This window comes from Centropristis striata, chromosome 13 (genome assembly GCF_030273125.1).
Source record: "Centropristis striata isolate RG_2023a ecotype Rhode Island chromosome 13, C.striata_1.0, whole genome shotgun sequence".
Lineage (NCBI taxonomy): Eukaryota > Metazoa > Chordata > Actinopteri > Perciformes > Serranidae > Centropristis > Centropristis striata.
Window position 1 is genome coordinate 27,288,473 of NC_081529.1, and position 72,089 is coordinate 27,360,561.

Here is a 72,089-nt window from a genome sequence, read left to right on the forward strand (position 1 = left end):
TAATACATGCTGAGCAGAATTACAAAGATATGTATCCTAACATGCACCTACTATCTTTCCTGTGTATTTGTAGACATTATCTCCTGACACTACTGCATATGTGTGAAATGTGTTTTTATGTTTTATGGTTGTAAAATATTTACTTGCATGCCTGTGTTTAATTATTGTTTTATAATTTATATGAAGCAGATGGACTGGCCTCAGGTGAAGTCACCTCTAATCATTTGGTGAGGCAGCTGTGAATGAGTTAAAGCTGGTTCTGTTGACGTGATGATAGTATGTGTATGTGTCCACCTGAATGCAAATATATTAGTGTCCATCATCCATCCTGGTGTACGTTTAAAAAAAATAAAAGTGTTATAAATTGTAATGCACCAGAAATACAGTATGAGTCAGTTTCGATGCATGATAAGAATATCTCAAATACCAAACCTGTAAAGTCCACCTACCACAGTGAGACTGTAATTCAAACACTGTGGAGTTGTCCTTGGAGATTTTGCCCTTTGATTTTTCTGCAATTAGTTCTGCGTTTTAGTCACACACCACTTCAGGTCTGTAAAATAATCACCCTCCTGTTGCCATTCCCAAGGCCACTGCCCTTGGTGTTTTTTTGTTTTTTTGTTTGTTGTTTTTAATCAGAGAGCACTTCTTTAAAAAAAACTTTTCAAAATGTCTTCATTTCATCACAGAATAGACAGAGGACAGAGGGAAAGAAAAGAGCTCTCTCTTCTGAGAACCCCCCTCATCTCTTTTGATCTTGTGGGGAGAGAACATCATCTTGTCTCACTGACATACAGTAGAGAAGGCCTGTGATCTGACAGTCTTCTCACCTAACTCGGATTTCACTTTGTCTGTCACTCTATCTCTCTCCCCTTACTTCACTTGCCTGAACTTTCTAATTCAGACTGCCGCATTTGAAGTTTCTTATATTCTATTGCTGCTCACGTCCCGCCCTGCATTTCTAAGGTTCATATACCTACACCCTGCCAGAAAACTGAAAGTGTTTTTATCAACACCTCCATCATGTTCTACTAAGTTTAAATATTAGCCTGAAACCTGTGACAAACACTAACAAACTGAAGCCAATTTCAAAAGGGAGAAAATATCAAATGATTCATTTGTTCATATTAGATAGTCATTTATAAGAGGTTTAAGGTCCGTGCTGATGCCCTTATAAGATGTTTCTCTTATTACATCATATATACTGATGCTGTGCATAAACGGTTCAATATATTTAAAGAACTAAGGGTTTAATACGTCAGTTTCACTCCATGACATTGTGTTTGTTTGCTCATGTGTGTAGGTAGGGGAAGGTAACCTATCTGAAAAGAGCTGCTGTGGTTCTTGGAGTGGGAGCTTTGATATGAGACACAGATGCTCTCTTGAAAAGAATAAGTTATCTCTTGGGTTGACGTGGCAGTGAGCAATATGATATCTTGTAAAAATATGACGCTCTATTTAACATTTAAAAATGGTCACAGAACTTGTTGTGAAATTGAACTAGTTGGTTAGGTTTAGACACCACAACTACTTGGGTACATTTGGAAAAACGATCATGGTTTGTGTTAAAACAGCTGCCTCTATATGTAACTACATTGCATAGTTACATAAGGAAGTTAACTAAAATCAAAATATGAACACCTGTCTCAGGTGAAAGTCTTTTTAAACCACTGCATCTACTCCAACCACCTCACTACGCGGACTTTGTCGCTCTGTATACTACATCAACACTAGGGATGGGCTGTATACAAACCCAAGTATAAAATTAACAAAAGGTGTATTTGTAAATAAAACACAGTTCACTGGAAATGGGGTTGTAGTATTATGTATGAGGCTGTGTCACTGTAAAAAGATGGATGACGACCGGGGCTAGTTAACCTTGCTTTGTCACTGACTGCTGCTGGGGCTGATTGAGACCGGCTTGAGCTGCAGTCATAACTATAGCCATGGGATAACATAACTGTGGCCTTTGCTGTTACTGTAGTTTTGTCTGCGTCTTTGGTTGTTATGATTATGGCTTTGACACATTTGTTTATAATGGGTGTGACATGGAATTGTGTGCGTGCAGTGAATTGCCATGGCTGTGCTGGCTGAGCATTGAAATTGAAGCGGCTTTACTCCTGAACAGCAGCAACATCTGTCATATCTGATATAAGCACCACAAGATTTAGTTCCTATGTGGCTTAATGAGGATTTCTTTTTTGTTAATATAAGTGGTAAGAGTACAGTACACCTATAGTAGCTATATCCATTCGACCAGATTAAACCACAAATACAACTGACCAATAACCAAATACACCCCAGCCAAGCAGAGCAGCTTTGCTCACAGCCAGTGGCTATATGTTGTCAGATCTCAGCCTTTCAAAGGAAGCAATGAGAAATAAAAGCATTAAGTGTCACACCATCTCTCTTTTCTTTATCTGCAGTGGACCAACACATGAACTCCTCCTGTGGATCAGACAAGAAGGTAGCACTATTGTGAGCTAATGCAAAAAGAAGTTAAAAAAAATTCCACTCTGACCCTCTGGGCGGTTCTGTAAGTTTTACCACAAGCAAATTCATTGCTTGTGAAGATCCCATTCAAACAGTTTGAACTTGAGAAATATCCTTGTCATTAACATAACAACCTCAAATGCAGCGCTGATTCTCTAGAGTCTTCTGCCTCAAGATGTATGAGCTTGATTGTCCTCATCATCATAACATCAGTTGAAGGGGAATGATAATGCCTCGTGTCTCACACAATTTATTTCACATAGTACATTTTCCTTGAAATATATGCTTCAAGGGGAATGACAAGACTGATGTCACACATTCACATTCACGATAAATCTCATGCAGTGCAAATTGTCCATCACAGACGATCAACCTCATTTTTGCAAAGCCAAGCAGCCACTACTCATTACTTTCCTCAGGTCAGTTATCCTCTACTGTGAATTAGAGGTTTGGGTGGCCGCATGTTTCCAGCTCTTATTTGTGCAGGAAGCATCCAGAGAAGAGAAATTCCTGATAACATAACTGCTAACTGTATGCAAATGGTGCAATTAACTCTCAAGAAAATGGCCTAGGCTGAAATGCACTAAGAGAAAGGAAAAAGAACAAATCACTAAGTGGTAGGTTTGGAGGAAGTGTGATTGATGCCAATTTAAAGCTGGCTTGCCCTTTTTGCAAATGAATGCATTTACTTTGCAAAAAGGTGCGAGTCATTTGAGCAAGAAGGGCTGAAAGGAGTTTGCATGGAAAGGATTGTAACTGCTCCATCTTTAAAAGAAATAATTTTCTTCTTCTTTTATATTATATGTTGTCACATTTTTATCAGCACTGACTGACCATTTTTGAGTTTAATAACATACTGTCATTACTGCTGGGCCTTCAGCCTCCTCACTTAATTGTCTAATGTGAAAAAATACATACTGAAGTACCCCATTGGTCTGACAGTGAGCTTTAATAATTCTCTTAGCATTTAAGCTAATGCAACATATTTATCATACTTCTTCCCATTAGTCTAGGTTTTCTGCCTTGAAACATTTTTTTCAAACCTGTTACATTTTTGTGCAGTCTTCATGGGCTTGACATGCCTAAAATTATTTTTTGATTAGTTCTCAGAGTTGTGTGGGAAGGACCAATTTTTCTGGTCAAACTTAATGAAAAACTTTTCCAGTAAGTTCCCATCAGAAATGTATTTTCACTACATCTCACAGAAAACATCTATGTCTGACCTAAAACCTCAGCATTTCATTAATTTATGTGAAGAAAACAAAATGAAACGGAGAAGACCTGAACACAGGCTTTATTCACAGAGCCCCCCTCCAGCCTCATCCTCCATTAGACGACATAGAGCCAATAGATCATTGGCCAGGGAAGAAAACCCCCAGTAGACCTACATTATTTCAAAGAAGAAGCCTGAACAAACACACTGCAGTTATTGCATTCAATATTTCAGTTAATTGTACAGTTTATCGATTGCCTGCATATGGTTCTCAATGTAGCCATGGCTGAAGTGGCGGCTAGCAGGTGCTAACAGCTTGAACAGTGCTAAAAACATAGACTGTATATAAATAAGGCTAAAAATAGCAACAGTGCAGGCAAAGCTAACAGTGCTAATAGCTAACCTGAGGTGGAACCAGAGACAACACCATGGGTCAGGAGGTCCTGGACATTACTACAACAACAAATCACAGAGAATCTTGGATTGTGTGACTTCATCTTATGATCAGGATGCCATTACTCCAGTGTATTTTTACATAATAAATTGTTGTTTACTGCTGTATTAATGTTCTGAATTTAATGTACCGAACCTTTCAGGAAATGGTTGGGAACCCTGCATTACAGCTCTGCACCCCAATTTAGTGGGAATGAAAAATGATTCTGCTTTTGCTTTTGCTGCATTTAGCAGCACAGGTGCAACAATAAAAACGCTTATATTGTAAAATCTGCTGTGAGGGATGATAAAGCTTGATTGACAACCCGATTTTTCATTTAAAGTCTTTTATCTACTTCCAAGGCATAGATTTCTCAGCATTTCTCAGTAGGTGCTGAAACATGATTAATTTCTTTTTCTCAGTATTTTTTTTCTAAAAGTAATTACCAGTAATATTGACTCATTGCACTTATTTGACTCTCTGCCTGCAGCTGTATCGTTGTTTGTATTTAGGCATCCTGACCCGTCCTCACAAGCAGCGTACCAGAGCTAAACCATCATCTCTTCTCTCCAGAAGCATCTAACTGTAATTACAGAAAGAAATGAGGGATCCAGGAGAGCCTGCAGTTCAATGTTTCATGGTAAATCTTTACTGCCTCTGCGAGGTGTGCGATGTCAGGACATCAGGGTTATAAAACTGAATCACCCATGGTTGTGGCCCAGAATGATTTTACTTTACTGTCCTTCACAAAACAGCACCTAATGAGATTAGGGATGCGAATGCTGAATCAATGAAAGCTCAAAACACAATTAAAGAGCCAATTAATGAGTATGGTTCTCTGAGGAGTTAAGTGGAGTAAAATTGCCTTCTCTCTAGCTAACCCGTTATTCCATCTCCATACCGTGGAACCTTTGCATCCTTTTTGAGTTCAAACATGAATATAAAAACGTGTGGGAGAAATAAGGAGAGCGAGTGTGAGTTATGTTTAATCATGAGGAAAGTGCTTCTGTGTCACCTCCAGGGGCAAAAGAGAAGAGAAAGAGTTTGTTTATTGTGAATCCGAGGAGGTGTTGTTCCAAGCGTTGCTGAGGGTATGATTAATGAGGGAGCTGATTAAGAATGGTGCAGTAAAGAAAACAATACGCTAGCAGTAGGGCTGACCTGTTCGGGAAAAATCATAATCACACTCATTTTGGTTAATATGGAGATCGAAATTACGACTCATCAACTTTGGAAACATCATCCATTTATTGAACTGATAAAGAAGTATTTTGAACTGGTGATGTTCTTGAGCTTTAAATACAATTCAACTGGAAAAACAAATAAACATCGCCGAAAATACACATTTGAATAAAAATATATAAAAATAAATAATAAAAACTAGATTGTATCATTAGGGAACTTCCACAACCTGAAAACTACTTAATAAAAATAAACAGAAATAAATTCATCATTGTGAAATGGAGTGGCACAATTATGACTGTATCTCAATTATCTTTTTTTCATTAATGTTGGAAGTTAATCAAATCAAATTTAATCATTTATTTAATTTAATTTTCAATTACATTTCAAAAGCCCAGTACCTGATTGCAGTGTGGAACAAGAGCCGGACCAATTGTGAGCTTGGCTGTCTTAGTTGTAACTATGAATTGAAGGGACAGAAAGCAAATGTACTCTGCACATAACTGAATCAAGTATTCAGATTATCAGAGTATCTCAGGACTGGCTCCAAACACAGATGATTGTATATCCATCAGAACAAACCTCTCATCCGGGGGACGGCTGCATGACTAAAGTTGGAACTGCATTTGCTTCTTAATTCTTCAGTTGCTGTCTCCATCTCTGCTCCTGCCTATGAAGCTCACCCCTGTGCACTCTATCAAACCAGTTCTATCTCTGCCATACATGCCCCCAATCAGATCAAGTGCAAGTGAGAATGCATGGGTATTGCCACTTTTAGCAAAAATCATGCCGCCAGTGCTGCTCACTGGTCTATTGTTCCTTTTGGATTTTGGCTCTGCATTAATGCAGGCTGTTCATGCTGAGAGATATCTGTAGGTTAATACATCCTCCAAATAAAAATTCTGTATTGGTTGCTTATTATTCAGGCCAGCTTTATATTTTAAGTTGGTTCTTTTGTTTTCCCCAGGGACATGTACAACTCTGCATTAGGAAATGTTCCGGGAAAGTCACCGCTGACCCCTACACCAATGAAAAATTTAAGTGAAGAAATGGCTGAGGGTCTTTCAAGGTAAACTAGTTGCAGTTTCCTCCACGTTGACCAAGCATGACAAACAGCTTAGCTCTAAACTTCTACTTCACTGCTTTATACTATGTTATGCAGTAGAGTTATATTGTGTGTGCTACAGCATGCTGTTTGCCAAGAATAGATATTTATTGCCTGTCAACTACTCTCTGCAATTGTGGTGAACTAAGTGAAAAAGATTGCTTATGTCTTGGCAACAAGAACTTGGATACACATGGTCTGAATTACTAATTGCAGTCATTGTAATATGCTTTACAGTGTGTGTGTGTGTGTGTGTGTGTGTGTGTGTGTTTGACTACACCTGTCTCTAGATGCCAAATTAATTTCCTCTATTATTATATTCTCCTTTGTACCAAAGAAATTACACATCATGTTCCATCCTCTGACTAACTGAAATTGTTGATAATCTGTGATACTGCCAACTTTTAATCTTGATTTGAATTGCTCATTTAGTTCACTAGATTTGAGCCACTGCAATTTTTCCCCCTCAGTGATAGCATCATTATTTAAAACTTTAAGATGGACATTTAGACTTTTCTACTCCACTTTTTACCATTCAGTGTTGTTCCAGTGGGTTTGAACATTAGTCAGGTACTAGGTGGCATAAAACCAATAACTAATCATTGCTGTCTCATTAGCAACTGTTTTGTAGTTGCATCATATTGAGTTTTACTCCAAACTTTTCATTTGTCCTCTCAGTCAACAGTGCTGATATGACTGTCTCGTACTAAATAGTGCCTTTGCCCTAGTCCCTGATTGAGAAGGACCATGAGTCGGATTTGTCTGTTATGGTTTGTAAACACAAAATTCAAAGTTGACTCCTTCTTCACAGCTCAGTGACCCCAAAGTAACTCACCCCTGACCCTGTCACTGACAGATGAAAGCCAACCCCACATTCACTTCTGTTTTGAAACAAACTTTGTATGCTTTGTGTTTCACCCATAGACTGTATATAAATAATGGACGTAGTGACTGTGACGTCACCCATTGGTTTGTGGACTCGAGTTCAGCATTAAACTCGTCGCCATCTTGCGTCGCCATCTTGTTTCCGATATGGGGAGCAGACCATATTTGGACTGTGGAGGAGGAGAGGGATCTGATCACTGACTACAGCCTCTCTACACCTCAACCCGACTGAGAGAAGCCGCTGCTAATTCATGTTAGCATTAACTGGAGCATTAACTGGGATGTTAGTTTTGGCTGGCAAAAAACAAAAACAAAATGTATGTTACTTACCTCAGAAAACTGAGCAGTGACTCCTTGAAGATCAATTCACACCATAGTGTTATCCTGAAAATTTTTTCTGAGGTAATAAATCAAGTGAGAACTTTTTACAGCCAAACTTAGCACCCCCTACTGGAATTTTCGGTGGATTGCAGGCATAAGGCACTTCCTGGTTGGCCTCCATGCTCAGACACGGAGATTGCCGCCTAGTTTCACTTCCTTATATTTGTGTTTTTTGTTGCTATGTCCAAGCTTACGACCCAAATGCTGAGCAATATTTTTAAGAATCTAGAATTTGCATTTTTATGTCTTTTTTTTAGAGACTGTCTATGAAAACTACAAGCAAGGGCTCTGAGTTACAGACAAGCCTGCAGTCTGTTGCACTGGGCAGTTTTGCAGATACATTTCATTCATCCTTACCCGCTTATGTGACCTCGGGTAGCGGGGGGCTGGAGCCAACCCCAGCTCTCAGTCACACCTATGGGACATGTAGAGTTATTAGTTTAACATGAGCTGCATGTCTTTGGACTGTGGGAGGAAGCTGAAGGACCGGAGAGAAGACACATCTCCACTATGTGTAACTCTTTGCTTTAAGAGATTTACACACTCTGACCCAGCTCAGTGATTTAAGGCCCCCTGAATCACAACCTTTGCCATTTTCAATCCACTTTTCCTCTTACCCTAAGGATGACGTTGAGCAAAGAAGACATGTAAGTGCTGTTGCTCCAAAGCACGGGTTGTGCACTGACAAGTGGGCCTTAACTGGAGACGATCTATCCTGACACAGATACGATGATACAATACTCAAATGGGGCCACCCATAATGATTTGATGTCGTTCGTCATGCCCCCGATTTTTATCGTTATTATCACTTCACTTACTGGCCCTTGGCTCTGAGCATTAGTTGGCACAACAGCACACTCAGTGGAGCTAATGTTTGCCTCACAAGTGCTGGAGGCAATGGTTATACTGCTGGCAGCAAACACTCGCAGTAATTGATTTTTTTGATTAAAAAAAAACATGTCAACAGAACATGTTGTTTTTATTTTTGCACTACTTGGTAATAGCATGGTATTTTTTGTATTTTTCCCATTACTCTGAGCTACATATGAACTTGCAAGAAAAAACATTACTGAATAGAAAAATGGCAATAATTTATAGATTTATTTTTCTGTAATAACTAAATGTGTTTGGTTCCCCCTGCATTAAAATTGTGCATAGTTCTATTTGTGTCTATTATGGAGCCCGTTTAGTTGCAGGTCTCAAGTAAGTAGGATATGAACATGAATGGATAGTTATTCCTTTCATATTTCTCACATGAATACATCTTTGTAGTCTGCTGAATTTATTTTTCCATTTGTTTGATCATACAGATTGCATTATCTGTGTGCAGTCATTATTTCCTCCCCTGCTCTGCGTTAACAGGATAAGTTTGTTGCCTGGAAAGTGGAGGTCCATTTTAACCAGCCATGCTTAACATTAAATACCTCTTGTGTATTGTTGGAACTGTCAGCTTCATACTTTAATAAAAGATGATCTGTGCAATGGTTCTTTTTACAATAAGTAACCTTCTGCCCCGTTTTATAATTGCCTGCACAATCAGGAAAGGCTGTGCTATTTTCTTAGCAGCTGACTGGGCAGTCCAATCCACCTTTTATTTATTTTTTATACTGTGGGAGAGCAGAGAGAAGATGCTGTGTTAGACCATGAGACTTCCACTCACATCTCTATGTTTATGTGAAACTGCAATTTATCATCCATTTATCAGTTTCTTTGGCAACTGATTACATCATTGTTTCTCCAAAACTTTTCTTTTTTCTTTTCAGTGTACTTTACTCTTTCTGGCTGACACTGTTGTGTGTGCTGTATTGTTGTGTATCATATTGTGCTTTAAATGTCAGCCACTCCTGTGTCTGAACTCGTCAGGGTTCTCTTCAGCACAGCACTTTTATTGACAGAAAGGTCACCGAGGATGAATAGGATCACCATGGTTACGCAGGGAACGGAAAGTGGAACCTTCTATTTTCTTGTATGTCTTCTTTGTCCACAACAAAGTGTGCAAGAAAAAATGGATGCACCCTCAAAAGTCTTATAAATAAAACATATAAAATGTTGCCACAGTGGGATGTGGTCTTTTTGCCGAACCCCCCCCCCCCCCCCCCCATACAGCAGAGTCTGCCAGTGTGGCTTCAGAATTATTTGGGGTAGTAAATAAAAGATGCAATAAAGGTTAGAGACTTTCATGTGAGCATCGTCCCGCTGTTTGAACATTTCTCTGCAGAAAGCACCTAAGAGCAGCTGTGCGACTAACAAGATTAAAACAGATTGAAGCTTCACATGCAACAGTAACTGTGAAGCATCATTTCTCTGCTCAAATATAAATGCTCTTAGAGTTCCTTTTACATTTCGTCTCTCCTTCCCTGTTTGTGCTTCTCGACCCCTCTGCTGCAACAACTGCTCCTTTTACCAGATGCCTTGCTTTCATTTTCAATTCACCTTGAAACATGAAATGTAAGCCGTGGCTATGGCAGTTAAATTTAACACTGTCTGAGTATATGGAAGCATGCTGGTTTATTACACAGAACCCTATGCCCTGGCTCTTTGTAGATGGAAAAAAAATTAGATGAAATGTTTCAAAGGTATGGTTTAATGCAGCCCTGGAGATTGACTTGTCAGTATTCACATGCTGTCATCTCATTACTTTATGATTCAGCCGTGGTGGTAAAAGCCACTCAGTATCAGCAAGATAGATACAATTATTCCATTTAATTATTTTAAAATTATGCCATTTAGCACATTTTATAAATTGTATTTTAGATTCAGACAGCTCAAATGTATTCCAAACACATTCCCTATCTTAGCTTGACTTCAGTTTACAACAAAGACTAAATACTTCGTCCAAGGAAACGTCTAAAGGGGAGACAAGGAACTTTTGACTTTTGTTTTACTATGGAACAAGAACAGCAGGCTCCTTGGTAAAAGTCCTGTATTTATTTGACCTATCCACTATCCCTCCCAAACTTCCTAATTGGACTTTGTTGTTCTTTATACAACCGAAATTAAAGTTATGCTGATAGACAGAATGAATCATAGAATTCAGAGTGTATATTCACAAAACATAAATAGATCTTAATAAGCTGCTGTACAAATACTGGTTCATGGTTCTCCCAGTACTTCATTTTTAAAAATGCTGAAATTGCCTCTGTGCACATCCATCAGATCCAGAAAGAAGACGACTCATGATTTCAAAAGAAATACTAATATTCTACATCTATTTATACCTTTTGATAAGCACCCATCTTGCAAATACACACAAGCATTGAAGCATGTTTTTATGACAACAAAGAGAGTTTCTTGTTGTTTCTTCTCCTTTGTTGTTCAACCCTCCAATATACACTCAAGCTCTACTTGAAATGAAAGTGGCAATGAAATACAGAGTCATAAATGGTAAAGATTTATATTTATTTCTCATCACAAATAAAAAGAACCATGCTTACTCATCACAGGAAAAAAAAGAGAAGCGCTCAGTCTTTTTATCTTTACCGACCTTGCTGCCGGACTGTTTTTTGAGAATGTGAATAATAGCACTCTATGAAGATTGAAATTCTTAAAAAAAAATCCAAGCCTATGCCCATACACTTAAGCCCCCAACCCACACCACCCACAACCCTACCCACCTCCACCCAGCTCTTTTGCCCCTCCCCTAACAATGATCACAGCATTATTTGAGTGAGTCAGTCTGAGGGCTCTCAGTCCCCAGAAGTCTTAATAACCTGGAACAGTGTGACATTGTAGAGCACCTGGTGCCCGTTGTTCCAAGTGTACAGGACCCTCTCTCTGGGGTTGTAGTCCATCATGGAGATGTGGGAGTATTGATTGTGGAAGGGGATGTCTGTATACTCATAGCTTGATGTGTTGGTGTAGTAGGCAAAGTAGATCTTGGCACCAGCCAGGTGGGAGTTGGTGACATAAAGTGTACCGCAGATCATGAAAGACTCTCCAGCGCTGCGCTTGGGAAAGCCTGTGTCCCAAGTCTGCTGCACTTCCAGACTCTGGGGCTCCAGGCGGCTGATGACAATGTTCCCAGCATTGGGGATGGTGGTGTAAACGGCCCACAGGCCATTCTCATCCGCCATCAGGTCGATATCAGAGGAGCCACCCCAGGAGTAGGGAAAGGTGTTGTTATAACCGGCCCCACTCAGGCTGCGCTGCACCAGCACACTTCGAGAACGGAAGTGGTACTTGATGATGATGTTGCTCTGGTACTTGTTGTAGTACAGTGAGCCGTTGTAGACCACGTGACCAGTGCCTGCCCAGGGATGAGGCAGCAAGTGCTGCACAAAGTTCTGGCCCTTCATGAAATCATTCATTGTGCGGTATTCCAAGACACGACGTCCCTTGAAGTAACCATCCATGGACCAAACCTGTGGAGAGAAGAAAAATGAATCCCACTAGGAAGAGAAGATCAACTACATGAGATAATGAGGAGATCTAAAGGTTACAGGAGAATATTGTTATACCTGACACACTTTTAACAAGAACAGTGTGAACAATGTTTCATTACAGCCGGTGGCGACTTACTGAGCACAGTAAGTGTGTTGTGTGCATTTGGTGAATTCCTACTTGTTTGAGTCTATGGCTTCATGTGCATACTAGAATGTGTGTGTAAGAGTATCGATCTAGAGGAGTGAAGACGTTGCTTGTGCTTTGCAGTCAACCACTGCTTGTGCTCCTTGGCCTTTCCAGTCCACATTTACAGAAAATCAATGCATTTAGCAGCTCTATCTTTTTCCTCAAGCGCTCTCAGCGGATCTCTCCACTGACATGGCCCCTCTCTGGCTCTGTCTCATTCCCTCAATGTTTCCGCCGAGGTACAGTTCAGCTTTTAATTGATTCAATTAAACTGCAGTTGGCTTGGATATTTATTTTGTCCTTAACATATCAAGGACAGCTTTACCAAGATTTGGGTCTTATTGCTCTCTTGCTCCACCCATCGTTTTTCTCCTCTTTTATCAATTTCCCACTTTGCTTCCCAGGCGTGGAATAGCCAATTTCCTTCAATGGCAATTCCAGTGGTGGAGAGGGTAGTTCATAGGAGGAGTCAGAGGAGGTAAGGTGCAGCAGCTAAATTATAGAGAAGGGGAGATTATGGAGCATTAAGCATTGTTTCTCCTGTGCTTGCAAAATGAGTGCCTCGAGCTGAGCCAGGCTGAAGCTCTAACACATTTAAACAAAGTATTCTTTCTGATTGACTCCTCAATGACACTTCCCCAAATATTGTTATCATGATTGGTGCAGGTTTTAATGTAATATTGTTGATGTAGTTGGCTATTAATACAATCAATGATAAATCTAAAGAGTCTAATGTGATCTCAGCAAGTAAGGTGATTAAAAACAAAGATCAGGGCATTCAATCACAGAAACTGACCTTCTCTGTTGGCAGTATCTATCTAGCCTGCTATGATTCAGGGTGGGGATGAAAAAGGCCATCGTCATCTCTCCTCTTAAACTTCATCAGTTTCCATTCTCTGCTGCAAATAGCTAATAATCCAGTCTTCCACTTCTCCACCACCATTTCCCCCCATTCACCAGGCACCACAATTCCTCTTCATTTTCCTCCTCACTTGTCTTTTTCCACCTGCTTCTTACCATGTACCTGCCCAAATGAAACCACATGTCACCTCTAATCAGCTGAAGCCATTACTATATCATCTGGGTCCAGAGCATCTCCGCACACTCCTGGTAATTACCTAGGCGATTTAGAAAACTTTTGCCCAAACAACTCATTCATTTCTCTAGTGATGATGAAGTGATCAATCAGCTGGAGTTGCGGTGACAGAGGTAGACAGGGAGAAGGAAAAGGGATGCTATCCATCAGTGACTCAGCTTTGCATTCCCATTTCTCTCTCCATCTCTCCTCCTCCAGAGCTCACGAGAAGTCCTACTCAGGCAAAATAGTCAATCAGTCACGGAAGTCTCGTGGCAGTGTTGCTGTGAGAGAGATTTTTTTTCCATCGAGCAGCTGCACTAGTTTTCTGACAATGACTTTGGCTCTACTTTATCCTCTGTGTTTGTTGAACTACGAGGTATAACGTTGAGAGCAGGGATTAAAGGGTGGGCATACACAAAAAGGGACTTACTCTGTTGTCTGAGCTGGGGATCATGGTATCAGTCATCCAGGAGCCAAACCTTGACCCTGATGCACGCACTGTGATGGGATTACTGACACCAGTCAGCTTTCCACAGCCTGGAGGTCAAAGAAGAGAACGAGGTAAGACGCCATTCATATGTTTGTTATTAGTACGTTTTTAAGTAGGACAAATACACACTATACGAGCTATGTACAACTCCACGTGATGTTATGACCCAGACATTATGATGCTTGGTTTATTGATGTGTCTGGGACTTGCACAACAGGTACAAAGCAGCAATAGAGGTTATTTCGACCATGGTTGAAAGAAATAACGGCGTTTTTTACACCGCTCCATCTTTTGAAAAAAACCCCCACAAATTTCATCCTGTTGTCAAACTCACACAAGTAACACAAAGTAAAATGTTCACACCATTACATGGTTGATTAGATTAAGTTTGTGCACATCTGTCAAACCATATTACTTTTTTTAAACTTTTTGCGGATGACACTCTCCACAGCCATACATTTTGCATCTAACAGAACATAGAAGGTTTTTTTCTGATAGATATCTGAATTTGCAATTTGGGTTGCGGGTAACAAAGGTGTAATTGCATCAAAAACATGTCAGAGTGACATAACATGAGGTTAAAGTTATTAATTCATAACTTAGAGGGAAAATACAAACAAGATTTCTGTGTCCATTACTGTCTTGGTTTCCTTTTCTCTGCATTTGTTAACCCAGTTTTGTAAAGGATATCATAAGAGTTTTCTAGAAATAAATATATATATTTAAGTAAGTCATTAATATTTCTAGTTATTATCTCTCTGCTTGAAGTCTTTTGCTTTATGCAAATGCTTAAAGCCAATGTAAGCCAATAACAAAACACTAATGACCTAAAGGCTAAACTTCAACTGCAGTCTTTTCCTGTTAAGTCATCAGTTTATGTATGTGGGATTTTGTAAAATCATCAGTTTAAGCTAACACAATGCATGAAAACACGATCAATTATTCATTCGGGCTTTTTAGGCCATTTTCTTTTTAATTTATGCAGATAATCCCAACACTGAAGAAATTGGAATTGTTTCCATTGTACAACAGACCTCTGACCACTGATGATCTTAATTTAATCATTAATGCCTTTCTGCTTTGCTATTGTCCAACCTCTAACTACAATAATATTTAAGAATGAACTTCAAATTAAACATTTAATAACTACCCACACACGCAGGCCCACCCATTTCCATATATCTTATACCTAGTTTCTGCATGCAGGAGTGGAGCCTGGTCTCCAGAAGCAGGACTCTCTGGCGCAGCTCCTCATAATCATAGGCCCCCATTTCTTCTTGGATGGCCATCAGCACCAAGGACAGATTCCTCACCTCCTCCCGAAGGCGCAGGATCATCTTGGCATCTGTCTTGTACTGTTCCAGCACTGGCAGCAGGGGGAGCAGCTGGGTCACCTTGTCTTTCAACTCCTAAAAATAGTAATCACAGAGAAGACACGTGGAAAAGCAAAAAGGGGATGGAGAAGATTGAACCCTGCGAGAATAAAGGATAGGGGATGAGTTCGGCTATAGCAGTCAGTACAGCGGTGTGCAGAGGCCCTTCAATCTTCAGTTGTTGCATCTGAAGATTGAGCTCATATTAAAGCTGGATGCTGGTTCATCTGTTCAACATCTTGAAGCATGGATTCTTCATAAGATTCATAGGACAACTACACCAAGGCATCATTAATCATCTTGGTAAACACGCGGATATTACTCTTATGTCTTAGATTACTGTACACATCGCTTTCTCTTATAAAGGAATACTTCTGATTTTCGTAAGTGCATCGTATGAAAATGGTACTCCAAAGTCAGTGTATACCTACAGTAGATGACGGTCAGCACGCCCCCAGTTTGGAGAAGCTGATGGAGCTACCAGCACAGAAGCTAAGCTATGTACTGCTGTGGGTGGCAGCAGCAAAATGTATTTTAGCTCCCTATAAAAAGGCCCACCCAAAAACAGCATAATACAGCATAGCATACACATTAATGGATTTTTATTTTTATTTTTAGGTGGCAACACTATTTTACTTTGCTTCTGTGCTGTTCTTGTCTGCTTCTCCAAACTGTGGGTGTGCTGACCGCCAACTACTGTAGGTAATACACAGACTATAAGTAACTAATACAACCCCACTTAAAAAAATCTGACCTGTCCATTTAAAATGTATGCCCTTTATAATTAAACAATTTACTATTTTCTTCGTTGCCTGTTTTTTTCTGTATTGATCAAGTCTCCACCCACTTGTTTGACTTGTGTGGGCTTCTTAGTTTGCCCTATAAGTAGATTTATTTCCATTTCCAATCCTTCGTCTGGATTACTGAACTAACACATTATTTTCCATTCAGCCAACAGCACATCTGTTCACTGTCTCAGCAGGTTCGGGTGATTTTCACCTACAGGAAGGAGCATGATGCTGCTGGGTGTAAACTTGGTCTGTGACTCATGTGTTTAGAAGTGAAAAGAACAATGTGTCCTTAGATAGGAGTGCAAGAAGCAGCAGGAGAGCCAGGCTGCCTGCTTGGAAGGTAGAAGGCTCAAGAGAGAAATAGGTGTATCAATAAAGTGTGGCCGCCACAGGAGGGGCTGTTTCCTCCTTGTTAAGGTTTATCGTAAATCTGGTGATAGAGCAGCTCTCAGCCCTGTGGCGCCACATCATAAATCTCATTTTCCCCTTTTCAAGCCGCGAAAATTCGGTCTCGTTAATCTCCCACGCTCTGCCATTGGCAACTTTGAGCTGCACGCATTCATCAGCCAACCTGCTCTGGTCAAATCCTGCTTCTTTTTTTAAGACATTTTTTCTCTTTATTGGATTGCAGATTTGCATTCAGACAAGTCCTGGGATATAATGCACACAATTCTGCATATTCTAGTCATCTCAGGCTTCACTAAAGAATTGGCTAATTTCACAAACATGTTCATTACCTCCAACAGACCCGCTTTCATAAAACACACTGAAAGCAAAACACAGCCATTCATGCTCGCCGCTGTGCTGAAGTCGGGTCCCAGCAGTAAAGCACACTTAACATTTATCAAGGCATCTTTTAATCAAACTATTTTATGGTCCATCTAATATCTGTAAGGGTGTGAGAAATGTGGAGAAAGCCTGGGCAAGACAGCATGGTGACAGGAAGACAAAAGGGCCTGCTGATAATGGCAGCTGAGCCTTAGCTTGTCGAAAGATAAGGTAGAGATAAATGTGAATATATGTGCCTGTTATCTAAGAGCAGACACCAGAATGTTAAGTATATAGAGGGAGAAAGGCTGAGTGAGAAGAGAGAGAGAGAGAGAGAGAGAGAGAGGGAAAAGGATGTAAAGAGAGGAATATAGAAAAAAACACTCCTCTTCTAGGTCCAGGTGTTTAATAATTCAAGAGCATGTGAATTTGCTCAAATTTCCTCTGCGCATGACTCAGTGACTCAAAGATAGTTTTCGAATTGAATTTGTGTACCTATGCGGCAGTCTATCGAGAGTCATACAAAATTTTATTGTCTGTGAAGAGCGAAAGAGATTGCAATGAATCAGGCAAAGTTTGTGTGCACATGGAGAGCAATGCCACATCTAATAGTATCTGCATTCACTTGAGAATAATACACACATGCAACGCTGTACAGGAGGTGACAGACAGCCAATTACCTGAAAGCCCTTTGGATTGAGATTGCGGGGATTTTCAGAGGCCACCTTCAGCTTTCCATCCACCACTTTCATTAGGTTCTCGGTGTTCCTTACATACTGTAGATCTCTGTAGGTTCGCAGGTCCAAAACCTCCATTGACTGGCTAATGTTCTGAACCTGTTGCACATGCACACACACCAACACATCCCCACACACAAAGACAGGATATTCTTTAGTTAGTTAAATTTTGACTTTTGATAAGATTGACTTTTACACAATCATCCACTCCTCATCAGATATGCAGCTCTAGCTTGCAATTAATTGAACTGGTATTGATCATTTCATAACTCAATAATGATAAATATCACAATATACAACCCAGATTTTGAAAAAGGTGGGACACTGTACAAAACGTATCTAAAAACAGAATGCATAAAATACAGAATTCTGAGTTTATATTTACAAAAACAAAAGTTCATTAGTGTAAAACGTTAATATGATGACATTGTTTCTTCAATAGAATATATATGTCAGATTTAGCAAATTATCACATTCTGTTACATTCATGTTTTAGACAACTTCAAATCAGGGTTGTAGTTTTCTGATAATTCAATGAATATAAATATAATATGAAATAACCACAGGGTAAAGCCTTTTTTTATATATTATGGTGTGAAATAAATAGATAAAACATTTGTAATTTCTCATTTAATTTAACTTTATTGCAAAATGAACATATGTTTCAAGTGAAATTAGAATTAAAAATAATAAATTAATATTTTCAGCTGTACACTGAATACGATTATAGTTAGCATTATAGTACTTTGGCATGGTTAAAAAAAAGAGTTGAATCTAGTTGCCCCAATCAATTAACGCGGTAATGCACCACCCGGTAAGGATCCAAATCGTGATGTTGTGTACAGGTGCATGCTGGGTGTGGCTACATGCTAATGGTGGGCCCTCCAGGTGATATCTGCGTTCACTGCGGATATTTTACCTCATGTGAGGTGTTTGAGACATTTATGTTATTTTGGACAATAACCCTGTCATGATGTGATAACTGAGTCGTTCAGCCTAAAGTGTTTGAAAACACTGAGGAGCACTGTGGAACCAGAGAGCCTGAGTGGACTGGATTATTTTTGATCTGAGATGCTAACAGGTTGGACCTGGAGCAGACTGAGGAAAATTTTACGACGCACGGGACTCGCAGAATGCCCTTCAGATCCGTGAGTACATTAAGAAAACTCACTTACTGTAACTCAATGTACTTCAATGTTGCCTAGAAACGTAGTGTCACGTGTACGCGCACCGCGGTGTGCAGTACGTGTGCACGCTCTCTGTTGCTCGTGTTTGTATCATACAGTCTATGGTTTGTATCTGCACTGGCTGTGCAGTTTATATTGCTTTCATCTCTGTGTTGTCTGCTTTGGTGATGCTTTATTCTGCTGTTGATTCTGTAAGACGTGCAATGCTGTTTTTCTGTATATGGCTTATTGATGTTAGTCATTACATTAATGCATAAAATGTTGACTTTTATATATTTTCTGCCATTTTTGTTGAATTGTCTGTGTTTTGTCCTCATTTCTGGTGAAGGCTGTTGTGTATTAATAATTGATGTCTATAGAAACTAAATGTGTTGTTAATTTGCACATGAGGGCTCTGTGTCATGTTGTTGTGTCACAGTGCAGGCCTTTACATTGACATTTATTGCCATTTATTTTGTAACCCCCCTCAGAGTAAGACCTTTTCCCCCCACCCTTTTTTCACATTTTACCGGGGGTGTCTTTAAAGTAACTGTAAGTAATTTTCAAGTACTCCTATCCATCAGGTCAGTTGATCTGCTCACAGGTGTTGATTTCTCAGTCAGCAAACTCTCAGCACCTCTAAGATATTTCCATAACTTTCACCCAGTGCATGCTGGGATGCCTTGCAGCTCCCCAGAGATAAGCGGATATGGAAAAATCAATTTGTCTCAAGGCAGCCATTGCAATTTGTCATCTGTATATTCGGAGTCATACAAGGGAAAATGTAATATCTGCTCAAATTTACTATGGACAGATTTTCCATTATGTTGCAGTGAATGACAATGGTAGGGTTGTGTGTGCATTGAAATGTAAAATAAAATCAAAATAAATACATTCTAATCACTGTATGTTTTATAGAACATGAGCACAGCTGTTTTAAAGTCTATAGATAATCATAAAGACAAGTTTTAGTGAGCAATAGCAAATAAACAGATCTAAAAATAGGCTATAACTAAAATGAAAGGTGTGGATGTTGTAAAAGCAGCACAGCTGTCCAGAATGTATCAGGATAATACCAACAAAATACACAACACATTCATAAATTATGCAATAAAAGTCAACAGGTACTCAGTTAAATTATATAAATATCCTATCTCTCACAGGTATCAAACAAAAAGGGTAGCAGGTTTCCAGGATCATTAAGATAGTGTACACAAGTTAATGGATACATACAAAATCTAATCTTTTCTCTTCTCATGGAAGTGCAAAAACAGTGTCAAGTAGGTGTTTATTGAATTTCTGTTCTCAGTTTGCACTGTGTTTAATTTTTACTAAGTACTTTGCTTGCTCACGCTTTGACAGCCCACTCTGTTGCTGCATAACCAGCCTACTGTTTCATACACCCCCTCATCTCCTGCACGTTGCACTGAACTGGCCAGAAATGATCTGAACATTGACAAATGTTGCATGGCTGTGGTGAATATAGGCGGCTCACGTGTACATATGTCCAACTACCCACACAAACAGACACCCGCCCACACAGACACGCACCGCTGAAACTCCGAGAGCATTATCCAAATCTCTCCTCACAAAAACAAAAACAGTCCCAACTGAAAGGTCAAAGTTTGACATAAAGTCTGTTTAGCACCAAATGCTTGCCTACACTTTGACAGCCCACTTATTTAGTGAGCAGCCTACTGTTTTGCACACCCAACCCATCTCCCACATGCTTCATGAACTGGCCATGGAATGTTTGGTCAGAATATATTTACTTTACCAATTAAAAACTTATTTGACACCACTGCAGATGGAATAGTTGGAGGGATTTGTATGAGTGAACTGTTCCACCAGCCTGGAGTCTAAACAAATGCAGAGTCACCATACTCCTGGGCTGTGGTGGCAGTGGGGACTGCTCCCTCCCCTGAACCGTGATAACTGATCCACACACACACACACACACACACACACACCGGGCACTTTCTTCTGGCTGCATAAGATGCTCATACTTCTCAGAATCCAATCAGTCGCAGGTGTCCTGTGTAATGACTCACTCTGTACCAAATCTTGAAATCTGTTTGTGTGCTTGCATGGCTGACAGTGCCCTCCTATCTCACTTTATCCCATCTCAACTCAGTCAGTTGGACAGAGAAGTCAAAGGGGGATGAGGTGTTCTAAGGTCTGCGGCGTAAGCGTTCTCACACCGCCATCTTCACGGTCAGCTCTGCCCTGGATGGTGTTTTGTCTGCCCTTGCAGAAAGCTGAATTGAGGCTTTTCCACAAGACTACTTTACATTCTTTGAACAGAGGGCGGTTTTGACATTGTTAGTGCAACCTTGGCTTTCTGTGTCAGGGAGAGCCTTTGTGGATCTGGTCCGCTCAAATAATTCCCATACATGCTCTGGGTTCAAATGAGGATGTCTCAGCGGGCGTGATGCTATTATGTGCACATACACACAGACACATAGTCTTTTAACTTGTGGCTTTCACTTGTGTGCAGCTCAAATAGTGTTGACCCCAGGTGTCCTCATTAGGCTGGGCTGTGGACTGTATTTGACGGCAGCGCTTGGCTCTGATAACTGGAGTCTTACAAGCAGTGTACAGATGGGTAGACACAATAACATAAACACCCACGCTGTGTAATTCAATCCAATCCGACAGTAAATAATATATTTGAAAAACTGATGATATTCAGAGGCTGTGTCAGAGGAGATGATTTCACTCTGCAGTAATTTCTGAAACCTTACTTTGTATACTGATTGTATTGTTTTGACATGCAATACAATGCAGTAACACAACTGGATGCCAGAGAGATCTACACCTCTCTGACACAGACTTGATAAACAAATAACATAATATGCCTTAAGTAGTATTTGTGGGCTTTCTAATATATTGCTCTATATTTTAGGTTTTCTTTTGGAAGATGGGTTTCACTTGATTTTCAGCTGTATTTCATGTCTTCAACCACCCAAAATGTATGTTTCTCTTTCTGCAAAGTCACTCCATTAGTGGAAAGTGAAAAGAAAAATGAGCAGAAAATACCAATGAGCAGCTGATTATGTCTCTCGAATTAAGTACACAATAACTGAGAATATTATAGTATCAACCTGAGAATGACAACACACGTGTGTGCACTAACAAAGCATGTGCAGGTACAATTCAATAAATTAGAATATCAAAGAAAGTGTATTTATGTCAGTTATTCAATTCAAAAAATGGAAATAACACATTATATAGATCCATTACGCGCAGAATGAAACATTTCATGTCTTCATAATGAAGACCTAAAATTCAATGTCTCAAAAAAAATGTTAATTTTACAAAAGACCAATTTTAAAAAGAGTGTTTAATATGGAAATGTTGGCCTCTGAAAAGTATGTCCATCTATATGACTCAATACTTTGTTGGTTTGACTTGAACTACTGGAAATTGACTTTTCCATCGTATTCTAATGTATTGAGATGCACCTGTATGTATTGCTTGTATGTATTCAACCTGTATTTAATCTACCAGCTTGAGCTCCATGAGCAGCACTGATATTACTAGAAAGCATACACAAAGATCCATCATTGAATACATAAAATGCTGTCTTTTGAGTCTGCATGCCTGAAGGGATAGTTTAGATTTATTGAAGGTTGGTTGTTTGAGGTACTTCACCAGTCACTATATTACCAGACAGTAGATGGAGGTGGCCACAAACCCAGTTTAAAGAAGCAGGGAGCAGTACCAGCACTGAAGCTAAACTAAGAAACTCTGAGGATGGGGGCAGCAGAAAAACGTATTTAGGCAACCCCAAAAAAATGTCCAACATAAATAAAATTTATTTCAGTTTAAGTGTAAGCTATATTTAGAATATTTTTTACTGCTTTCTATTCTGTCAGACAGCCCTGGGGCGAACTGAAGCTGGTCTATGCTCTTGTAAGTAAACAGTAAATAGTAATTTTACCTTTCAGAAAGTAGGAATTGACGGTCTACTGCTGCTTCGATCATTTAGTTTATTTGTGTTATTGTCTGACTTCGGTAAATTCAAAACCTTTAAAACACCAGAGCAACAAAATAACACACACAAACTAAACAATTGAGGCAGCGGTAGACAAGCAACTCCATAGGAGGTAAAATTACTGTTTTTGTTTATGAAGTCTGGTGGCTCTTACAAGAGCATAGAGAACGGCTGTCAACTTATGCAGGGCTGTCTGATGGTGAAAATATTCTATATATAGTGTACACTTAAACTGATGGTGTTTTTTTATTTATTTATATTTTCCAAAAGGTGGCTAAAATATGTTTTGATGCTGCCCCCGTCCTAAGCCATACTTAGCTTCCGTGCCGGTTCTGCTGCCAGCTTCTCTAAAGTGGGGGCGTGCAGAAGACCATCCACTGTAGGTGTGGACTAGTACCTCATACAACCCCACTTCAATATATTCAAACTATCCCTTTAAAAACATGCAAGAACTGTATTCTTTACATGTGTATCTTTATAGAATGCAAAGTATTGTTCCCATAATTACTATAAAGACATAATAGTGCATCTATACATTCACATATCTAGATGGACACAACTTTCTCTGAATAGCTTTTTTAAGTTTGTGTTTGTCAGCCACAATATGTTGAAATATGCTTCTTTTAAAGTGTATGAGTGTTGATTTTGTCTGTATGACTGTGTGCTTGAAACAGCAGCAGACAGAGACTGTCAGGGGAAAAGGCAAACTTCACTGAGAATGAATGCAATATGTGAATTCAGGTGTCTCATTGATCCATCAAGACCTCAAAGCCTATTCAGCATCTCAATTTACCACCATCTCTCCTCACAAGACCACATCAATGTCAGCCCCTCCTGTCTTACCCACTCTATTCTACCTTTTTGCTCCCAGGCTTTTACTCGCTTTGTGGATCCACCCTCTATTCACCTATTCGCTGGGTTTGAGCGTCCAAAAACATCTCTGCTCTGAATGAGCCGCCACAGCCCATCAAGCAGGTAAAAGCTGTTAAACATTATTTCTCAGGTTTTTATTATTTAGTTTAGAAAAGACAAGTGGTTGAGAGTGGAGAGATGCCAACCTGCAAACCGCCAATCAATGCACTTGCATATCTGGAGTCAACAAGCAGCTGTGGATCATTTTTTGAAGCAGAGTTCTTCTACTGCCTGTACTCTCACCCCTCATCTGTGTGTGTGTGTGGTTGTATTTATGCACTAGCCACTAGCAGGGAATTACATTTGCATGCACTGCACTGTAGGTCAGTACATCTCCATGTAAATAAAACATAGATTTATTGTCTGGTCGCTAAAACAGTGTATCAGGCTTGAGGGTTTTGTGTGTGTACATGTTTTTTTTTTTGACATTACACTTATTTGCTTGTCAAACAAAACACAAAAAAAGCCTGTTGACTTATATTTTTCATTTAGAGAAAGACAGACTGAGCACAAATCTGGGTAAACAGATTTACTGCACGCGGCATTTACTGTGTAACTGTGCAAACAAAGCATTTGTGATCTCCACTGATTTGTAGAACAGTTAATTTTCTTAAATCCTATCTAATGGATTTATTTTTTATAAGAGAAACATTAGAAAGCTAGGGCTCAATGAATCCAATTCCATGGGGAAGTATGGGACATTTCTCTTATCCAGGCAATGCATGCTTCATTCACTGTTGCTCAAAAAGAATAGTTCAACCAACAATGACAACTGTCTTCCGACTGGTGTCATATTCGTCTGCATGACTGACCAACTGTGGGGTAAAGAAAGTGAGACTATTCACTTCAGCAGCCTGTATATGACAGACGGCGCCAGACACTAGAACAGTGCAGTGTGACAGTTTGTGTGTCTGCGTGGGAAAGAGTCGTGTCTCAAAGTGAGTGTGTTATTGACAGCTGTCACCTTCTCCATGAGCTGGCGAAGTTGCCTGCTGCGTGGGTCGCGGTTACACATGTTCTGGGCCGGTGCGACCACGGTACAGATACACTTCCCATCTGCGTCCTGCGCCGAGCTGTAGATCTGCCAGCCCTCCTCTGGGCTCGGGTAGAGAGCCTGCAGAAACATAGAGACATATATATCTTAGACCAAGAGAAGAATCTGTCTGCTTCTGTCTGCTGTTGTTTATCTATGCTGTGACCAAAATGCTTCAAAATGCATGAGGGCAGACAAGATTTTTTATTCTGCCAGCATGTATCAACAGTAATCTAAAAAGTGTTCCACCCTTATAAAACACTTCTAAACCAATAAATGTATCTTATATTTGAAAGTGTTATGGAGAGTGTTCGGAGGGGGGGGGGGGGGGGACGTAATATTTTCCATATCGTGATTAGTTGTGCCCATTCTGTCACCATACGTTAGCTGCAAAGTCATAATTTTTCCATGGCATTCTCCCTCTCTCCCTTGCAACCCTGTCAAAAGTTACTCTTCCCCAAAGGCAATTAATGGCAATTGATCCCTCCAACTACGCAAATCGTTTGCAGTCTAATTTTAGTATTAACTGGAGAGCAACAGAGAGGGAGAAAGCAGATCTGGAGATTGACAGTGTTGGCGCTTGCAGAAGTAAAGACAAGAAGAAGAGAGAGATGGAGGATAGAAGAATGAGAGGGAAAAAATAAGCAGAAATGGGTGCAGATTAAGATAAGACAAGAACATTGGTGGAAAATACACAAAGGGATGAAAAACACAACGGCATGACAGAGATAGAGTTAGAGCTCGATGGAGGATGAAGAAAGGCAAAGACAAATGGGAGGAAAATGTGGGTTTCAAAGGAAAGAGGAAGGGGGAGGGATCAGGCCTGGGCTGTGTGAAAGCAGAGCATCTAATAAGTTTGGACACAGAGAGGAAATGGAGCTGTTCGGGATCGATAATGTAGCCCGTAACCAGTGGAGGAGGGGCGAGGCTGAAAGGATGGATGTCTCTCTCTGACTAATCCAATCAAAAGTAGTGCTGTGCGCCTGCAAGCACACGCACGTGTACACACAGTTTACGCAAAGGCCTGGCCCGAACGATCCGTTCATTCACGCTGCACCTACACACACTCAGCATATAAAGCAAAATGTAATGAGAGAAGGAGCAGCCATTTTACTGATAAAATTAAAGAGCCATCCACATAAGTGGAAGGAAAAGGCTGGAAATAAAATCTTGCGGCTCGGCTCTGTGCCGCTCTCCTGCCTTCCTCTGAGCTGTGTTGCTGTGCTCTCGTCTCCTTGGGTCGGGGGATCAGATTAAAATGTCTTGGGGGACAGGGGGGCTGTGTGATTGGAGTGTAAAGTAGCAACCGCCCTGCAAGCCAATGTGCTCACTGTCACATCTTGTCACTCCTGCCAATCCCTTGGCACCCCACCCCCTCGCTCCCTTTCCTCTCCTGCTCTCACTGCGTTTCCCTCTTTCCCCCTCATGCTCTCAGAACGAGTGAATTTTTAAATCGGACTTATTCCAAATGAATTGTGGCCAGCATACTATAGTAGCGACCTAACATCAACCACGGCAGTGACGTTATGCATTCTCTTCATATTTTATCCGTTAAATTATTTTTAAGGTATATTAAATACACCCATAAATCTTTCAAATTAATACATCTAAATTTAATCAAACTAAGTAAGGAGTAATATTCTATTCACATTTTCTATTCATACTGTATTACATACAGACATTAGTGATAATTCAGCATGACTGACTGACTTATGGTCTAACTTATTGTCGCTCCTAAATTATTATTCCATTATTCCTAATATTGATGCATATTTGTGAGTCAGTGTGCAGCCGGTTCCTGCAGTGACTTGCACAGTTTTTTCCCTGTCAGTCAGCACCTTTTCTTATCATTAGTCTTCACTCTTTGAGGCAATCCAGCTTCAGAAGGCTGTTAGGTGCAGAGATGACAGCGGTCTACAGAGGCCAGAGTTGGAGTTAAAACAAGACAAAAGAGGCAGTCTCCACAGCAGAGCCTCCTCCAATTTCTTTCAACCGCATCTGACTGTCTATTTCATTCTGCCATTGCCTGAGGGGGAGATTCTTTCCCTCTGTCTGCTTCTCTGCCCGCATCTCACTCAATGTCAGGACTTCTGATTTATTGCAGCGTGTGTGCATGAGTGTTCATGTGCTTTAATATTTCTGCGAGTGTGTGTATCTGTAAATATTTTCTGATACATTCAAGTATGGCACATACAGTATATGTATTCTCGTGCATAGAGCATTTACATGATTGATTTTTTTAAATTATTTTTTTTACCGATTTTTAATTGGAATGCGTTTAAATCTGCAACTACAGTACTGATCTAGCCCCAGGGAGGGTTTGTTTAAAAATTCCTGCGGCTGTATTCATGATCACTGCAGATGTGGGAGAGCATATGCAATAGGCACTACAATTAGTCCGGCGGCTTAGGACCAGATTTGGGAAGAAAGGGGACACGTCGGACAAAAGCACAACATTTTTTCCACGTGCTCTCTATCACTATAGGTTTCAATTTTTGGTAGGAGCCACTTCGTTAAGATTGCAGATCGGAGATGGCAGCCATATAAAATCTATGTGAACCAGTATATCTTCTAAGCCACTTAGATGGTCAATCTTAGTGTCAAAATATACATTTTTTGCGTCAAAGAATAATTTAAAGCTACTGAGAATATCACTAGATGATCCAATAGATATGTTCATTTTGGCCATGTATTTACATAATAATTAGATTCCAAACATTTTCAGCTCAGGATTCTCTGCTGCAGCACTTGAAGCAAGTTGCCTACCAGTCTGGGTGAAAATGAACATTTCTATTTGATCAAATAATCATCTCGTGATATTCTCAACAGCTTTAAATGATTCCTTGACCCAGAAAATGTATATTTTGACACCAAGATTGAGCTTCTGAGTGGCTTGGAAGATGTATTGGTTCTCATAGACTTTATATGGGTGCCATCTCGGATCGGCCATCTTGATGAAGTGGCTCCTACCAAAAATTTAAACCTATGGTGATAGAGAGCACGTGGAAAAAATGTGGTGCTTTTGTCCAGCGTGTCCCCTTTATTTAGCTAAGCTGCCTGACTAAATGGTGTGGATGTGTGTAAGATAGTGGCTTGTGAGGCCATAGCATGGCACACAGCCTTCTCATTACAGTTGATACCCTGCGGTGTTAACAGGTGGAAGTTAGCTCGCCTCAAACAGCAGAATCCACTTAAGTTACTCACTCTGAGGGTAGGTGCAGCTTCCTGCATTCAATAAAATTACCTCATATCCATACATGTGGGGGCTGGCTGCCTACGCACCAGATACTCACTTTTGGTTAAGAAGGATTCTTGCGAATGGATGCAGAAGTGGGCATCAATATTTCATACTGCTATCAGCCTGAAAGCGAGCCACAGTTGGTGTCATGCTGGTTTTTTTTATGATATGTTGCATACTGGGCAGTAATAAGACATAAGTTTAACATTTCAAAATTCAACCGAGTAACATTGGAGGCATGGCAGCCCCAGTATCATAATACTTTCTTCATTTTCCAACATGTTTAAAGTCACGCTGTGCTTCTCATGTGCTCTTTCCTACACCAGGGAGATTTCACAGCATCACATCTTCTCCTCTCTTCATTAATGTTTCATAAATGCTGGGCTGAAATTAAGAGCTTATTTGAATCAGTTCCAATTTCATTACCACCCACCTATCCATTCTGCACTAACTTCCCCATTCTCATCACAGAGGCAGTTAAGAGAGCAGGAGGGAGGAGGTAATTCTTAAATGCAAATGTGCTTTGTTCCTATATGCGTTGAGCCCGAGCCACGGCAAGGAGATCCATACATCAGCGCTCTTATGCAACTGATCTCTCGGGGTGCGAGTAGTAAACTGGAATATGTTTTGGAACACTGGTTAATTTATGTAAATATGATTAAGTCTCTTCTCTGCAGCGAAGAGTGGGTCATTGACATTGGTTCATTTAACATAGTGCTCACACCATGCATGCTATCACATATCTCATTAGTGTGGGAAAAACAACTTCCTCAAAATCTAATGTTATACAGAATAATATTCAGGCTATGCAGAGTGAAATGAATGAATAATGTTTGCATACTGCAGAGTGTTTAAGTAGCGGTGATAACATAACCTGTGCTATCATCATCATCATGCTATCAGTGGCGTCTAGCTGGGGGGCACTTCAGGTCTGGGGGATAATCCTTTCCTCCCAGACACAGACAGTGGTTCCAAGAGAGAGGAGGTGTTCACTTCACTGTCCCAGAAATTCACCCATTAGATGTGAGGGATGAAATAGAATACATAAGTGCAAGATTTGAAGCTGTCACAGTCATGGCTGCCATGCAGAAGCCTATTAAGGAAGAAGAAAGCAGCAATGAAAACAACAGGAAACCGCAGAGGGCAAGAGAGATGAGAAATCAATTGAGCTTGCTCACTAAAGTCAAAATTACTCTTTAAGATATTTGGCCTGCCCCTTTTTTGTGCCATCCCAGGGTTCCCTCTGTTCCCATGATATCACTACTGACAGCCTGTGCCTATGAAGTCCCACCATCCACTGCTGGCATGTCTTCCAACCACAGCCTCCCATCCTCCCAATAGAAACCGGATTTAAGTCGGAGTTACTGATACACTCATAGGAAGAGTTGTGGTTTGAGAATGGCTGATGGGGAAGAGAGAGATGGCTCTAATTTCCTCTCGCATAGTTCAATCGCTGCCCAGTGACAATGCTGAATGACAACTTTAGTTAAATCCCTGCTGATAGCGGGGAAGAGGAGATGGGATGAGAGGGTGTGGCCATTACTAAGCTAAAAAAGTAGTAACCAAATGCGAGCCCAGCATTCATCCTGCTCTGCCTCCCTCACACTGCAGACAAAAGAGATCAGATAATGTGTAGTTTAGGGGCAGCCATTATAACCTTGTCCTATTACCAGAGCCTCGCAGTGCAAATGTGCTCAGAACTCTTGTATTGTTAATGTTTAACAAAGTTCAGCGGGATTATCCAATTAGACATTCTAGCTGGTGGTATCACTGTCGAGAGTTGCAGGATGGACTTCCTCTGGCGTTTCATTAGACCGACCCTGGAGCTGGCTGCTGTAAAGCCAGAGCTAAATGAGATCATAAATCTACAGTTCCCTACTTTATGAGCATGACGGGAAGTCTATTATAACTTTCATAAGCAGCAGGCAGAAGGGGCAAACAGGCAGAGGCAGGCGAAGCCTGAGATATGGGAGAAAGCTGACCACTGTACTGTGAACTGAGCTTGCCATCACATCTGAGAAAATGCAACACCGCTGAGGATGGACAGAGGGTGTCATGTTTTCAATTCTGAATCAAAAACAGATCAAGATGAGCTTTCAGGATCGACCAAATTGAAAATTTGACCATATGGCCTAGTGTGCAAGATTCCAGAAAAATAAGGCAGTTATATCACACTTGATACCATGGAGCCTATCTCTGTAAATGACAGGTGTCAGGTTGTAAAACCCATGATCTGTTGATGATCTTCAGGAATCAAGTTTTAATAGTCTAACAATGGCATAGCCTTCAGTGCTGAAAATAAATATATTAAATTCAAAGATGTAATCGAATCATGACCTTAAAATTTAAAGTCTAATCACATTGTGGGTTTAGAAAATTGTGAAACTGCTAGGGTGGACAATGTAAAGACAGAAGGACTGTGATAAAGTTGTGTAGAGAGAAAGAAAGAAAGAAGCACTTTGAGAATAAAGGAGGCGTGAAGGTGAGGTAGTCTGAGAGTAAGGATAACAAATTAAGAGGTGCTACCGATGTAATCTATCTCATTCTTCTGTTTCCATCCCACAATGGCAACTTTGTTTATCAGTTTCACTTCCTTTCCCTCTCCCTCCCTTTTGCAGAAATATGCTTTGGGCCTGGAAAAGCTCTCTAAATGCTCCTCAGTAGAAACATCTGTCCCTGCTACACAGACATCACCCGTATCATTACTACGGCCAAACAATCACATCTCATTTTTCAAATTTGCTGGGTATTGCTGTAATTGGCCGCACACAAATACACATGCAAATACACACCCACACTGTTAAAATGAACAATCAGTCAATCCTCAATGCACAGGCCAGCTGCTGGCCTTTACAGTAAAACTCAATGAAGACTCCTTGTGAAGTCCCTGGTCTCTCCTGTGCCCAAGGAAAACCGATTACCACAATCAGCACAGCATGGGCGCCAGTCAATAATATGACTCATAAACTCATCATGCCCCTCTCCCTGCTGCCTCCTTTTTCCTCCCTGCTGCCTCGCACAGGCTCCCACTCCATCACTCCCGTGACTGCCACCCCTCCTGCGTGGTGTCCTGCGCGCTTTCCATCTGCAGCTCACTCACTCCAATCCGGATCACACTTGAATAACAGTGGGGGTGGCAGATGCGCTGAGATCGGTGAACTAGAGAAGTGAGAGAAAATGACACTCACCAATGCTCAGCACTTACGGGCTACAACTTTATACTTTTTGGAGCAGGCTGCTAGTGCCGTGCCATGCCAGGTACCCTGGTGTAAAACATTTGGCATCCACTCTGCTGTTAGACGGGTACAAGATAGCTCTATCATGGCTGGTGTTAAGTAGAGGAGGGAGATGAGAGTGGCAGGGTAGCTGGTGTGAGCAAACACTGCATAAACTGTTAGAACACAGTCAGTGGTTCAATGGAGGAAAATATGGATTGTAGAAGTGTGTGAATTGTGAAATCATCAGATTGCTTTTGAAGGGCAAAGCAATGATTCAGGCATAAATTCAGCTGGATTGAAATTACACTCTCATAATGGCAAATGAACCATGTCAAAAGCCTGAATATGAGCCCAACTATGGTGTCTGGGATCAATACTGCTCTGTACACGGGCCTATCACACAATTAACTCATGTATCAAAACACAAAATTATGTCACAAGATTGGCTGTCACTAACATTTTGGCTCGGCACATCGCTTCACATTGACTAGGTATTAGAGGACACCTGTCGGGCTCTGAACTCAAATAAAGTTTGGTTGATAAACATAAAAGCAAAGTACTCAAATAAAATTCTGTAGCAGTGTTTAATCTTAAATCCATAGCCAAGAATCGATCTTTACAATCTGCTTTATTGGATAGCGCAGTGGATGTGATAAAGTTTACAGTCCTGCATGCTGACAGATGCTGGGTGACCCCAATCAGATTCTGAGCCCTAGCTCTCTGTACTCTGCCATTTGTTGTTCCATGCTTCCTTTTGATGGTGAGAAAATTTTCTCTGCTCTTTTGCCTCAGAGCTTACTTATTTTAGATATCAAAGGGAGAGTCAGACACAAACACACACTCACAACACATACACATTACGGTGCTGTATTTCAGTGCAGTATTATAGGTATTAAACCACAGTATGGAATGGTTCATAATTTTTGCATGTGCATCTTGCTAGCACATATGGACACACAATTTTTTTATTTATTTAAAAAGTAAACTGTGTCTGTAATCCTTTACTGTTGAAAGTGCTATTCAGACTGAGGGAATCAGTGAGCATGTATTTATATATATGAAGTCGTTTCTTATTATTGCTGCAAAGCAGATGTTCACACACATGTTTTCCTGGAACTGAGCACCAGGTAGAAGTGCAGCCCCCCTCTGTCTCCACTGGTGTATGGATGTGTGTGTTAATATATGAGTGATTATAAAGCACTCTGTCCATTAGGAAAGACGCTATATAAATGCAGTCCATTAATCATTTCAGATCGGTGGTTCAGCATTTCTTCCAGCTAAATGCAGATAAAATTAAAGTTGTTATTTTTGCTGTTTAACATGTCGTAAAACAAATTTGGCTGCGCTGTTCTGATTATGTCCAAGATTTGAGGAGTTCACTTGATGTGATTCCAGCTTTTAAAATCTTGTTAAAATACAGCACATGGTTGCATCTCCACCTTAGGAATATTTAATATAGCTAACTACAAAATGAATACCAATTTTGTTTATTATTATAAATAACATTTATACAATTCATGTGCAAAGCCTGACAGTTTATCTCAGCCTGACCATCCTGTGCAGCCTCACCACTTCCATGTACGCGTTAGAGTTCCAGGGTCTCTTCCGCTCATTAAGGAACATGGTTTTGCACTATCCAGATGTGTACAAGCATCCAGGCAGTGTTGTGCTCAGTGCCATCTCTAGAAATGCCCATATAAACTCGGTCAGCTGTGTTCTTGGATCAGCTGGTTAGAAGACGGAAAGCAAGTGAAGCAGACTTTGAAAATAGCTCTGAGCTCGGGGAATATGGGAGGCACCATGCATGGGTGCCAGGGTGGGGAGCAGCTATGCAATGGCCACTGGCACACTAGCACCACAGTGTCACAGGGCCGTGGCTAGATTGTCTTTGATTAGAGCTCTAAACATTGTGTGAGTCATGACTGCTTCTAAGATCATCACAGGCAAATGTCTCATTAATAGTGATGGGACTTTGAGGCGAGGTTTTACATTAAAGTTTTATTCGCCAACATTGTTTATGAGGGCAGATTATTCCTGTCTCAAAGCGAAGACATTTCCCATCACAACAGACTGTTATACTGTAATAAGTCCTGGCACAATCAAACTGGCTCATCAGTTTTGATGAAACTTTGATGTTATGTACTTCAATGGCAGATTTTTTCCCTCCACTGGTTGTGAATGAAAGTTGCCTAAAAGAAAATGTCCTTTCATAGCTATGCATATTATTTTATTGTATCCAGTCTTTTGAATTGCAAATGACAAGGCATCCAGTTATGAGTCTTGATTAGAATCACTTTAATGAAAAGGAACCTTGCAACATTTTTTATCCCCCTTGACCCTTAGCAGGGTAAGCATTATACAATTTAGTGTTGGAAATAACTCAAACATGCCTTAAACTTTGTTACAGATATTTGATTATAATTTTAGTTGATGTTGTACTCAGAATTATCCGCTGAGATATGTACACTTTGTGGGAATTTTTTTTTCTAATGGAGCAAAATGCTTTTAGTGTGCTGCTTGACATTTTCACAAAGGTAACACTCTGCAAAGATGCCTTTTTCTCCAACAAAATAATTTCAACCCTACACCTCATTGCAGCATTAAGGGGACAAAGTGTGGAATTGATGTTTTAACATACCGTAATAATTTTTCAAACTCTTCTTCAGACAGATGGACCTTCACCCCTGAGACGTGACTGCCTAAACATGCTCAGGGTACATATTTAAACAAACATGCACACAGGCACGTACGTACACATGCGCACGCACACATCCAGATGGTCACAGATCTCTCGGGACGTTCAATTTCGTTCAATCATTTCAACAGACCAAGGCATTTGCTTAATGGGTAAGTTGCCATAAAAAAACACACTCAGGATAGAGGCAATGGCAATCATTAACCGCTGATGAACCAGAAAATATCTAATTTATTTGTCTGCTTGATATTTCTAATTGTCTGTCTTACTCTACCTCCCATTAGCACACTGAGATAGACAGGCACATAAAACTTGTTTTGTGTGTGCATTAAACAGAAGAACAGGCTTCTGTATAAACAAAATTTTGAATATAAAAACTGAACAAGAAGCTCAAACAAAAGTGTCTTGTTTAGCTGGAAAACACCTCCAGTGCCCTCTGTATACCAGTATGACCTCCTTCTTGACAGTGTTTTATTTGACAAGAGGAGGATTGAGAGGATTTAGAGAGAAACGGAGCAAGGGAGAAATAAGACATACTCGAAACTGTAACATTGTTTCAACCTCCCCGTGTTCCCCATCACCTCTGAATCTGAGCACCATCCTTCCCACCCTGGAGGTGACTGACAGATGGGATCAGCCGGAACATCACTCAGAACAGCTCTCTACCTCCAGTCACCCCGGCAAAAACATATGATTTAGCACAGCCGTCCACACTGCGTCCTGCGCCTCTCACCATCACTCACAGTCACTAGCCCACAATTCAACATCATTATACTTAATGTGACTCACACACCAACATTTGCATCATTCACGTTTGGTTGAAACATTGCTCTCACAAGCGTGTCTACCTCCATCATCTCTCTCTTATTAATGCAGCGTAGCCCTTGAGACAGTCTTTTGGAGTCCCATTACCATCTGTACATGCCCTCTGCTTTCTGTACTTAAACATGGAGCCACACACTAACTCCCATGCTACTAACTCTCAGTTTCTTCACTATGTCTTCTGCTATGTCACTCAATTTCATCTTTCTTTTTTTCTTACATTCACAACGAGAGCATGCACAAACAAATACAGTGCACGCACACTTGCAAAAATGCAAAGGAAAGTCATACGCACGCTGACAATCCTCTCCGAGGTGCCCCCCCTGGAGATGGTGGTCCCGTTGAGTCCCACCAGAGAGGGCAGAGTCTGAGACATCCAGTTGGTCACCATGGCCATGGTGCTGAGCACCGCCCCGATCTTCAGCATGGGAACGCTCATGTTTGCTCCCCGTGGGGCCCCGGCGCAAACGGCCCTACAGCCAGCCCTACCCTGCCCTGCCCTGGACCTCGGCTCCAGTCAAAGCCCTCTGTGCTCCAGACAGCCCAGGCAGGGAACCCGCCAGTCAGCTTCTGCCTCAGCCTGAGCAGCAGCAGAGCCCCCAGAGCTGGTAAAGCACAGCTACCAGACTCACACCACCACTGGCTCAGTCAAAGGGACAGCCAGAGCCCGGGTAGAGGAGAGCAGCTCACATCCAACAGCATCACGCTGGAATCTTTCCTCTCAGAGTGACTGCCTCAGCCTCACCCCCTCCCTCTCTCTCACTCTTTCCATCTCTCTCCCTTCCTCGCTCTCCCCTTATCTCTCTCTCCCTCTCTCTTCCCCTCTCTTCCTCAAGATGCAGAGCTGCGCATTGGCTGCCTCTCTGTCTCAACCCCTCCCAATCAGCCTTTGCTCTGTTCTTGCCAGCCCTGTTTTGCATGCATGTATCCATTCTTTTCTCTTTCTCTGACATTTGGCTGTTCTTTTATGACTCACCAATCTTGGTGTGTGCACGTATACATTTCTGAGGCGTGGAGATCAGAGAGAGACTGATTTGAGAGGGCTGATCTCTGGTCTGTGTGTACGTGGCATGTGTGTGCCAAAGGCATCCTCGGCACAGTAGACTGTCCTCATCACACTGTGTGTACTGGGTGGAAGACTGAGAATTAAGAAGGGTGATTAAGAAGGAAGATTTAAGATTGTCCAGAGACATGTGAGGGGAGACATGGGCAGCAAGGTATTAATGTGGGTGAGAACCAGGTGCTCCTGCCCACGGCTGCTTCTGACAGCTCATCCGTCATTCTGCTTCATGACATGTACCAAATCAGCCTGTAGCTTGCACTTTTACAGTATCTTACCAACTCCACTCTGCCTGAGGCATAACCATATCACTATCTTCAGTTACATGTCTCCTTGACACTTACTGCCAGACACTTCCTGTTGCTTGTGCTCTAAAACTCGAGTTAAAATCTGGATGAAGATTGAATTGACACAAATGATCGAATAGATAAAAGCTGTCAAAGCACCTCGAATGTAAAACTGCTAAACCAATCTTGGCTTTGCCCTTACCTGGCCACTATGGCATGCTTTCTTTGAATAAGGGGGATTAATAAAATTTTTCAAACGGTGCACTTTAGCCAGTGTTGTATTGCTGTAATCCAAATGGCCTTTGCTTTCAGCACAATCACAGGTAAGCTAGTGTCAGATATACCAATTGCTTTGCTGCTCATTTAGGTGTCATTTCCCCTCCGGGAATATGCCTCAAGCCTTATGTAGGGCTTATTTCAGGACAGTCTTAAAACGTGTTCTGAAGTTTAGATTAGAGCCTCCAACTGCCTGAATTTACCAGTCACCTCTACTGCAATGTCCCAGATGAAATGAGGGTGTTTCGAAACCTTTCCCTGCAACAATTTCTGGCAAGATACAGGGCCACTGGCAGTGTCATGTTACATCTTAAACAACCATGAATAATGATGACAGAATGGCCTGCTCAGACAAAACGGCCAGGTCATCTCCCTTTCTTGTCTGCTTCCTGGTCTGCTGACTTATTCAGTTTGTCAGCCATGGATGGGCTCCCTTCCCCACACAGTCACATTGGGTGAGTGATAAGGGCTCCTCTATGTGGGGTGTACTGTGAAGTGATATGAGAAGAGACAGATTTCTGAGCCCCATCCAAAAAATGTCAGCCCTCTTCAGCTCACCTGCTGGCTCCCACATCAGTCTTGCCTGTGTCTACTGCTCTATTTTTACAGCAAGACTGACCCCGTGTGGTTACCGGTGGAATTGGAATTGAGAGTCAGTGCCTATCATTTTTGCTGTGCAATATTGAAACTGATGACAGGTAGTTGTCACTTTATGGGAATGTGTCGAGGAGATGTGAGGGGGCATGTGACAGCATACTTAATTAGCACACTACTCAATGTCTAGCAGAGGTTGTAGAAAAAGGTTACATGCAAAATAGTATACACACTCACAAACACATGCTGCTTCTAAAGCCAACGTCCTGGAGTATGCTGGGAATGGACCGAAGCCACATGATTATAACATGTATATGATCTGATTCCATTTTACAAGTTTTTCCTTACTAGTTGGTCTAAATCTCAACATATCTGATCGACACATCATATATGTGCATGTAATTTTTTGTAATGATGGAATATTATTATATTTAAAAGTTTTTGCTTACAAGCTTTGCGTAGGTTGGGAAAACCTATGTTTTGTGATGTACCACACATTTCCTTCACTGCAGTCTGAACCAGCTGCAGTAATCAACACATTCACAAGGTGGCAGCAAAGATTTACACATGGATTATAGATGTCCTTTACCCGTGTATCTGTATTTAACTAAGCTCCTATGCTCAGCCTCTTCAAAGAAAACCTGGTACTGAAGTGAGAGGGCTGACTGAAAAAAAAATCATTGATGATGGTGCTTATTGACTCACCATCCTGGATAATTAAAGAAACCACCCACTCCATGTAAGGCTGTGGCCAGTGTGCAGGGAGTAAGCTGGATAATTCACTGCAAGGAGAAATCCATGGCTATAGCACACTGAAATCTTTCTCCAGTGGATCCAATTTGTACTAAATATGTTCTTAATATTGCCTTGTGCAAAAGACACACACACACGCACACACACACGCACACACACACACACACACACACACACACACACACACACACACACACATACATTACAATACACATAATGAATCCCCTGGACCCTACGCAACAACGACATGCCTCACCCCAACCTAACTTAACCTTGACTTAAAACCATTATTTCAGCGCTTTTGTTACTATTAAACTATTGAAGACAAGCCAGAATGTTCTAATTCTTCAAAAATGTAATCCATCAAAAGTTGTATTGTCTTCAGAGTTGGAACAGTTGAAATGGATGACAGTAGTGCCAGAGCTAGAATAATAATAATTGTGTGATCTTAAAATAGAAGAGTTGTCATGATTACAAAATAACTATTTTTTAAAATATCAAATTGTCTTGTGATCTTAAAGAAAACAAGAGGAAGACTGGGATATAATAATCATATTATAGTAAGCAGTCTCACTTATGTTATGTTTTGCACACAGCCCACTGTGGCTGCAACCGAACCCTGATATTTTCTCATTAGTGTTTATAGGCACTAGAGACACACAGTTCTTGTTACTTTAAAGACTGTGTCCATACTTTAGATTAAAACTCTGAAAATTGAATCGCATCTAGATAAGGAGACTCGTGTCACCCTTAATTATTGCCACATCAACATATTCCACATCTCTCTTTATTCTTTCTTTTCTTTTATTTACCTTGCATTGTGATGTTATGTCTCTGTATAACAGACAGGTCCTGAGGAAGGCTAACGCCATTATGGATTGTCCTGATCACCCTCTTCGGAATGAATTTGAGCTCTTGCCCTCAGGCCGTCGTCTTAGGGCCCCTAGGTGGAGGACTAAAAGACTCCAGGTCTCATTTATACCAACTGTTATAGTATATATAGTATATTTAACTAATAGAAAGTAGCCCTCTAATTGCTCATCTTCACAAGTCTGTTTCTTGCACATCTGCACATTGCACTTTTTACCTATACTAGGTAGTAACTCTCCATTTAGGGGTATCAGCTTTGCAACGAACACATGTCAGTGATCTTATATATGCATATGGCGTTTCTTTGAACTGTGTTTTTATTAGATATTTAATTGGGTCTTATTATGTTATCGTTGTGTACCTAGTCTTGTATTGTTGTGTACCTTGTCTTGTGTGTCCTGCTGCAAAACAAATCTCCCTTCTAGGGACTAATAAAGTGATTCTGATTCTGATTCTGATTCTGATGCTGAGATGGTGGTGTAGACAGCTGTATTATCTTTGTAGTTAATGACAATGCTTTTTGTTCTCATAGAGAACTAATACGTTTTTATTTGTGTGTGCCAATAACAGAATAGCGTGTGTGCAAGCTGCACCTGCTGAATGTACGATAACTGCAGCCACAGAGACCGCCATCACACACCCCCACATCATATCTTCTGTCAGAGGTTCTCACCGCTGCACCCTTTTTTCTATTTCAAGGCGTCTTTTCATCCGAGACCATTGTTAATAACTTATGTATTTGCTTTACCTGTGTCGTGCTGAATGTACCTGCGCTCTTTCAAACTTAAAATTCCTCTCGCAGATTGCAGGTCAGATGCCATCTTTTGTAAAGTGATTGACCAAATAAAGGATGGGAATAATGAGTGTCATGAGGACAATCTGCCATACCTCAAAGAATCCCAGGCTCTGCCAATCAACTGTCTAATCACAGAGTCTGTTGGCAGAACAAGCTTTCATTAAATATTAGGTAGAGAGGAAGTCAGCCATTTAACCTGTATTAATTTAATCCTTTTTGATTAATTTTCACAGCCATTCCTCATAATTTCCACTCCAATAATTGGCCAGCCTCATTTTTGCTGCTACACTGCTATGTCATTATCTCCAATTCTCTGTCGCTGTCTATTGTTCTCCTTCACTGTGAATTTTATTTAGCCTTTAACTCCTCTCACTCTCTCCCTCACTCACTCTGTTGTCTCTCTTGGCCCCTCTGGCAATGAGAAAGAATGGCATCATATCATGTGTTTCTCCTTTACCCTGCATGTGTCTTAGCTTCCACTATTTCTGTCCTGAGCTCATACGTTTTCAGACGTGAGGCCTGTCTTGTTGCATGCATGAACTCAGATGTGCGCTAGATACTGTAGATACACTGTGGAACATTTACATGCACTCATGTGCAGCCTTTTGGTGCCCCCACATAGACATGACAACATGGCTTTGAGTGTTATCATAAACATCTAAAAAAATCCACTCTGCTCGTAGCCCGTGGGCGTGCTCTATAAAGGGCATTTTTAATCAGTTCAAACGGTGAAAATGGCCACCAACTGCAGAAATGGCAGCATTTGTGCACACCCATGGATGGCAGTAGAGTGCTACAAAGCCCCGAGGTCATAGAGACAAGCTCTGGGTGAGATAACAATGCTGGGGAGCAGAAAGCGGCAAACACTAGCCACATTCTCACTGAGCACAAACACGCAGCCAAACAGATTCACAGCTGAAAAACAGGACAAAATTACACCTCAGCTAATTACAAAGACCTCTTTTATAATGATATGGAGCTGTTTTGCCTGAGCCAGCCAAGCTGCACACACTGAACCCCGCCTGAGCTCTGAAAGATGCTGGAGTCATCTGGCTCTAAGAATACTGGCTATTTTTCTGAGTCATAATTCATTAATTAGATGATGGACATGGAGGCCCACTGCCTTCTAAATATATCAAGATCAACATCAGCTTAAACAAAGCGTGACCTCATTACTATGGCAACTATGTAAATGGCATAAATAGGCTGTACCCCGGGGTTCAGGCAGGCAGACACAGTGGTGTGCTTTCAACATGGAGTGTTTAATCTATTAACGGCTCCTGTGGGCCTTTGATTAAGGAAACTCATCTGGGCTTTTAAATTTTATAGTAGCGACCGAGGCCACAGGAGGATTATAGAGTACACATGCATCGACCCCTGCATACATAAAGTGCAGAGAACACATCCTATCGAGTTGAACGTGTTCAATAATTCAAGCAGTGAGCGTTCACCACAAATGAAGTGGGAGCTCTGTCCCACTCTGACCACAGAGAGGATTGACAGTATATGAATCATGACATGATAAATGTGTCCTGCATGGCAACTTTACATCAGAGTCGATAACCTTGCATGCTGAACTTGCAGCAAGATTAGGCTTTTAAATCTCCATTTGTGTGTATGTCTTTACACATGCGTGCATAGGTTTGTTTGTGTGTGTCAATGCCTCTCTGTATTTGTGTCCACTCGCATGAGCCACGCTTTCTCTCCACTGAGCTGTGAAATGTCGACAATACCCTCTAATGGTGGTTGCCACAGTGTTGTGTGAGAGACCCGTTTGAGCTGTGTCATGCACGTAATAGACAGTATTTTGATCACTACTGTATTGTTTGAAACATAAGTAAGGCACAACCCAGATGTTTCGGCTAATAGTGCTTAACTATAATAATGCCTGCTAACAAGTGAGAATCTGTCCTTCCGATAGCACCGTGTGAGAAAGAAAATCAATATGGTAAGTGTGTCTGCCTGGCTGTATTGATTGTAACACACCTACAATATCCTGGGGTGAGTCCATCCATACCAGGACAGTATAGTCCGTAGAGCCCATCTAAGCAACCCACACTGAGGACAAGGAGACGTATTCATGACATATCACACAAGCCAAACCTGCAGATCTGAGACTCATACTTAACCTGTGCTGTGTTCAATTTGTCTTTGTAGGCACCTGTACAGTGAAATTGCTTTTGGACAATATATTGTTTAATCCAGGATGGATGGTTCTTGTTTTTGTTTAGATTTTAAAGCAGATTACACAAGATGTAACAATGTAGATACTTAATTTTATGTGTTATGAAATCTAGCAGCTGCTCAGCCTGCCCTGTTAAAGCCAGACACACCAGGTAAAATGCACTGTTCAATTCTGAGCTACTTTACTGACATTGGATGTCTTCTTTCAGACTAGCAGAAATAAAACATCTAAAATACCACCTGTGGTGTCTTTTTTAAATGTATGAAATTTTACAATACACATTTTTAAAGGCAGTTTCATCAAAGTGAGTTTTTTTGTTTTGTCATATGCTGAACTATAAAACTCCACTTCAGTAGCACATACACTAAACCTTCCAGTTTCCGTCCTTTCTATATTCTGAAGGTTTTTATGGTTAGTATATCATTCATAATCAACTTTAAAAAGCTTCTCTTTTTTTTCTTCTAAAAATGTGTTTATTTTTTTTAGTATAGTACTTTCTGAATTGTGGAGTGATTAAAAAAACAAACAAACAAAAAAAAGAATTTCCGTTTTATTAACCTTTTGACTCTAATATGTCAACAAAATGAAACAAGAATTTTGAACCAGGCTTTACCAAATGTCCAGATTTGTGTTTTGGATATGTATGCAACTTGGCACATATTTAATAAGCGAATGCTCATTTGCATATCTAAACATAACATTTCTGAAACCTTGTGAATTTTTTTTTCCTACTGTCAGTAATTAACTGGGGGAAGTTCCATGCTTGGTTTCCTTTGACCAAGCGAACATGACATTAGAGAAATCCTACAGTAGTTCTCCTGAATCTATTGCTGGAACATGCATTCAAATTTTATTCATAGAAGAATTGATTGCTCCTGATTGCTCCCTTGATTACAATCACAACAGTCCATGGGGGCGTATGCATTATTATTTATAGGGTATTTGGTATGAATGAACAGTATATGGTTGAATATCGGATAGCTCAATCAGGGACAAGCAGGGCGCCACATTTTGCTTGAGGCTTACTAAAGAAAAGGCGTGATCAAAGCAATAGTCAAAAACTACATGCAGCAATCAGCTGCCATGCTTTCTGCAGCCCAGCATGGCTCCATCCACTGTTCTGAACCTACTCATTCCAGCAGTGCCAGCTGAATACGACTCAGTGCACCACTTCCTGTTGTAAATGTGCCCAGTAGAATTGCCCACACAGACGGAGGCACTCACACATACGCACATGCACACATTCACACATTCACACACACAATTACTATGATCATTTCCTGGCTACATGACCTGATTACCGATGTCCCACAGAACCCACCCTTTCCTGGGTCCAGAGGCAGAAAGTCACCACCACATCCTGACCTTTTCTCCCACTCAGCTAATCAAACATTCTCTCCGTTGCGTTGGGAAAGCTATTCCTGTAAATGGAGTAATTACTGATAGCAAATTGGGAGTCTTGAGCCCAGCATAAAGGTAGCTGAGGCTCAGGGAAAGCTTGCTAATCGACTGCCCCCCATGACCACTCGCCTCTGCAGAACGCCCTTCACTGAACTTGTGCTGCTGGCCTTGTCACTATCACCCAGAATAATTGAGTTTTTTCATCCAGTTGATAACTTGACATGTGCTGAGTGTTGACAACCCCATTTCTTCTTCAAATAGTATCTAATAAAAACGTCTATTTTGGCATGCTAATATTTACAAATCTGTAATATTTTATTCATAACAGAATATAATGCTGCACAGTATGAGGAAAATATGCAATGTGTGATTATGTTGTCAAAAATCTTAATTATGATATTGCTTGTGACAAATAAACAGAAATTAAGTGTATTTAACGCTGTCTTTCTGCTGCTTTTGGTTTACTGCTTAAAAAACAATAGATTTCTTTTTGAAAGGAAATTATTTCCAACATTCTTTTATTGAACAAATTGAGCAGTGAACTGAACTTGAAAGACCCCAATAAAAAAGAATTATAGATACATTTTAAAGTTCTCTCTTTCGACTAACTCCAAGAAAATCTGCCCAGTTGCCAGAAATAAATATTGTATTTTTTATTTCTGTATAAAATGCCCCAGGCTTCAACTCCAATGTAAAACTACTTGAGTCAATATTAGACGCTGAGAGCAGAAGCTCCAGAAGTCAGGTGATGTTGCAGAACCAGTGTCCGCTGAGAAAGGTGTTCTGGGTGGGTCGGAAGGGTCAGAAGGCCGCGGTTTGTGTCCTGTTCATGTTCCATGTGAAAGTGAAACTTGAAAATGAAGGGAATGGGAACAGGTTGTAGTGGTACGGAAACATTGAGATACATGAAAAATGGTCTTGGTCCTATCCCAAAATAAAGGAGTTTGAGTGGACATTCCTTATAAATGCGTTCAGTTACCACCAACTCTCTGAAGATGCTAAAAATGTGACTGTCACTTCATGTGGCAAATAGTGCTGGTATTAAACTGTTATTGCAATGAGGCTTATTTGCATAGAATGGAGATGATTTTGCTCCAAATGTGTGCACATTACCTTATTTAAATATGTGCACAAGACCACCAAGATGCTATTTGCTTGGCAGCGCTTTGTGAGTTCTCTGAATTGGACTGTTTGTTTTTGTCTTATTTGCACACATTGAGCAGCAATAATAGCTACACAGTCCTTTTGTGAATTCACCCCAGAATGTGATTTAATACATTGTTACTCTATTCAAAGTACAAGTACACAGTCTTTTGCAACGCAAGTTGAGATCACAACGATGAAATAAAACATTATGTAGCCCTCGTAGAATATTACCGGTTTCTTCACTGCTGGGGTTCAGTGCCATTCCATTGTCTTATTAAAGTACTGGCAAAGTGCTTCATTAATGATGTATTTATCTATACCTGCAGAAGAGCTCAGATCTGATCTTAGACACCATGCACCCAGTGCCGTATTAGATGACTAAAGAGACGACCAGTGGACAGTCTGCGTTTCTTATTTGCTCTCTGTCTGAGTCATTGTTTACAAATGTCACCCAGTCACTGGCTGTAGGTATCCCCATGATTAGATAACCACTGTGGTAGGTCACACAAGAGAAAAACAAGCCAAAGAATAACAGGAGATAGACAAAAAGGTTGTAGAAGAGACTGTGATGTTTAGGAGAGGCAGAGAGAGAGCGATGCAGTGAGAGAAACCGATTAAAGAGAGAAAAGGATGGGTGATGCATTTGAAACTCCCTGAGGTGATGAATTTACATCTTGTCTGTTTTCTGCCACGTCTGCAACAGCGAAACTAACAGGACCAGAGAGGAGTGGTGAGATCCTGCCAATTACAGTCGGGGTTGACTGAGAGATTGCAGCAGCCAATTGTGAGAGAAAATCTTAATGTTCGACATGGTCAGGAGCAAACAATGACCAGAACCCATCAGCTATAACTGTATATCAGTAATGAAGGGACAGAACCAGCCTGCAGTCTTGTGTCCAGCTCCTTTGTCAGCGCTCACACTGAAGCCTCCATTTGTATCCTCTGTCTTCAGGTCATTAATGCTCAGAGAAGCTGTAACATTTAATTAGGGACACATTATTAGTACAACACAGGCACAGTGTGCAGTGGAGAGAAATCCCAAAACAGCCCCTAACTGAATATTACATTTACAGCCACATGGAGTTATGGGCGAAAATGGTTAGGAGAAACTCATAGATAAACAAATTAGCTTGTCACTGTGTGCTTTTATGGAGTTTTGCCTCACTGGTGGAAAGAGCAGAAATACTTATTAGTCTAAATAAACAGGCTTGTGTCGGCCCGTGTTCTTTGGGGCTTCATCCAACACCCTGACGGCGATTCTGGCCATGTAATCTGCAAAGTCTCAGCTGCGAAGTCAAAATGAGGAGCTGTTGATCCGCTCAGTGATTAAACAAACAGACAGAAAATATCAACAAACTTGAGAAAATGAGTTTACGTAGCAGAAACGAGAGGGCTGTATGCTGAATATTATAAAGGGGTAATATTGTGTGGAGTTAGCCATGTGTGAGATGAGAAGTATTGTGAGTGGGAAGGTGTTGGTGGGTGGAAGGAGAGTACCCTGATGGTAAAGAGTGGCCATAGAGTCTCACCACAGGGGGGTTGCATTGGATCATCGGGCTGGATCTCTCAGCAGCAGGTACAAGGTAATAAACTGAATGCTGAATGTCGTGACATGTCCTGCATTAGCATCCAAATACAGCTCTCCTCCCAAAATGTGAAATACATAGTGAAATGTGTGAGTTTATGTGTGGGTTACACTGAGACAAACAGCTGCTGTGTGGATTTCCATAAACAGTGTGTCTGTGCTTTTGTCTGCACCATTCCAGTTGATGTAGGATGTTGTGCGGCATGCTCTTCACTCTGAGCACGACGCAGATCTGTGGTGCTTAATGATGATATTTGTGAGCGCAGTCTGGGAGATATGATATCATAAAGGCCATCCCGTGCATTAATATTCCATGCAGCACACGGAGGAATTGAAGATGATTTTTTCCCTTAAGGAGGCGCTTCCTTTGCTAATCGTTAAACATAAATATTTTCATTTGCTGTTTTTAAGACATGGCAGTCTACGACTCTACTGCACATTTCTCCTGGGACACATCATTGTTGACTATTGCCTGATTGCCTCTGGTAAAACGGACAAGAATTAATTCAAAATAAGATCCAACCTCTTAGCATGGGAGATTAGAATGATAGAAATACCCTTTAATCATGAAATTGAGAGGGGAACACATTCTGAGGGACATTTGTGCCACCCACAGATTAAATCACTCATTTAAATTTTAATGACACCTATGCAAGGGTCCTCTTTGCACAACCACTGTGTATTGATTTTAATTTGAAAATGGCTTTTATGTAAGGAGGACTCCACACTCTTGTCCCTTGTAGTCCATAATAATCTGAAGATTTTTTGTTGACGTTCTCCATTTAGTGGGACTTCCTAAATCAACACACAAACCCACACTTATTATACAGTGTAAACAAGTCTCCTTGCTCACTTTAAATAGTCTTGTTTTAGGGATGTGTGTGTAAGAACAACAGATATTTAAGCATGGCAGCTGTAGATATTCAAACCAGAACATACCAAGTAGAAAAATGTGCCTGACAAGTGAGAAGTACTGTTCTCTGAAGATCCCTGCACCAGCTCCCTGCATGCTGTTACTTTCAGTGAGAGGAGTAAGAGATGAGAGCTGGGCCTGAGAGGGCCAGTAGCCTGAGGCACTAAGGCTTAAAGAGAGAGACCTCTCCTGAATACCTATTCATCACATCACCATTAGTGTGGCTGAAGCACTCAGCTCTGCTGCTCAAAAAATATAACGAGGATTACTGCATCAGATCGCATAGCATAGTCTGACATGATAGGACTATCACTGCTGCCTGATTTACAGCTGAGCCAGGATTCAACCTGCTTGCTTTTTCCTCACTGTGTGATGCAAACGTATACATCTGATATATCTTAGCTACACATCTGCTTGCACAACAACTCAGTAGTAGATAAACAAGTGCAGACTCTAATCATCATGAGAGCAGGTTTTATCAGAGCATGACGCCCCCCCCCCTACAGAAATGCCACTCTTCATCATTTTTGTCTCTCATCTCGTCTGTCAACACTTCATCCTTTCTTCCTGCTGCTTCCTGTGTCTCTCTTGCCCGAGCGACAGGATGCACATGCCATTGTTTTGTCACGGTCACGGCCGTATTGATTAACCGATGTGGAGCTAATTAAAGACAATCTGCAAGGAGTGTCAGTGCCAGTGAGCGGAATAAAATCATGGTGACGGAGCGATAGGCCTCTAATTATTATTCTCCTTTTGGTTAGGATGGGAGAGATAATAACCCTGCAGGCACATTCGGCAGCCACAGTCAGAAGGCTCTCTCTGTCTATTTCTCTCTCTATCCCTGCCTGCAATCTCCAATTTTCATTTCCAGCAACACTGCTCAGTCTTTTTCCTCTCTCTCTCTCACTTACTTACAACGCTGCCCTGCTCAGCTACTCCACTGGGCACTAATTCAAACCCAGTCTACATCCTCTCACTTTGTACTTTGACACTGCCCACCGACCCTGATCACCACAGCATCTTCACTTCACAGATCTTCACATCTGCTGTGTGTGTGTGTGTGTGTGTGTGCGCGCACACATGTTTTATATATACATATCCCTCTCTATATATATGGTATACTCTGCAATTAATTCATAATGAACATTAGGCCTTAATACTGCACAGAACTTTTCTTAGATGTATTAAATGCTACACACAATAACCTCATTAACATGCACATGTGCATACCCGTTGCCAAGAGTATTACTAAGGGACTAGAGCTTTCTTTAGACTATAGAAGAAGTAAGTTTTATTCTTTGTACAGGCTCTGTCTTTGTGTGTCTGAGGCTGCGGATTATTGAAAAAAGGAGGTGAAATATGTGGCAGACTGAGAACTCGGGGCAAGCTCAAGGCCATTGTTTCAAAAGCATGTTTTGTTTGTATACGCTGTAAATAATCAAAAGGGCATAAGAAGCATTGGTTTCATGGTGCTGCTGGATACACAGGACTCACTTACTGGGAAAGTTCCTTTCGACTTATACGCTTATCTAAATCTGAGCCGTCTGATCTCTGAAAAATGAATGCAGAAGTCAGCGTGTTACATCATTTTCCTCTAATTTTGTGTAATCCATCAAAGCTGGATCAAACTTATTTCAGCGAATGTCATCAATGCTCCAGCTTCCTTTTGACTTTTTCTCTAGTTGTGACTCCTACTTCCAGATGTTGTGTTCACATGGCATATTACACACTGCTGTGTCTGTGTGTGTTTTGGAGAAATCCCAAGGGTTTAGAATCAGGCAGCAGAATGTAATGTAAGCTGGTGTTGCTTCCAGTAGAGCGTCTTGTTATCTCTTCTCTCCTACATGTAGTGTCTCTATCAAAGGACCTCTCTACCTTGCTCACCGTGGGGCTGCAGAGAGCAGCTCTGCCAGCCTGCTTGATATGCAGCAGTGTCTGGTGGCTGCTGGGCTCCCACGCCTCCCTGACTGGAGCCTTTAAGCCTTGGCGCAGTCAGAGTGAGCCTCCCTCATCAATGGCCCTACTGAGTGGCTGTGACAGTGCCACGCGGAAAACACATCGATTAAATGGTTCCTCTTGCCACCCGCTTCTGCCGCGGCACATAGCTCTCATCCTTCATTTCCCAAAATGAAAGCTCTGCAATTGAGTTAGCTTTCAGCATGGGAGGCAATGCTGTCAAACTCACACATGGCGGCGAGGAGAGGATTCTCTGGGATAAAGGTAGCACAGATGATGTGAAATAGGAGGAGATGGAGACAAAGCAGAGAAAAACATAAAAGAGAGAGAGGTGTAGAGAAAAAGAGGCGTGGTACAGTCGGAGGAGTTCACCAAGATTTACTCTCTCACTTATTTATCACCTCTTATTTAATGTCAATTGCTGCTACAGCTCTCCGTAACGTGAATGTGTGCGAGCTGTAATTAACTAGGCCTTTTGAAGAGAAAATTTTGCTGACTAAAAGACTTAAAAACCAAACCTTTTGTAAAGGAAACAAGATTTCCCAGGAGTGTGGTATGTTGTCCAGCAGCCATGTGATCGAGCAGGTGGAGGCAGAATCTGTGTCTGGTGTTTGAGAATGCATAACGCTCTCTGATACAGGATGTGTGTCTTCCGATAAAAGCGAAGGGATGTGAAGAGCACCGTTCAAGTAGCAGCTTGCCCAATCTGCTCAGTCTTATGAAAGCTTTTGTATCAGAGCGGGAAGAGGAGCTCTAGGCGCAACAGCCATATTTATATTCCAATCTTCTACACAGAAACCCACATTGCCAGGCTCATAAAAGATTCATCGAGCAGGGGAAAGCAAGGTCGTACAGAAAACTGGTCAGGAGGTGCCTACTGCAATGCAAAAAAGAACAGATGGACGCAAAAACCATCTTTGGGTGAGTCCCACGGTGGCAGTTACTAGGGTAACGTGTGTCTATGCCCTTATTACTAGTGGCAGCGTGTCCAGCATTGACCAGATGATCAAGTGTGTCCGTACTCTAATTGGCATCTGTCACTCATACTATACCCTACGACAGGCTTAACAGCCTTAGCCATGTTTGTTGGTATCGATTCAGTGCATTGTTTTGTCTGTTGTGGATCCCATCTCTGACATGTTTGTGAACTACAGAGCAAAGGGGAGAGAGAAAGGGAGGCCGAGACAATGTGTGTGCGTGAACAAGAGACTGCATGTGCGCGTGCGTGTGTGTGCCTGTTCTGGGTGTTGTCAGAGAAATGTCACTCTTGCTTAGAGTCACAGACAGAAACCTCTGGGAGTCCTGCACCCTCCAGCACACTCACACAGAAGGAAAGAGAGAAAGTAGGGGAGAGAATGCGATATAGGGATGATATTTATCCCACCAGTCAAGCTGATCCTTCCTTACACTGCTGACAGCAAGCATACAAATGATATCCTATACATTATATGAGCACAGAGAATATTCTGAGAAAGTATTTGTGCATCGGTCATTGTGAAATTGTCTGGAAGAGAGAATTGGGGTCAAAGGGGGACACAACAGGCTCAGAGGACACATGTAAATCTGCTTTGCTTCTGCATGTATAAAAAAAAGTAATCAGTCCCTGAGTGTGCAGCTGGCTGCTGGTTAGCTGCCAGGTTAACCATGTCTGTATAAATGAGAATGCTCTAACAACTGCATTCAGTGCTCAGTCCCAAAAGACCTTAAAGACCTTTTCTAATGACGATTATGAGCTGCCCTCGAGCCAGCCAGCTCAGTCCATGGGCTCACTAATGGTCATTTTAGTACAGCAGGCCTCTGGGTTTTCACCAAGACAGAAAACAGCAACAGAGGTCATTTAGAGCCCACACTACCCTGGAGCATTAGTAGTGGTCAGTCTGTGGCTCTCTGAATGAGTAAGTGGTCATTCAAAACATGGTCTAAATATCAAGGTTAGCAGACTTTCCTATCTGACTTTGACAATTCCAGTTTGATGCCAGAGTGTCCCCTGTCCTCTGAAAAAAGCTGCACAATACAAATGTGTAAACAACAAATTTCGCCTGCAGCAGTTAAATTGTCACACTTCTGTATGATTTCAAAGCTTTTCATGCAAGGGATCTGGTTTCATCTGCAGGAGTGACAATTAGTGGGGACTATGGGGCATTGTGAAATTAAACATGCAATATGTAATTTTCTGCAGTCTGTCAGTCGAAACAATAAATTTTCACTTCAAAAATATGTCTGATGATATTGGGCAGTAAGGCTAGAGTTAGGCTACTGCCTAGAGTTTGCTCAGCTTCTTTCTCTGATCCAGACGTTCAGGACTTTTTTTTTTTTTTTTTACCAGGAGCCACATTATACGTAGAGGGCTCTTTCTTTCCAGAACAAACGGACCAGATTATTAAAACGAGCGTTATACACTGAATAAAGCAGTTTTGAGTTAAAAATTGGTGTTTGTCTGATGCTGCAGGCAGGAGGAGTTTCTAGCTGCTGCTAACGTTTGCTCCGCATGTTTCTCTGATAACTTAAGATTCAAACATTCAGGACATTTTTTACCAGGAGCCAGCCTATTCACAGACGGCTCCTCGACTAAGATCTAAAAAGCTTATTGTAAAAATGTGGCTAAAACTGGAAAAACAGTCAATACCATGAGTCATACCAGTCAGATACCTCTGACAGGTGATAGACATGGTGCATGTCTTTGATTATAAGTACTGATTTATCTGGAAACATTTGGGATAATGTAGGTGTACAGCTCAACAACATATATATAACATAGATCTAGTCATTTATATACATTTTAATGCAGAAATGTTATACTTTTAAATAGTCTGATCTACTGTATGATTTCAAAGCTTTTCATGCTTTGAGGACTGTAGAAGGGACTGAGGGGCCTTGTGACATTTAGTTTACAATGCTAATAAAGGACTAATAAAAATCTGCACAGAATACAAGTAATATGTTGTTTTATATTAGCCTGCACATTTTTATTTATTTATTGGATCACAGTTTTTTCCTTTTCTTTTAGGTCAGGAAGGTCATCCGTGTTTGCATATGTACCAATACAGAAAAGGGCATTCCAGCCGGATATGTAAGGCCATGTCCACGTCATGGTTGGGCCATGATGTGGACACAGTCAGGCCACTGACCTCATGTTTCTCTACCCAGCCTTCCATCTGTTAATTAATTACCCACAGAGAGTGCTACCTGCCTTTGTGCCTCGTCCACGGCACTGCAGTTGTAAAATCAGTCACCTGTTTCACCCAGGGCCGCACCACGAAAAAAAAAAAAACTTCCATCAACATAACATGCTAATATCACCCCTGTGTGAGTCATGAACAGGCCACATTTAGAAAACTGACCCAGAAACAGGTACAGCATCATCAAAAACCAAACCACTCACACAGGCACACAAACCTCGCTGCTCCACGCATGCTATCCACCCCCTCTTCACACGGACACACAATGTGCTTGTCAGGGAATTGTACAGTATTGATTTGCTCTAACTCCTAACCCAAACACCACATGCTTCACACTTACCTCAACTTTAAACTAGTCAACTTCAAGGTCCTACCACAAAAATAAATGGTTAACAGTTTAAGGATCGGGTTATTGTTCTCAAATGATTGTTCTCAAAAGGAAGGCGAGTCCCAACAATGTCACTTTGTGTGCTGAATATTTGTCCCTACACACACACACACACACACACACACACACACACACACGCCTCTGATGATGAAGCAGCAGACAACATAAAAGCTCATCAAGATGAGGGAGTGAACAGCGGACAGCACAAAGGCTCAATAGCTCTCTGTGTTCCTGCCCCCTTTCTTAAGCAGCATCTCTTTTATGAAACAGATCTCTTTCCAGTGGTAAGATTCTGACTCACACAATGCGCTATCATTAAAGTGCACTGATTCGAGCTCTGCGCTAATCAGTCATGACACAAGCACATACTATTCAATCTCTTTAGCTAGCACTGAATCAAGCATAATGCAACCTCATTATCTGTGGCTGATTGTGAAGCAGCACCTTTGTATATTAATGGATAGCGCATGAAGGTGGATGCAGGCTTAGTGGCTCTTCTAACCCGGCCTGCTCACTTACTCACCCACATAGTGCTCAACATGATTGTTCGTGACTGACAGGCAACACAGAAGTGGGTTATCTTATTTAACAGAGGAAGAAACACATGAGAATAACACTAAGCGTTATTGACATGTATTTTAAAATATGTGGCTTGTCCTGGCACTAGTGTGCTTGAAATGTTACTGAAGTGTACGTGAACTGCATGCAAAATATTTAATGTCCTTGTATTAGATTTAAAGTTGCATTTGTGTGCTGCAGCTTGACCTTCCAAGGGCTTGTGTGGTCATGCAATGTTAGTGATTTAGACAAGCACCGGACCTGTCGTTGCATAGCAAGGTGATTTTAACAGTTGAGTGTGTGTCTTTGCCTCTCACTGGCAGATTTACACCCCTGCGCTCGCAGCTTTTCATTTGTTTAATTCTCTAGGTGGAGGTTAGGCTGCTGCTTGGCAGAGCACAGTCTGTCCAGCTACCTAGTGTCCTTCCTCCTGGGAAACGCAGACTCACATCTCTGTTCCTCTTTGACTGTCATCCAGCAGCACTGTCTCATTCCTCCATATTTATAAAAGCTTTTAACAGGTGATAATAATGGCAAAGGGGACATTGTTTAAAAGTATTTTTTATGAGGTTTGACAAGCTTCGATGGTTTGGTGGGACTGCTGTGTAATAGGCTTTTGGCTTGGAGACAAGGACAGAAATTTACCACAAGTGGCTCGATTAAAGTCTTGTCTGTGGGAGGGCTTTTATTGCAATCATGCCGCTTTGCTCTCATGGGACAGGCCCCAGGAAAAGAGATTTTTGGCAAAAGGGTCACTGCTGGGTTGGAGGACTGTTTAAAGCCGTCTCAATTGGACCTTATCCAGCCCAGCTGTTTGTCCTGCCTGACTCTGATTGAGCTGAGGTCTGTCCTTGTCCCTACATGCAGAGACACTGTAGATAGCATTAGCATTAGGCTAGCTAAGCTCTTTACATCACTTTTGAGTCTTCTCAATATAGCATTATCATAGCTCCCCTTTTATTGGCATCAGTAAAACCATCTCAATTCAGTGACACTTATATTATAGCACTAAAGTACTGTATAATTAGCCCAATGCAAATAAACTAAACGTTTGTGCCAAATGATGGTTTAAACAGCAGTGTGATTTACAAGTGCTCATTCCTTTGCAGTACTTGAAGTGTAGTTATAAATCGACCCAGCTGGGTGACTTTCTAGTGCAATAATCACACCAGTCTAGAGAGAGGAAACGCAACTTAACAAGGTCCTAAATGGTAGTCTGTTCAAACTGATTGTTTATTGTGATCCCTGGTGAGAGAAAGGATCAAGTAAATTACTGAAAGATCTAGCCAATTTCTTACTCAGGGTTCTGACTCCCTCTTTGAGAATGACAAGCAATTAGGTGTTCTCCCCCACTGCACTTGGTGTTTGAACAGAAAAACTCGAAAGCAAGTGTTCATTCCCATCACTCTCAACCATAGTGTTGGGAGTCTTCAAGGCCAGACATCTTAAACCAATAACTGAATTCCTCTGGTACTCCCTTGCTCCAGTGGGACAGCAACAACATTTTTTTCCCCTTTTAAACCTGAATATGGATCTTTCAAGTACATGAAACAATCTTAATGCTTGACAACTTAAGCAGAAATCGAGCAGCAACGGAAAAGACAAAGAAATCTGTTGTCCCCTTGAACAATATTACCTAACCTCTCATTCAGGCTGCAGCGAGCTCTTTAAATCAGTTTGACGGTTGGAAGGGAGTATTAGTGGAACACACATCTTTGTGATTAGCAAGCATTCTTTTAAATACATACCCTTTTAGAATGTGAGTGATATTATCAAAGTCTCTGTTTTGACAAAGAAGTTATATTTATTCATGAAGATTCGGGGGAACTGTCACAGACTACATTCAAAGTCATTGGTGATAAAAGGTATGTTTCATTAGCACTGATTCTTCTTGTAGTTTTTGACTGTCTTTAACACAAAAACACAATATCAGATAATCTCATTGTTCACACGATTATAACTCACCACTTTAAAGTTCCTGTCTACATACGCTACATGGAGCATCTTCTATTTATAGATGAATTAGATTGCTTTCAGTTTCAGCTGTTGCACAACATTTTGGATTTACATTCTGAGCAATCAATACTGAGCTATGAATATTAACCAGAGTAATTTAAAGATGCTGAGTTTCACAAAAAAACTTAAGCCAACCTACTATGACTCCTAACTGATGAGTCATTACATGCAGTTTTTTTTAATGTAATATTTTGTATATTTGGAAACTAAGTTCCAACATGATATACATTAAAGAAGGTTTAATGATTGGTCGCACATGTTTCTCTGAATGTCTTATACTTTTAGAGGAGTTTAGTGACGTTGGGTTTATTTTATATTATCCATTATATTTCAGGAATCTTGATTACATTTTGAAAAAGTCACTCAAAATGATTTTTTAGCCTATTTTCCTTTTTAGCCTGGTGCAGCGCACTGCATATATGGCTGTATAATTGATGCATTACTTGCACACACACACAAATACACACACAAATACACACACACACACACACACACACACACACACACACACACACACACACACACATATCAGTGTGTCTAGTCATGCATGGCTTGATGTGCACAACATAGCAAGACATCTGTGCCAAGGTCAAGCAGGTGCCCATCTGTATCAGTAACACTGAGGGCCCCTGGGCTTTATGGGTACTTAACAAACACATGCAGTGAAGGAACAAGTGCATCTGTCTCATTAAAGCCCTGTAAATATTTCATCCAGGCCTGTGCTGAGACTGTGATAGAAATCATGTGGATATCTCAACTCCGCTGGAGTGTTACCCTGATTGCAGTAGATACGCAAGAACTCATCAATTCTTCATGTAGTCTATGCCATGCAATCTTATGAGACTAGCGTCATTTTTTCTTTCAGACCTTTTAATATTTAATGTAAACACTTACAACAAATTGTCCCCCAAGGCCAATTACAGCATGAACCCAGTGAAGAAGGGGTTGAGCTATGATAGTAAGTCATCAGCTACATTTTCCGTGTCACATTGGTAAGTGTTTAACTGTGACATTTATTGAAGAACATCTATAATGCTGTGTGGATGTGTTCAGGATACACAAGTTCTCTGATTTACTTTTTTGTTTTTTACTTGAAGTGATGGAACTAGTTATCAGATTTGATTTTGAACTATTTCTTGTGGATGTTAAATTAGTTATTACACATCAGGACACTTAATAGTTAACTTAATTTAAAGGAGGTTAAAGAGGCATGTCAACATGTCTTCATGTTTTCATTTCGTGGTATTGTGTAGTGTGTTCAGTATGTTCAGAGCCCTGGGAACTCCTACACCTTGTTTCATACCACTCAGAATGAAATCATTTGGGTTTTCATCTGATACCATCCGTACCATACGTTATACTTTGAACCTGATGCACAGATGTACAGTACAGTTTGTCAGCGTATATCTTGAAAGCATCCTGCACTCTGTCTTCTGTTAAAGGTCACCAAAGTGTCCCCTGCCCTGCAGTCATGACATATATAACACTAATGTATGCTGCACCATATGGCCTTTTCTATTTTTTCATGTCACAGCGTATTCTTTAGTATAATACATTTACAACCACGTAGTGACAGATAAATGTAACAATATACAGTTAAATCTGTGAAAAGTCTCCAGATCCAAAACATACAGTTATCTGTAACTGCATTGTTTGGGACCCTCAGAGATGAAACAACTAGTGAGGGACCACACTTTATCCCCCTCACTGTTACATCTCAAACGCAACCCTGATTTACAAAAAGTTGAGAGGCAGTGAAAAAACATAACAAAAACAGAATGCAATGATTTGTAAATCCTTTGCGACCTACATTCAATTGCATACAGCACAATATAGAGTAAAGTTGGTGCTCAAACGGGTAAAACTTTTCTTTTTTCATAAAGTAGATGCTCATACTGACATTTTTTTTTTCTAAATCTATACACTCCTTCTGAATTTGACGCATTCTGTTTTTATTTATGTTTTACACAGCGTCACAATTTTGCAATCAGGGTTGTACCAGTGATTTTCAAAGACGGTTCTGGGGACCCATTCTTTCAGGGGGTCTCTAAGAAAATCTGAGGTTTATCAATTTAAATGATCATGATATAAAAATATATATATGATTTGATCTTTTCCACAAAAGGCTTTATAGTTCAACAAATCCTATTTTAATTGTCAAATCTAAAAGACTTATTATTAATCTAACAAATGTATAACTCTCAGAATCAGCAGATATGTTTATTATGTCTAATATATTTCTATATTATATTATTTCTATAGAAGTCTAGAAAACAGGCAATGGCAAAGGGACATACAGGGTCCGAGTTGTAGTCTCCATCTTATATGAGGTACTTGGCTGAAAACAGATTAAGAACTTCTGCCTTTATCGCTTAAGTATTGAGTATATTGTTCATAAATGCTTTGCTGTTCCATTTGTTCAGCACCCTTTAATTTTCTTTTAATGTCGTTTTATGTCCGTCCCTGCGATCCTTCTGGTGGCCTTGGCCAAATGGTGAGACTCACCGCCAACGTAGGAGGAGGCGCTGTCTGTGGTGTTAAATTGACTCAGACTGCTGCTTTTAACCGAAAGCGCGACACGGCGCTGTCCGTGGTCCTGAATATATTGCCGCATGGAGTGAAAGGTGCGAACCGGCGCCATCCAACATACAGATCATCGTCTATTTTATACACTCCTAAATTACTACCACACTGTAGCCACTTTATCAGCACAACCTATACTTTCTAAGCTCTCCTGGCTGCTCAGCAGTACTGACCAGCTGAACCCCTGCAAGTTCAAATGCTCCTGCCTTGACTGAAAGCTTTTCTGGGTCAAATAATTTACCGTCCTTCACTTCAATTTACAACTGTCACATCAAAGCTCGTCATTTTCACCGAAGGGACGCGGCTTTTCTCGAGTGCCATGCACTACACAGCACGCCGCACACTCAGACACACGTCACACATCTCCACGATCTACAACCATTTGTTGGCGCTGCTCGGGTACACTACTAATTACGCACGGCTGGCATTCGCGGCCACAAATCACACATAGATCCTGTCAGTGCTGCCGTCCATCACTCGGCTCTTTCAGCTTAATCAGCGTTATATCTCGGGGAGCTCTCTGTCAGTGATGTGGGAGTTAGATAGGAAGGTCTGTAAACAACGACCTCCGGGGCAGATATGGTATCAGAGTCCAGAGAAATCAATTCTACTGTCAAGGAGATATTCTTGCTTCTACCTTTTCTAGTGTCGTCACCGTGCAACCATCATTTAATGTACACATTGTTGCTTATACTACAGATTGCATCAACATTTATGTTGCCTGAGTCTTTAATTCGACAAGTGAGTCAAGTTCAGGTGGATTTGCCGTCAACTGCAGCTATTGTCATCCTCCCCGAAGTTTCTATACGCTCCTTTGCCTCTCATCAGCACGCTAGGTTGCACTTAACGGAGCTGGCGTCAGAACAATAGCAATTTTCTTCTGTAATGCTGCAACATGCAAACAGTCTTTGCACTGACTTAACAACGTGCCCCGTCCCTTTTAATTGTTGCACAGCTCTAATGAAGCTCTCGGTCTTTACTTAAATGATCTATATTTAAAAATGCATTAATTTGGGAACTTTTAAACAATGCATACTCATAGCGTGCAAGGGTTTGTGCCGGAGACCTTACCTCACAGGGCATGAAGGCTAACATCACAAGCAGAAACATGGCACTGAAGAGATGCATCCTAGTCGGAATGATAGCGTCCTAGCAGGCACCAGTTCCTGCAGCTCTCCACCCCCCGTTCCTGTCCCTTACTGGGGCGGTTTCTTCAGACACAGAGGGATTCCTTTAATGCTGTGTCGGCTGTGCGCCACCAACCTCATCACCAGGACGCACGGCAGCCCTCTCTGGCTCGGTAAAGACCAGCCGCGTGTCTTTTGTGGAGCATAGACTCTTTTGCGGGGAAAAAGCAAAGAAAAAAAACCCTCACAATTCCCCCAGCGTGGAAAAGTCCTCTGATAATGTAATCGGGCGAAGCGGACAGTCGCCAGTCCCCCTCCGTCCCTGCTAAATAACTGCGACGGAGCGAGAAAAGAGCGGAGGAGAGTCGCAGAGGTTGGAAGGTGACTGCTGTGCTTGCAAGGTGCGGACGCTAGGAGCAGCACGTCTATGTGCCAGGAGCCCAGTCAAAGAAGTACCACTCTTTGACGCAGCCAAGCTTGGCCGTGCGTGTGTATGCGAGAGAGAGAGAAACAGAGAGAGGGAGATATCAGAGAGGGAGAGAGAGAGAATCAGAGAGAGGGAGAGAGCTTGCACTGACAATATTCTTGCTCCAGTAATTGAAAGACATACAAGATAGATAGATGGATAGAGCATTGCTTGCAGATACAATGTTTTTTGCTCCACAAAATGTTTCCGCTACAATGACTGATACCTCAAGAAAGAGCTGACATTTAGCATGGATAATGTCTTCCTGCTTATAAGCCTGCTGGTGAGTGATAACTGTGTGCATTGTAAAAGATCGAGACTGTGACTGTCAAATCTACATTAATACCATCAATTCAGCGCTGACGCATATCCAATTAGAAGATGCCAAAATAGAGGGATTCTCTGGGGTTTAGGGAAATGATAACGATTATTCTTGCCCCGATTACAATGGAGATAATGAATGTAGTAAGCTAACAGAGATAATTAAACAATGGTTAGGCATTCTAATAAGTATTTTCCAGCCCAGGTGAGATTGAGAATGTGTGTGCACACAGCCTCAGTATTTATTTATGTGTGCGTCCATGTGAACTGTGTCACAGTGATTGGATGGTGGGCCTGTGATTCCCCTGCATTTTTTTTGACAGGCTGTCTTTGTAGCTTCCGGCAATCCTGGTTTGGGAATGAGAAATCTAACAGCCTCTGCTGCCCGTTCTATCTTCACCTCTTAATAATAGCTTGCAGAACCTTTTTTTAAAGGTAAATGCACCTGTGCTGAATCCCATGTAATGACTGATCAGTGACAAGAAAGCTGAAACCAAGGACAAGACGCTATTGCTGGGAAGAGTGTGTCAACCTCCCACTCCATATTCCTATACATACAATGTAAGAGATAATGCACCATATACATAGCCATGTGCCATATTTAAAAGAAAAGTTAAGTGTATCCATAGTGGAAAATGTGAATGCACAGTAATAGGGTTGTTTAAAATAAGCTGAACAGGTGAATAATAAGGAGCCACCTACATTGGGAAGTTATATTTTTCATTCCCATACTTCATTTTTGTTTCCTAAAGGACAGCTCTTGTAGCTATTTTACAGTTATAATTTCCCAAATAAGTCCCTGTGGCTCCAGTTGATTGTGGCTTTTAAAACTTCGAGGTATTAGTTCATAACACACTTGGAGAGGATTGTTAGATCAGGCAGTGTGATGGCTTGTGCCTTCCAGCCCCCTGCGCCTGTATGGTTCAGCAGAGGGTTGACTTTCTCCACCCCTGCTGCTGCCCTCAGTGGCATGGTGCACACCCTTCTATTTTCTCAGCAGGAAAAACCACAAGGAGGTGAAATGAGTAGCTGAGGGGGCACGCAAGGGAGGGAAGGTGTGTGAGAAAGAAATAAACAAGAAGAAAAGAATGCAGGAATTATTGTTGCCTTCCTGTGCTGTTGGTTTCCCCGGAGTTATTGTATTTTACTGTTCCATCCTGGATTCTGCCTCCCCTCAGATACATACAGTAGGCTCAGAAAAATAGAGATGCCCAAGGCTGCCAGTGTGAGTAAAAGTGACATTGAGTCATTGCATGGGGTCAGAGTGCTAGTGTGTTTAATGGTCATGCTGAGGATATACTGTTCACTGTACTAACAGACTCCTCCTCCATCTCCATCCCCTGCAGTTACAGTTTAGAGACCCGAGGCGTTAAGGGAGCTGGGGGAATCTTTCTGAGGTAAATGCATACAAAGCACAACCCATTTGTCAAAGATGCAACATTTCTTTTATTTTTTTATCCTTCATCAGTCCAAGAAGGCCAAGAGAATGGAGGAAATAGACCTTCGGGGCAACTGTGTGTCCGGCCAAGCAGGCTTTATTTCTCTCTCTTCCTGTCACCTTGCACGTGACTGCACTGTGCTAGGCGCTAAAATCACCAATTTAACATTTTTGTCTGGCCTTGATGTTTTTCTTCCTCTGAACTATTTTCTCTATCTTTCTTTATCTCTCCTCGTCTTCACAGTGTTTATGTTGGTTATTGACTTCATGGTCTGGTTGTATTTCCTGCTTTATGACTTAATCTTGGCTTTCTCTGTGTGTTTCTCTGTGTGTTTCTCTGTGTGAGTGTGTTGCTAAAATATTTGAGGCAACATATCTACTGAAGTGGCCTCAGGACTAAATTTAACAACCACCAGCATCTCTTTCTCTCTCTCTCTCTCTCTCTCTCTCTCTCTCTCTCTCTCTCTCTCTCTCTCTCTCTTTCTCTCTCTCTCTCTCTCTCTCTCTCTCTCTCTCTCTCTCTCTCTCTCTCTGTGTGTGTGTCTGCCTACCCAGAGGCACTCTGCTTGTCAAAAAGTATAGTTCTTCAGCATTAAAAACACAGCTGTTTAGATGGGACAATTTGTATTGAGCCACTGTTGCCAGGCCTATCATTATATAGATTTTCAATTTCCAGGAGTTGATTCTCTTCACATAATTGGAAAGCAAGAAGAGTTTTAAACACTCTCTGAAAATGAACTGTGATGGTGCAGATGCAGAGGAAGAGGAGCTTAGTGTTTTGTTCATGGTTATAGTGAATATTAGACAGGTGGAGAAGCCCAGTGAGTGACTGGGTTGTTGATCATCACACAGACATCCACAGACGGTCTAATTTGATTTTGTGAAGTTGGGGAACATGACTTGCTCTATCCATCTAACAAACATTGGAGTCGGTCCTATAACAGAGCATTGTGGTTGTTATTGATCTTTGTAATGTTCCTGCTACTGCCGGTGCTGCAGAGTTATTGTGCAATAGCACTGAAAGACCATATGCTTCCTGAAAGTATCCAGAATGTTGAATCTACATTAGGTAGTCCAATGGGCACAAAGGATAATGGTAAGCTGATGGAGCTTTCAGTCTTTGATATAATAATATTTAATACTTACTGAATGCACACACAGCCAATCTATCACAAACACACACTCTTCACTACAACATCAACATGTCAATATACACACAGATGGAGAAGTGTTAACCCTGACACCTCTGCAAACATAACAGATATCAAAGCCAACACAGAAGCCTTGTGCAAGCACTACAACAGCATGCATCTCACATTTGACAGTCATGCTTCCTAATGAATGTCTAATCAACTCGAGCCGATGCAAACAGCATGAAACATCTCATTCTGCGGTCCCAAAAGTGTCTTTGTACAGCCAAATGGACTGCCACAGCTCACACTCACCGCCTGCTGCTGAGTATCTTTCCCCTTCACTAATGGAAAGTCATTATAAATCTAGATATTAAGTTTAAAAATACAGGAGAAGCATGCTGAATGTGATAAATGCAGACCTCCATTTTTTCGACAGGATTTGTCAAAAGCTGTTATTCTTCCAATTAAAATGTCCATTTTTAAAAGGCTCTTTCTGTCAGATCAGTGTAAAGACAATGACAGCTAAACTAAATCTCCTCTCTCCTTTGGCACAGATGAGTAAAAGTCGTATGTATTTTCAGCTTTAATAATGCAGAAAAAGATAGTGATGGTGAGAAGGTGGGGTCAGAAGGTTAAGAGTGCTCAGTTCCCATAGCAATGCTCGCCCGACTGCCCGGAGGAAAAGGTGTGAAGTCCTTAATAGCTGCCTGAAGATGGACTTAAACATAGCTTTTCACACCCTCTCTGGGGCTGGTTCACTTTGCTACCTGCACGTAACCAAGGCAACCAGGGGCAAGGACAACTCTGGTTCAGTTGGGGGTTTTGGAGAGCAGACCTCGCCATGCTTTGTGTCTCTGCCTTGCCATTATTCAGAAAACATCATCAATCATCTAGATGAAGTGCACAGTAGTTTGCTCATGTCTGTGTATCAAAACAAAACAACAGTGAAGAGAAGTATGAAGACATGAGGAGAGACTGGCAGATACATATAGATAGTGCCAAGAGGTTCATTGTTTCTTTTTAAAACAGTTTTTCCACAAAGTATACGCTTTTATAGTGGCAAGTCGTGTTTGGGCACAGAGGTTCTCAATCTCTTTTCAGCCAAGGACGCCCTCATGTATGTCCTTTGGAATAAATTGATGGAATTTGTTTTGCCTTTTTCCATTTCTGTAGTTTTATACACCTCTGTAGTTTTGAAATGTGTATCGTTTTAGTTATCTTAAAGAACACCAAAAGAGAAATGTATTGGAAAGATAAAAGACATGTATTAAAAGATGCAGCATCTCACAGACCCATAAAATAATGTAATTTACATCAACGGAGTTCATGGCAAGTAACCCTTTAACTAAAGGGCAAATCAAGAGAAAATTACTAATTTAAAAGAAACTATGGTTAAATATACTATTGCCCATAAAGTTGGAATATTTTTGTTTCCAGACACTATCCTCTGTTAATTGTGGTTTCATTTTCATTGTGATATGTTTGGAAGAGATTGATTAATAAAGTTTTGAGAAGATATACACTTTATCTGTCAAGAATAAATCGCATTGTCACAATCAAAATCAAAAGATATTTTATTCCAACTTCATGAGCAATGGTGTAAAACCTGGATTCAGCTTGTTTTAGTAATATACTTTTTTTAGAGAACAGCATAATATGAAAATTAAAAAAAATAAAATAAAATTAAAATATTATTCATTGAGTAATGGAAATTAATTGAATTCATTCAACAAGATTTGATATCATGTTCATTTAAATGGATCAATTTGATAACTTTTCACAGACCCTGTGGCAGAGTGTCACTGATCCCACTTTCAGAATCGCTGAATTTTTACAACCACCTTCTCCAATTGCAACTACAATAGATATATAAAGAAGACAAGAGAAAGTGGTTCATTTTTTCAGTGAGCCACCACATACACACACAATCACACTTTCCCATCATTTTATCTCAACCCATCACTTTCTACCCATCTTCTTCTCTCACGCCTCTCCTACTCTATCCCTCCTTTGTCTGTTCTCCCTGAACGAGCAGCACTAAGATGCTCTCTGAATTGTACTATGCAGCCTGTGTTTGTGTTTAATTGGATGAAAAGATGATGCATAATGCGGGAGGAAAGAAACATGAGGGAACCAAAGTCCATGTCGCCTGCGGCAATAGAAACCAGCAGCTATTTGTTGTTGACATTTTTCTCGACTGTTTTTTCTGCTCCATTGAAACAGCGGCAGCTTCATGTTTTTTTCATGCACTTAGGGCTTTTATTTCCACCATTGCAGCCTGTCTGTGATGTAAAGTTTGCAGAGCATCACAAGATTTCACTCTCTACTGCCACAAGAGTGAGTGTACACCATGTGTGGGTGACTGTGTTTGTGTGTGTGTGCACCATGTAGCGGTATAGTGATCTCTGAAATACTGTAGAAGGGGAACTTTGATATGAGTACCTATGAAGAGTACACCCGGGTGGTAGGAGTTTACTTGTATTACAAATAACCTGCCGCAGGAATCTTCTCTTCTGTCTGGAGCAGGGCCACTAATGATAATAATAATCTTATTGAAATTCCTGAGACGTGTGCAAGTGATGTTCTGAGCTTGAAAGAGGAGGAAAAGAAAGCAAAATGCCTGATACAATGCCTCCAACTGAGCCTTAATGTCCCTCAGACCAATACTAAGAAGAGCAAGGTAATAAAACGCTCCTCAGAGTGGTGAGAGCTTTGTGCTTATTCCTAAAGTAGCAGCAGCGAACACACCCTTCCCTTTGTTAACACTCGTTTTCGCTGTACTTTATCTCCCAGCAGCCATTTGGACTGACAATTCCCGGCATAGCTTTTCTCAGGTTGATATCTCCCAGCACGTGTGCTCATCGCTACTGCATCCCTAAGCTTTTATGGTACCAGTTATATTCAAAAGATGAGACCATGGCAGAGACAGAGAGGGAGAGAGGAAGAGATAAAGAGCGAGACACTACTAGGATAAAAGAATGGTTTTACATAATTAAGCAGATAGAAGTGATTACAGCAGCTTATCCACAGAGCACGAACTGCGCACATTCAGCCTCATTATGAAGTTAAAGACTCCAAACTGTGGCTGATGGTTTAATTACAGTTCCACTGTGGAACAAATGCTTTAGAGTCATTACGGCAATTCACAGACCTTTTCCTGAACACACAAGCAGTCATCAGACAAGGTGCTTTTTTCCCTCTCATGTTTATTTGTTCTTTGTCTTCATTGCCACTTTTCCCATCTCCATGCTCTTCTTCTCTGCCCATGATGATCAAACACGGGTTCTCGTTCTGAATCTGCTCATCTTTAACCTCACTCTTAACATCCTCCTTCCATTCCTCTGTACATACATTCCACTTATTTATTGCCATAGGCAAAACAGCTACAGAGAAGCAGTTGCTGGAAATGAAAATCTTGAATCTCAGGCTCTTCCAACCAAGCCCATTAAATATGTATAAAAAGGAAAATTGTTCAAGTGAAAAAAAATGTAAATCTAAAAAGTCAAAAGATAGCTTATGTTACATGGATAAACTAGAATGGCATTTGGAAACCTCTGTCAAGGCCAATGGTGCATTCATGTTGTCCTGAGTTGTGTTTCGTCAAATTTATATTTATTGCTTTAAGCATTTCAACAACATTTCAAAGGCTGTTTCCAGTATTTGTATGGAAAAAGTGAGCGAAGGTAGGATTTGGGTTGCAAAGGGGTGGAAAATTTCCAGTAAATTTCCAGAAACTTTCCATGAGAAGTTAACCTGGGAAATTTTGGAAATAATAGCAATTAAAAACATGACATTTCAACGGATTTATTTGTAAATAGTAGTTTAATTATTTTATTGAACAATCAATTCTTTCATTGAACAACAAAAAATGAATGTTAAATATTACTCATCCCCTCCCTTCAAAAAAGTCCCATTCAACATAATTCAACACTTAAATATTGAATTGAACATGTGATGGAGGGATGCATGGTGCATGTAGGGGGTGTGGCCTCAGTAGCCCTGCAATAAGCAGTGTGCTATGTGCATGTGATTGAGGAATAGCATAGATATTCAAGTGTACTTGCATGAAGATTATGCTAAAATATATTTTCGCCAATTATATTTAAGTTCCCTGTTAAGGGCCATCCTTGAATTATTTTGTAAATTTTAAAGTTTCTTCCTATAAATTCCCATAATTTTGCATTGCTACTTATTCATTCATTATCCTTAATTGCTTGTCCGCACTTGGTTGACTGGAGGCAGGGTACGCCCTGGACAGGTCGCCAGACTATCACAAGGCTGACACATAGAGACAGACAATCAAACTCTCATTCACACCTACGGGCAATTTAGAGTCACCAATTAAACCTAAGTGCATGTTTTTGGACTGTGGGAGGAAGCCGGAGTACCTGGTGAGAACCCACGCTGACACGAGGAGAACATGCAAACTCCACACAGGAGAGCAACAAGCCGGAGTCGAACCGGCGACCGTCTTGTGGCAAGAGTGCTAACCACTACACCACCGTATAGAGGATCAGAAAATTATTTTTTCAGATTATTCCAAAGCCGCATGACTTCAGCACAAATGCCCTGTCCTGCAACTTTAATGAAAATGAATTTGAATTTGTGTATCTGCTGTGTGATTTCCATCCTCTCCAAAATTGAATGGGCTCTACTTTGGCCTATTCTACACCCTACCACCAAGTTTCATGAAAACCAGTAGTTTTCAATCATAATCTCCTTGGCGGAGGTAATATGTGTAAAATAACATATATATATGGGTGGTTGATGTGAAAAGTGAACAACAGAATAATTCAAAAAAATATATGTAAAATGACATAAAATTATATTCCCTTATATGTGAATAATTCAAAACTGAATGTGTCCATTTCTAATTTTTCATATATTTAGCATATTATTAACTTTTTGGTGTGGTAGTCCTAAAATGTGTCCACCGGTGCAACAAAATAAAGAATGTCATTATTTAATTCAGAGAATGTTGGACAGAGAAGATAGATAAGTCCAAGGCATATTAGTTATGAATATTTTTTATCAATTTACATTATTTTCAATGATCAATCAATGTAAATTGATAAAAATATTCAGATCAATACTTAAACTGCGTTGTACCAAAGGACTACCTTAAGACGACCTGTTCCAACACTGCACGGAAATAGTAATATTATGAAAATATTTGAGACAGAAGTGATCTTGTGTGCAGTCCACCTGCTCCAGAGATGTCTTCTGTCCTTCCTGATTCTGGAAGGACCCCTCTCAGTAATGGGGTGGTCACATTAATGCCTGTTTTATATCTACATAATGGCGTTGCTCCAGGAGGACACCAGTTTTGCGGACAAAATGTAATGTGTCATAATAACTCTACATAGGGACCTTAACACTTCACTCCTCTAGATTCATTAAGTAAACACTCGTATGACATGCATTCAAGTATTTTAATGTATTTAGATTAATTTTTCATTAAATTACAGTTGTTTTAAGATAAGTAATGCTACCTAGGACAGTTGCACCGGTGGACAAATGTCATGTTCAAAACAGAATATTTGCATAGTTGAAGAACGATACTCATTGTTTGCAGATGGATTAGATATAGAAGAATGAACTGCATATTAAAACATTAATTTTAATGAAATATTATCAAATTTTAGTAATATTTGTCACTGGGAACACAAAAGTTGAGCGTCACGTCAACCACCCATATACAGTTGTACAGTTATTGCAAAATGCATAAAACTGAATGTAAACAGGTACATGTGTAAGTGACAACTTGAGTACTGTACTGTTAGTTATGTAGTAGTATGTAGTCATCTCTCCAGCTTCCACACTGCTCTGCCAAGCTCCACAGTGGCAGGCAGGCAGGCAGGCAGGCAGGCAGCAGAGTGTGGACTCAGCACTTCTCAGGAGTTAGTGTCTAAGGCCAGGCACAGGGGCTTTTTTTCTCCAGCCTGCTTGTGCATTATTGAATCAGGGGACTGCCTCAAACCTGAAACTGGACACAGCCGAGAGGCAACATGCAGATTTGATGAATCGATATATTGCAGTGGAACAGAGTGGAATGAAGGCGAGCAGCAAAAGGACGCTGGCAGGATTGGATCAGATAGCAATGAAAGTCTTCTTTATGCTTCAACCACTGCATCCTTATAAATGTTGACACATACATACAGAAGTCCTGAGACCCGCATATATCCCACAGTACACACAAACAAAACACATGCACAGATCCAAAACACACACACCCATGCTCCCTCCCCTGAAGGCCTTCATTAGATAAAAGGAAAACAGCTCTTTCCAGAGCTGCAGTGCAATTATTCAGTGTAGTCAAGCATGTCTCTGTGTGACAAAGCAAATTGCTTTTTTGGTTTGCTGTTCCTGATACAGATAGGGCTTTCAAAATCTGAGGGGAAGCATCGCGCCACTGCTCCCGACGCTGCAAGAGATACCGGCAGTTATTTACCCCACTGTGTGTGCTCGTGTTTACAGATGACTTTACGCATGCTTGTGTGCTGTGTATTTGTGTGCAGATAGCAACGTTTTGCTGTACAGTACATAGTGGAGTGTGACAATCAATCAGCTTTCTTCTTTATTGCATTCAGTGAAATCTGACTTGATTGATGGAGGTCTACTGTGCCGTGGTGTGTTATGGTCCGTGTAGGAGAACTTGATGCCTTGTGCATTACTTAGATAATTATCCTGGGCAGAGAGAAAACAGGCAGGCACCTGCTTAAATGATGCCGTTTTCTGCTGCACAGTTGAGGAGACAGCATGCACCAGGCCTCCATTAAATACCTGTAATGTTTGCAGCTGGACCTAATTTTATTTCAGTTTTGACGATGAGATGTTTTACAGGTGGTTTGATTTAACAGCGACAAGCCATTCAATGAAAATATGACAAGAATGACAAGCTCTTTATGTATGTGCCAAAACACTTTCACTAAAATTATAATAATGTCACTGAAACCAGTTTGTTTGGCGGCATGTTCAAATAGGAAACCCTTGTGGTTTGAGTAATTGGTGAAGTCATTTGCATTGAAAGTGTCCTGAGAAATACATGACCATTTTCTCAGGTCTGGATGTGATTTTCCTTCCCCTCATGTTGGTGTGAGTGAGAGAACTGTTCATGGCCGCTGACTCCTTATTTATCTTATTCCTGCTCCCTCCAGTAGGGTCCCAATCAATAACCAGGGACATGGAGCGAGAGAGGGAGACAGAGGACAAGTCATCTGGAGAGAGGCAGGGGGAGAGAGAGCGCAAGGACGAAGCAGAGCGTGGAGATTTATTTGTGCTGCCTGTCGGTTTGTGGCCACACACAGGGAGACAAATGCTTATGGGAAGCTCCAGGAATCTCCTCTGTGATTATGGAGCACGTCAATTGATTTTGTAATGATTTTCATCTCTGTACAGTATTGACTTGCGGTATATTAGTCTGACGTAATCTTAGATTATGATGACACTCACAACTAATTGGAATTGGAAAACACAACAATGGGAAGTTTTATTCATTTTGTTTTCAAAACATTACTCAATGTGATGCTATACGCCAAGTAACTTGAGGCCTCATGACTGTATAACGGCAATGAACATAGTCACCGTGACGTCACACATTGGCTTTTGGCTTAAAGCATCGGGCTCGTCATCACAATCTTGGTTTTTGGCTGACGCTATATCTTCAGCTAACGCTAGTGCTAGCTGAGTGTCTTGGTTGGTAAATGGTAAATGGACTGTATTTATCCAAATCGCTTTACACTACAGACTGCGCTCATTCACCCGTTCACGCACACATTCATACTGGTGGCCAAGGCTGCCACCTGCCACCATTGGAAATTAATTAATTCACTGTTGAACACAGCATCTGTTGGCCATTTGGGGTTCAGTTTCTTGCCCAAGGATACTTCTACATGTAGGCTGCCAAGGTCAGGGATCGAACCACCGACTTTTCCAATCAATGAGTGACCGCTCTACCAACGGAATAAGGGGCATTTTTTTATTCTAAATAATCAGTCGACTCCTCAGAGTATCTTTACGTCACAGTTAGCTTTTCTGAACTAAAAGACCCACTGTGAAAGTGTCAAAGTTCTAAGATGAAAACACAGTGTGCTACAGAAGTGATTTGTCAATCACTAAACCTGTCCTGGAGCGCCTCTTCTTTATCGTCCATTTTACTCTCAATGGGACCATAATTACAAAATGAACATCATGTTGTTTTGTATAAGACTGATTGGGACCAAAAACAACAAAATATTTACTGAGGGAATAAATCAAATGAGAAGTAGGGCTATTTTCTTATTCCCTGCAACCAGTAAATTCGCCCCCTGCTGGCCATTCAAAGAATACCGGTTGAAGGCACTTTTGCATTGGCTTCACTTTTCAGACCTGACGGTTGCTGCTTGTGCCTAAATAATCTGATTCTTTGGTACTGGAGATGGCTTGTGTCTACAAGAGAGGGAAGAGCAGGTTTTAACCACTTCAAATATCAAAATCAAATATTGCCATGTGCTGTCTGCCACCATGGGATCTGGGAAAAGCTTGAGGCAAGACTTCATGCCCAAACATGCTCTAATCTAGCTGCTGGCTAGACTGTTGCCATAGAGACATGTTGTTGTCATGCCGACACCCTAGCCAGTATGTAATATGAAAAAACAAGGAGATCACACCACAGAGATCCTCACAACTTTGCTTTGGAGTGGTGGGTCGGCGGTTCCTTTGAAAATCAGTCACCTCTTAGGCTGTGAGTGCACACTGCTCAGACATGGAAGGTTTGGAAGACGCGTTAGTATTAACATATATTGAGTTGGCTCAGGATGAAAGGCACAGACAAAGAGAGAGAGAGTGGGAAAGCCTGTAGAGGCAGAGGTTGACACTTTGCAAAGAAAAGTAAGAAAAAGAGATTTGGCATGAAACTGGAGGTGGAAGAGAAGGATTTAATGCACTGGTTCCACCGAGCTATTCCTGCTCTACAAGCAGTCTGAAGAACCCTGCATGGGCACTTCAAAAAATACTCATGATTTATGCCCGTCAGTGCTGTCCATATGTGCCTGGAATATCTGATCTACTCCACTGATGTAGCTCTGCGCCTGCTGGGGGAGGGACAGAAAGATGGAGGAGTACAAATAGAAAAGCGATGAATGAGATGAAAGAAAGAACAAAGAAAAAATAAGGGACAGAAAGAAAAAGGGGACGTGGGGTATATGAACACAGACTGACAATTGAGTGAGATGCTAAAAAAAAGAGGCCAACAAATGGAGAGAGAGAGAGGGAGAGAGAGGGAGAGAGAAAGAAGGAAGAACATATAAAAGAAGAGTGAGGCTGAGCGGTGTTGGGCCCTGTGGAAGCCACTGACCACTCTAATTATCCTCTATTTTCTTCAAACAAGGCTTAGGCATTGTGAGTCGCTCCCCTGGGACACAACCCGCTCCTCATTTTCTCTGAGATTCAATTCCACTCCATCCTCCCCTGTCTTTTACATATAAAACACTTTCTTCAATTATTCCTCTGACGTTCATATCTGTATTATTTGACGCCTTTGCCTATTCAGACTGACTGCTCATTTCGCCCCACTCTAGTGTGACTAGAATCAATCCCAGGCTCATTCCAAGATAGGCAGAGGGAGTGAATGTGTGTGTGTGTGTGTGTGTGTGTGTGTGCCCCCTGTGTGTATAGTTGTTTGTTGAGTATGATTGAAGACAAGACACAGAGCGAGATTGGAGAAAAAGACAGACCAGCAGAGGGAGGGCAATATAATTTAAAAGGAGCGTGCAAATGAGAATTGCGAGCGTGTGTGTGTGCAGGCAAGAGTAAAGGCGAGGAAGTTAGTTTGCTGGAGTGTGTGTTTGGTGTAATGAAGGTGTTTCCAGCTTATGCTTACCCTGTTCACTCCCTTGTGTAGGACAGCATGGTTTATTTGAGATCAAATGAGGCTACAATTACACGCTGGATGCCTTTCTCTCGCAATCGATTACAAACAAAAGGAGCATTCCATCAGAGGCTTTTAACTAGAGGTGCTGCTGCATGCATCCCCATCTATAGCGGGCCGGCTCATTGTTCCTTCACTTTGAATCTCACAAAAATTGGGAGTTGGCTTTAGGAATAGGGAGAGAGTGATTTTTAAATGGATGCTCTCCTCCACTTCGAGCATTAAAGTGAATTATTGTGCCGTTTTCATGTTGGACTATTTCTCCTTAAAGGAAAGCAGTTACTGGCTCCTGAAAGTCTTCAGATGATATCCTATGCTCATTTGCATACTTTAGATACTTCCCCCGCTGTTAGAGGTGTAGACAATTCCATGCTGTGCATTATAAGCACAAGCATGAGATGCCTGCAGATTAGACAAACACATAGAAGAACTACTAGTATTTGATCTACTAATTTGTCACCAAATAGTTTGGGATCCAATGGGGATTACTCTCAACCTCAACCTGTCCAACTTAACAAAATACATTTTCACATTTAATTGAATTTGTTGGCAATTGGAGTAATAGAATAACA

At 41.1% G+C, this 72,089-nt stretch overlaps 1 protein-coding gene across 2 annotated transcripts; it reads right to left on the reverse strand.

The window, feature by feature from the left end:
- Positions 1-10,666: 10,666 nt before the first annotated feature.
- Positions 10,667-58,707, reverse strand: olfm2a (olfactomedin 2a). 2 transcript variants are annotated; one of them, XM_059347316.1, is made up of 6 exons: positions 34,875-35,093; positions 24,538-24,687; positions 17,442-17,597; positions 15,019-15,238; positions 13,770-13,876; positions 10,667-12,053 (listed from the first exon to the last, which is right to left on the reverse strand). In XM_059347316.1, the coding sequence occupies exons 1-6, from the start codon at positions 35,016-35,018 to the stop codon at positions 11,379-11,381; spliced, it is 1,452 nt and encodes a 483-aa protein (XP_059203299.1). In that variant the 5' UTR covers positions 35,019-35,093; the 3' UTR covers positions 10,667-11,378. The 2 variants fall into 2 exon arrangements, with proteins under 2 accessions (XP_059203299.1, XP_059203300.1); XM_059347317.1 differs by lacking the exon at positions 34,875-35,093 and adding an exon at positions 58,197-58,707 and having other exon boundaries at positions 10,907-12,053.
- Between the last annotated feature and the right edge of the window lie 13,382 nt (positions 58,708-72,089).

Bases quoted from the DNA above. Each gene is read 5' to 3' on its own strand.
- olfm2a (XM_059347316.1), bottom strand. From the start codon at position 35,018: ATGAGCGTTCCCATGCTGAAGATCGGGGCGGTGCTCAGCACCATGGCC. The intron at 24,688-34,874 runs GTGCGTATGACT...ATGTTTCTGCAG, and splicing joins CCTCGGAGAGGATTGTCAGC to GCTCTCTACCCGAGCCCAGA. The intron at 15,239-17,441 runs GTAATTGGCTGT...TACTATTTTTAG, and splicing joins TCAATCCAAAGGGCTTTCAG to GAGTTGAAAGACAAGGTGAC.